Source organism: Pinus tabuliformis, chromosome 3_2, assembly GCF_031772625.1.
Source record: "Pinus tabuliformis cultivar Carrire ecotype Pingquan chromosome 3_2, CPIR1, whole genome shotgun sequence".
NCBI classification, from domain to species: domain Eukaryota; kingdom Viridiplantae; phylum Streptophyta; class Pinopsida; order Pinales; family Pinaceae; genus Pinus; species Pinus tabuliformis.
The window spans coordinates 1236631664-1236703752 of record NC_142302.1 but is presented as its reverse complement, the minus strand read 5'-3'; positions in this window follow the sequence as shown (position 1 = coordinate 1236703752).

The following is a 72089-nucleotide window of genomic DNA, read 5'->3' as shown; positions in this document are numbered from 1 at the left end:
AGATACCTGTTGCTATTTTTATTTGGCGTCCTGGAGCCTTCCCTTCGCTTGGAACACGAAGAATAAAAGCCCTTCTTGGGCTTTCTGTTTTCGGCCACCAGCAGACCATTCAAGCTCCTGAAGGCAGGCGGATTCGACCTCCCGACCTCGCCGCTCTGAGCATTGGACGACGGCCTGAATAAAGAGCAAAATGAAACCGATGGCATTGCTGGGTTTCGATCCGGGGATTTGCTGCTGCTGCATTTGCTCTTCCCTCGCCACATGTCGACGCAGAATTTGAAGTACAAAATGCTTTTCCATTGATATTTCCTTTGTGAAATTTGCTGGTAATTTCTTATCTATGCGCATTGTGTACTTTCCAAACTGATCAAATTTGCGCCTCTGAAAGAGCAAGGCACTGTTTTGGGTTATTCTGCGAAGAAATATTTGCTGTTGGAAACACTGTACTTGGTATTTAGTTCCATCCAGAATTTTCAGAGGATGTCTTGTTGGACATACTAAAGTTTCGCCGAGCACGAGGAATCATTAGTGAAGAGGTTGCCAACGAAGTGACACTGAGTTTTAAAGACAGACAGCCGGACCAGGATATTCTTGTTGAAGACTGTGCGCTCCTTGTTGAAGACTGTGCGGTTCCCTTTGTGCGTTGAAGACTCTGGTATTTTATTTGAAAACAGTATTTTTGAGTAGTGTTAAGATCAGTCGCATGGATATAAACAGATGGAATGTGTAGCCTCTGCGTTCAATCGAGTGTTGAAACCATTCAAAGCTGAACGGCGTACACCTGTGGTTAATTGCTCTAATCATAAATCGTGGATGAGCCAATTAAAATGTCAATTGCGTAAGTGGTGGCGAAAAAAATCCTAACTTGCTGGGTATGTATATATATTGTCTGCGTGCTATATACATCGTTTTAATAATCCATTGAAGATTCGTTCTGCCTGTCGTATAGCTGCTGTTTAATCGCCGAGGAAGAAATATTGTATGGAACGGTTCTATGATTTTGTTGGTAATTGTGACTGATATATATATATATATATATATGTGTGTGTGTGTGTGTGTGTGTGTGTGTGTGTGTGTGTGTGCGCCATGCTGTGTAAACATCCACGCTAAATTACATATTGTGCTGTATAATTCCACCCATTTGCACTTCTTCCCAGGAAAGTTTATGGTGTTTGAAGGTTTAAATACCTCTGCGTGGTTCATCGATCCAGTGTAAATATCAGAGCTAGAAGCGGCCTCCCAAGAGCGAACTGTCCTGTTACATCTTTAAATGCTCTGTATTAATGGATGTGGATTAATAAATGGGCAATTGTACCTGGATTAATAAATGGGCACTTGTATCAAATAATTTGTAGGATCTGCATCCAGTTTGAACGAGACCTGGCGAATCAACAGAGATGTCAGGACGGAAACTCTGCCCGGAGTTGAACAGTGGCATAGATGCATCAAAATATGCATAGGCTATTCTCCATCTTCATGAGGGTTGCAACACAAACTTCAGTGATGTATTGATTTGTTTGGACTTATTAGTTCATCAGTCTCTAATAATCTCTTGAGCAAATCTTCACTGAAATATTAGCTATTCATCTGCTTCCATTCTCTGTTATTATTTGAGTTGATATATCAGAGGTATATGTAATCCATTCCTGTAGTTGAAGTTCGAATTTCAAAGAAGGAAGAAGTCATTTAGCTGTGCATCCATACAAAGCGTATCTTGTTATACCTGAGCATTTTAAGGGTGAAACATATCTATTGTATCTGTGCTGGAAGGACTTTGAGCCTCTCATTCTTGCTGTGAAATTTCTACAGAATTTAAAGAACAGAATCTCTGAAAGTCTGGTGATATTTGTATAATTTTGACAGTTTCAAGATATCTCTGGTTGATTTTTCCCTTTAAGCTATAGGGCTCTCTTGTGCAACTTGAAGATATTTAGCAGCTTACATTTTTCTGTGGGATTTGGAGATTTTTAAGGTGTAGAAAAATGGCTAAGCTTGAAAGAATATTAGAATTATTGAGAACTCTAATAATGTCCACTGATAACAGCACAGTCAAAATTAACAAAGCCTCTCTTTCAGAAATTCAGACATGTTTACAAAATGCACAGGAAAAGATCGATTTTTTGCAGCTTGAATCACAACTACAGCAAGAAGAGCTACATCAAAATAGACACCATTCTGAACCTGTTTCTGTTCAGAACATTGATACAACCACCCATCAGCAGCATGTTAATAATGTTACAGTTCATTCAAATAAAGCAGCAGTTGTATATGCAGATGCAAAAACTCAATCTGCACTTCCCAAGCCCATCATCAGACCTTGGGAACAGCTTGTCCACAACAAGCACAGAACAGGTCTTGGATATGACAAGGACTTGTCCTTTCATATTCCAGACTACTCAAAGACCATTCAGTTTCAGAGTGCTGGATTCATTTATGACAGTTCACCTGCTCCTTATGACAGTTCAGTTTCAGTTGTTCCAGATTCTACTCCTCTTCCACCGCAGCAACAACAACAACAGATTGTAAAATGCCAACACTGTGACCGAGTTGGCCATTTGAAAGATCACTGTTTTGATCTTCATCCATGTAAGCACTGTCATAAAACCAGCCATTCTTCACACAGATGCTTCAAAAACAAACGACCTGCAAGAACAAAGATTCATCTTGGATGGATCACTTCTTGGCAATGGGCATCAACAGCCAAGAAGATATTCCAAACACATGTCAGAACTTGTTCCAGAATATTGAACAATCTTGCAGTTGAGTTCTCTCCATCTTCTCACCTTGTATCTGACAGGGGGGAAAATGATGGTCATCTACAAGCTTCAAAGTCACATCAAGTGAGCCTGAGCCACAACCTGCCACACCAGTTTCAGAGTTGTAGCCAGAGACAAAGATGCCCGTGAACAGATTGAGAACACTTCCTCTAGCAGAAGACACCAGGTCCTTGCCAGTTTTGCAAGAGTTCCAGGAATTGCATTAAGCATTCCAGAGTTGTTGGTCATCCTTAAACCATCACAGATTAAGAACACTTCCTCTAGCAGAAGACTCCAGCTTCTTGCCAGTTTTGGAAGAGTTCAGGAATTGCATTAAGCATTCCAGAGTTGTTGGTTATCCTTAAACCATCACAGGTTGAGACTTCCCTTTTCAGGTTGAAGTTTTACCTTTTATGCGGGGTGAGACCTCCCTTTTATGGTTGAAGGTTTCCCTCTTTAAAACAATAGGATCACTTCCTCTAGCAGAAAACTTCAGTTTCTTGCCAGTTTTGGAAGAGTTCCAGGAACTGCACTAAGCGTTCCAGTGTTGGTGGTCATCCTTAAACCACCGCCCTTTATACCAACATTTCATAGAGATCATTCAGCCTAGTGCTGCCATGCATTTTTTTGCACATTTTGTATTACAGCTCTCTTCTTGGACTCATACATAACCCTTCGGATTAAGGGGGGGAATGTTGGACACCTAATCCTAAAGGGTTAGTGTGGAAGCCGAAAAGACTAAGCAGTCCAAGAGACCTTGGGATCTGAAATCCAAGAGTCACAACATTGTATTATAAATGTACATCTATTGTTGATAAAAAATGAACTCACATGATTTATCTTTCACATTGTTTTACTGTCCATGTGTGTTTGACAACCAACTGCTGAAACTTGTCACTCTCAAGAATCAGCTTCAAACTTAATGAACCCAAGAACAATGTTTTTATTTTATTGCTTTGCAGTCTGTGGTCTTTGTTGCAATGGAGTCGCCTTTTATTGCTTTTATTCAAAATAGCCAAGTATTTCATCCTCACTGAACAACCAGAGGAAAACATGAAAAACCCAGGGAAAAGTGTTCTTGTCTTCTGTCCCTGGCAACGACGCCAATTAATGTTGTACCTTACGAAACCAATTTCCTGGCTGTAGGGAAATTGTGCTTAAGACATCAATAAATATTATTTATTGTCACTTATATTTCACTTAGATATATGTTGTGTCTTTAATGAAGGACCTGGAAACTTAGTCTTTAACCCTTAGTACATGTATGACCAGAACATCTCAGAATGCTATTTGTTGCTAGATATAAATGATGAATGAAGAAGGCTTGAAGGAAAAGTTAAATATAGTATGTTGATCTTTCACAGAAACTACTATCCATCACTTAGAAGAATTATGGAAATGAGAATTGAATCATAGACAATATGCTGCTTAACACAGAAACTACTACCTGTGACTCTAGGAGAAGTTAAAGATAATATGTCGGTCTTTCATAGAAACTATTATTTATAGCTTAGAAAAGAAGGTGGGAACTTCAAGTATAGGAGCGCTCTTTAAGGAATTTTAACTTTATCTACACAAGCAAATAAAGACCTGCAACTTCATTACTATACTTGAAAGAAGAAAACGTAACATGACACATAATAGAGAAGGTTACAAAATTATACCCAACAACTCATAGAAACTTCAGATTCTTTCATTAATCAACGATGATATCAGGAATACAATGGCCTAGTCTCCGGGTTCTCCAAAATTCCAACAACCAACCTTTTATTTGTAAATTTTCCTCTTCTTATACATTATGAAACAGTTGCTGATCTCTGAAACTGTCAAACTACTAAAACTGTTTCTCTAACTATTTGAATAAAAAACTATTATAGGATTTTATAGAGGGTAAAAGACACTTCAAAGAAAATGAAATAACAGGAACATAACTGAATTTGGAAGAGGATGATAACCGTTGGCTTGCTCTGTTAATCTGCTGCCGAGTTCCTCTGCAAATGCTTTAATAATAATTAATTTGCTTTTACTATAATTCACTGCATTAAACTTTGACTTGTGCGAACACTAGGGCTTGCATATATATTGGGTGCACTTATATTGGCCAAAACATAAAGAAAACATGCCCATCTGCCTTTTCTTCGGACTCGGTTTTAACATTGATTTTTCCCTTTACCGAGCGAAATTAACGCAAACCTTTAGTAACTGTGGAACTGAAAAAGTATTAACTCTGCTTCATAAATCCATTGGATCCGCCCTTTCAGCGCTTCGTTGACTTCCCATCGCAAATCGCAATCGGCCCCTTTCCAGTGGTGCATTAACGTAATGTTGGACTTACGCATAATTCCTTCATATTTGCACTTTTCTATTATATACCTTTAATAATGAAAATATACCATAAAGCATGCTTTTTCCGCTTCTAACGCGGGCTTTGCACAACTATCGAGGCATAGCTTTATCGCAATCGCAATCGGCCCTTTTCAACGTTGTATTGACCCACTTCTTAACAATCTGTGATATGACAGACGCGCTGAGTTATAAGATATAGCATATAAACTATCGGGTCCGGAATCCCCATCGCTCATTGCAATCAACGCTTATATATATATGTACATATATATATATATATATATATATATATATATATATATATATATATATATATATATATATATATATATATATATATATATATATATATATATATATATATATATATATATATATATATATATATATAATATGTTATGCGATATGACGGACCCGCCGCAATTATAAAACATAATATATATACTTTCGGGTCCAGCCCGCGATCGCAAATCGCAATCGGCATAAGTCATAAACGTTATGTGATAATCGCGGACCTGACGGAGTTATAAATCATGGCATAATCAATATCGGGTCCAGCCTATTGTTATTGCAGACCCGCCGGTATTATAAATATAATATATATCCTTTCGGGTCCGTCATCGCAAATTGCGATCGGCGGTGGCGGAACCCATATGCATGTATATAAAGGGCTTTTCGATACAACAGACCCATCGAACTTTTAAACACAATGTATATATTTCAGGTCCGGCTATATATGTTTTAACACTTGTTTCCTTTGTAATCATATATATTTCTTTATTTGCTTCTCGTTTCAATATGCACTTATATATATATATATATATATATATATATATATATATATATATATATATATCGAGTTAGTTCTATATAACTATTTATATAATGACTTGATTTGTTTGTATAGCAACTTTGCCTACTCCGGGATTGATTCTTTTACAATTATTCTAGCAATTCCGCTCTGCCATTATCACTTCTTCATCTAGCTTTATCTATTCTTTTTGAAGTATTTTCAAGTTCTTGTATGAAAAATGAATATTAAAGTTAACAAAAAAAAAATGCATGTTACAACAGATGATATCATGCTTTTTTTCCAGGTTTCGCTGAGAAAATCCCGACAAATAAAAGGGGTTATGTACACCTTCATGGAGGGCATCGAGGACAACGATCAACAATGACAAATCTTGTATATTCTTCTTTAATACCCTAGGGAATGTTCAGTCATACCTTGCCTGGATCCTAGGGTTTAGTATTGGATCCCTTCCTTCTAAATATTTGGGAAGGCCTTTATTGGTGAACTCTTTGAGGACTTGTTGTTGGCAATCTATGCTCCAAAAACTCAGTGGAAAACTTAGCAGGTGGTCCTATAGATTCCTCAACCTAGTAGGGAGGACAGTCCTTCTCAAATCAATACTTAAATCCATTCTGATTTATCAACTTTCAAACATGGCAACCCCAAAAATGGTCTGCTCTAAAATGGTAGATATCTTTAAAAAGTTTATATGGGGAGGTGCGCAGTGAGTCAAGAAGCGGGCTCTGGTGTCATGGCATGTTCTCATAAAAGAAAAGATGGAAGGGGGCCTAGGCCTCAAAGACCCCTTTATTCTGAACCAAGTAATGCGAGAAGAATTATGGTGGAGGTGGATAGGAGGAGGGATGGACCTCTGGAAACAAATATGGACACGAAAATATAACATGCCAGTGAGAACAGAAGATATTCTCAGATATCGGGACCCCCCCAAAGGATCGGTGATCTGGAACTTGGTAGCCCAAAATAGGAACCTCATTCAGCAGCATGTTTTCTAGTAAATACAGAATGGAAAAAAAATGGCATTGTTGTAGCAATACAGAGAGTGAATGCTTGGAAGGCAAGACTTGAGGGACATATTTACATACACCAATGACAGGAACCTCCACACGGTTGATCAATTTTGGAAAGAAGGACAAGCAGAGGAAGGATGGAGGAGATGGAAGAAGCAATCAAACTGGCCACAGGCACCTGTGTCAGAATAGTGGAACCAGCTAGACAAAGAACTTGAATCCAAAAAGTTAACCACCCTCAATGGCCGAAATATACTTAAATGGGGTCATACCAGTAAAGGAACCTTTACTATAAAAGAGGCATATGATCTACAAATGGGGAGTGATCTGGAAGGGCAAAACTTGATATGGAAAAAGATATGGAAGGGAGGGTGGTGGCTGAAGGTGACACACTTCTTATGGCTAGTAAGTAGAGGCTGCATTTTAACATGGGACCAACTCCAAAGAAGGGGGTTCCATGGTCCTTCGTTATGCTTATTGTGCAAACAACACATTAGATTCCTTGAACATATGCTCAATTCTTGTCCTTTTGCAAACAAAAAATAGAGACAGTTGCAAGAAGTATTTGGAAGAATGGACTGGGATAACCACAAAATTCGCGAAACAATACTACTATGGAGAGCCAACATATTCTCTAGTCCTGTGGTAAACAGAGCTTGGGGGTTGCCTTTGGGACTAACTCTTTGGGCCATATGGAAGGAACGAAATCGTCGAATTTTTAAGAACCAACCTTTGCCCCAAGAGAAATTCTGGGAAGGAGTCATCCAGAACATCGAGGAAAAAATCCTCGTGGAACAATGGCATCAAAAGGACTAGCAGGTACCTCCTTAGGAACATCGAATCTTGTAGAGGCTGAATCTATCACTGACGATGATAGCCCCCTCGTCTTGGAAAAAAATTAGGTTGGGAATGACATCACTGGACCACTTCACAGCTCCGGTGGAGGGGTTCATAAAGTTGAGTTTCGATGGCACCTCAAAGGGCAACCTAGGGTTGGCTAGACTAGGTGGTCTCTTCAGGGATCCTCAGACCAATACTCGACTAATTTATGCTAAGTATTGTGGGTTCACAAGTAATAATGAAGTTGAATTTATTGTTGTCAAACAAGGCCTGTAAATAGCTATTTGAATGGGATATAAAAATCTCGTGGTGGAGGGGGATTCCAGCCTGGTCATTAACACGATGACAAAATTGAACCATGGTACCAAATGGGATAAGCTCAGCCACAGTTGGCGAACTACCAAACTAATCCAAGAAATAGGAGAGTTGATTCACAAGTTTGACTACATAATGGTCAATCATGTCATACGAGAGGGCAACAAAGCGGTAGATTTCCTGGCGTGCAGTCACCAAAACGACCATGTCAAGAAAATATGGCCAATTCAACCCTGGGATGAACGTTAACTGGCCCTGGAAGAAATCTTGGAGCATGATCAAAGACAAAGCTTGCAACATGGCCAACCAGTAGGCCAAACCCCCAAGCAGGGTGCAAGCTAGAAAATCACCTCATTAAGGCGATGTTGATGGAAGGTACAACAAGGTATAGAACCACCGCCCCCCACACGCTCGAGGCGATGTGTGCGGTGACCCTTTGCATGATGATATACAGTGTATTAAGGAATGGTGGCAGCAGGAGAAGGGGAAGTGTTTTAGGCTGTCATCTCCATGGAGAGAAGTGTAGTGAGCACTAGAGTGACCAAGTGCAAGGAGATTGGAGCAGTGGGCTGGTTCAATGGCTCCATGAGCAGCAGAGAACCCACCGTCTACAAGCGAAGGAAACCGGGTATGTTTTTGGTAACCTCTCTCATCTCATTATGCTGCCCTGTTTCTGGTTTCATCTGAGGGAAATGGAAAGAATATGGGGGAAGGAGAGTAAGGATGTTAGGGGTTGGGAGCGTAGGCTAGTAGCAATAGTTTTCTTCTACCTTCATAATCTGTTGGGTACCCTTACCATCTCACTCTTTTTTTAGATTCTCCTTTCCCATATGGGAATTACGCTAGTCCTCGGTAGGGAGCATAGTGTAGGAGATTGCAGCTGCATTGCGGGAAATGCCGGGGGGTTGGGATATGGGAATATTGTCTTCCTATACATCAGCATTCTTGGAGGAAACCCCTGTCCTTTGACCATGCATTGTCGGAGGGGGGATTGCAGGGACCTGGGAATTGGGGAGGAGGAGAAACATCGAGGGCATGAAACCTGGCAGGGAATTGAGACTGGCTATGGCAGAATGGGAAGGAGGGTAGGCGATGGCTAGGTGCCTGTGTTGGGCTTCCATTTTGCTTGTTGGGCTGGCAGCAAAGGACAATACATTCATATTAGGCCGATGTCCAGAAGGCAATTGGGTCTCTGTAACTGGGACTAAGGGGATATTTTTGCATGAGCGATGCTAGGGGGGGGTTGCAATTAGGACTTGGAACCACTGGTGTAGGGTGTGGGCATGGCCTCTATATGGTTCCCTAATCCAGGTAGATATTGGTGGCCACCCACCTATTCCACCTAGACCCCCCATTCAGTTTCATATGTTTCCTTAATTGTAGCACACTTTACTATTTTTGGCAGTCTTTTTGGGTCCTGAACTTCTGGAGCCGTTTTGAGGCACTAAACGACGTATCTTTTTTGCAAAATTGCTTATCAATTACAATGTTAATCATGGTAATGGCCATATTCCTTGGAGAGATCTTTCCAACGAGATATCATATGCGTCAAACAAAGATAATATGACCAAGTTATGACCCCATGAAGATGGTTGCCCAACGGGGCCCATGAACTCTTGGTGTTACATCTCCTCGGGTTAGGATTTTGGTTGTTTAAGGTTTTATCTTATTGTTCAATAATAAAAAGGCCCTTGAGCCTCATTGTAACTCAGTTCAGAGGCATGTAGCCGCCATATTTTCTCAGAGATAAGCTACCATCAGCCGCGCTATCTTATTTCCATTTTGTTTTTAAGCATAGTTCAATATTTTTCTATTAATGAAATTAAGTGTTTTTCTGTTGCATCTATGTGTTTATGATTATATATGTAAGTTGTTGCATTCCTGTTTAAGTTTAGATCATTCCCGCCTACGGCTATGAGGGGCATGCAACAGCAAGCGGCAGGGGGGGGTGTGTGAAGTTGGGGGGATGGAGTGACACAGTCTTACCACCCTTATACATGAATTCTATAGTAACACAATAATGATTAATTGGTAAATTGAATGTTTTGTATGTAAAGGAAGTCTACTGCGTGGTAAACCAACCCTGGCACAAGGAAATTCCAGGATCAATCAGGTTACAGTTCTGAAACTGGCTTATTTTCTTTGGACTACAAAGGACTGGTTCGTGAGATTATGGTTTGGCCAGCAAAGGCTCGAGGTCTCGAGATGCCAAGCACGACACAAAACCTACCTCTACGGGTGGACGACAAGGCCGGAAGTCTGTTGATCGTTTAATCAGTGAAGTCGCAACCGCCTACCGGGAGGGAACTAATGAAGAAATTAGAAAACTGTTGGAAGAATGGGAGGCAAAAGTGAAGCAGGAGAGTGAGACAGATACAAAGCTAGAGGACTGGAGAGACCTCGTCCCGGATCCTGGAAACATAAGAGGAAGAATCACCCAGTTTAAACAGACCCTTTACTTGTATTGGTTCATGAAAATCCTGTTGGGAAAGGAAATGGAGTAGATATCAGTAGGCATGGTAGTCATGGTTCAGAGAATACCAAACTACAAGTAGGAATTTCAAAAGGTGCAGTTTCGACTGCACAAATAGAACATTCACCTTGGTCGAATTGAGCAGCACCTGCCATGCATTTTGGTTCAGACAGAGCTGCCCGAAACGAATGCCAAAGATCCAGCACTGATGGATTCAACGTCAACTAAACAACATAATTAGCATGCCCACTTTCTAATAATTTTGTTTATATATGCTGCTAGCTTTTAAATTTGTCTATGCTTTTACATATGTATGTAGAACTCTAGAGCATGGAAGTGGACATGAAACTAAAATTTATATTGTTTGATAAAGAGACTTAAGACTTTTTGCTACTAGATGACATATAATGCGGATAGGTGGCCAACATACTTGGTTTACCAATAGGCAAGTTGAGGTCACCTAGCCAATTCTATGTGGTGTTACTTTGCTTTATATTAATGAAAAAGGAGGATCTACCAAGCTCAACAAAAAAACAAAAACAATGTAAATGAGTATAATATTTTTGTTTTGAAGTTGAACCACACTCGGTAAAGAAAAAAGTATCTTTGATAAATAGGAATAGATAATAATAAGTGAGAGATTATTTTTACTTTTTTGTTTGTTGATATTTGACAAAAAATGACAAGACATAAACATTTAGGTTGATTTTTGAAACTTTATATGCAAAAATTGGAGAATCTAGCCAAATATATGGATTCCTCTAGAAAACATACTCAATTAAAAAAAAAAAAAAAAAAAAAATAGTCTAAGAACTGGAGATATCATTAATTTAAAATCAATTCTTTTTGGGGGGTTGTTCAAAAACATCGTGAATTTTGTAAATTGGATATTTTTTGATAGAGTGCATGGATTTATGTCAAACAAGTGCCAATAGATCCAAGGAAGCTATGACATTTCATAATTGATACCATAACAGTCAATCCAAGAAGTATAGTAGAAGTTGTGATAATTTTAAATTTTCAACCTCAAACCCTATCTTACACAAGTTATTTTATGGTGATTTTAAGAGTTCTTCTTGGTTTAGCATGTTCATTTTATTTTATTTTTGTTAGAGATGTGTTATGGGGTCTTTAAATATCATCGTGATTTAATATTCAATGAGTAAAGCTATAGTTCAGGAAGAATAGAATCTTTTAAATAATTGACCGGAGAATCCACAGTTTTATCATTTTTGGATCGACGTTTCGAATCCCAAGTGGGATCCATCTTCAGGATGAGAGAATGATGATGATAGAAGAATAGAATCATGAAATAAAAAGTGGAATAACATTGTAACCCCCATTGGTACCCTTTCAAATAGTATTGTGTTAAGTAGTGCATGTATACAAAATTCACTTCAACATATATTTCGGTATATAAGAAGTCCCTTAGATATGCATGAAACCAACTTTAGATAAGCTAATTAATCATCTTGTTGTTATATTACACCAATAACATCACTCAAGGGGACCACTCTCTAATACCTAGGTAGTTGAGTAGAATGGCTAAGGGCATTGTTGAACCTCCTTAGTTAGTGCCTTGAGATATTAAGCCAAGTACTACTATTGGACCTTACACATATATTAGAGAGCTACAACACTTAACACTCCCTTGTCCTTAGGACCTAATAAATTTTTATAATGAGCTCACCCACGAAGGATAATTCCTATAAACCACCTCAAACCTCCCCAGACAATATGAATACCATTCTACAATAGGAAAGTTGGAATTCATGGAAGGTTAGTTTAAGATACTTCGTGAGTACATAAGTGGGTTAGAAGTTCAAGCAACATAATCAACATAACCTAGCTAATTTTGAAAATATGTTAACTACAAAGTTTACAGGAATGTTAGCTTGGGGCATACAAGAAGAAAACAAATGGATTGTACAAAACATTGACCCACACAAGGAAGAAACTTCTAACTTAGGGTTATGTAGCGAGTATCAACCCTTTTTAGGTTTGCACAAAAATATACTAATGGATAATAACACATGGCACCATTCTCTTAAGGTGAACTTGAATAAGTTTGATGGTTTTTACCCACAAGTATGGATCACCCACATGAAACATTCTTTACCCTCAAGGACATTACTAGTGACGTGATGAAATTTAGGGAGAGAGTTTTGTATTTAAATATGAAATGATTGCCATGATGGGAATTGCATAAAAAACTATCTATGATTCATCACCTTCAGTCAATTTATTAAAGTCATTCATGCACCTATCCAAAGAGATACTCATTATTTGGGGTGGTTGACCAAGGTACACCAAATAGGGTCAATCAAGAAATTTTGGTTAGCCTTTGCACAATTAGTCATTCATACAAAGAACTTAATAAATTCTTTCTACAAAGGATGTTTAATTAGTGTCCTCAAGGAGGAGATTCAAGCACAAGTTAGAATGCAAGGTCTTGCTACATGTTTAGATGCAATCAAGAAGGCCCTAGAAGCCAAGATGGTAATTAATACACAAATGGAAATAGAAACATCCATCCTCCTAGCACAATTCCTACTCATCCCTTGAAATATAAAGGTTGTCTCTCTCATAAGTTGTAGACCACTAAAAATGTAGACTTTGTTATAATTGCAATGAAAAATATTCTCTAAATCATACGTGTAAATAATATAAATTATTCCAACTTGATATGACCGCATGCAGCCTAACCAAACACATAACTACCAAAGATACATTGGAATTACAGGGCTGAAGAGAGTAATGGGGCTAATCAACAAGGCAAGCACATGTGAGAAAAATGATCAAACCAACGAGCACAATCATCTAACCACAGAGAAGAAAGACTCCATGAATCAAAGACCTTCATCAAAATATATAATGCCACGAAGAGGAGGGGCTCCATAAAGATGTACCCCCATAAGTGAATCCAATGCTCCGAGATACCATGTACAAATTTGCACCAATATGACAAAAATTACAATGTGGAACCTCATGCAATATGGGGTGTAACAATAAGCTCCATGTTGGAAACTGTTGGCATTATGTTTCTGGTATAGCTATATGTTACAGATGTTGTACTTGATGGCAACTCCCGTGGCAAGGCTCTCAATTTGTTGAAAATTAAGAAGGACGCAGGAAAGCAGTTCAGAAGGTGCGTACCCGCAGGTACACCATGCAGGGACTGCGTCCAGGTACGCAGGGCAGCTGTTCAGGAGGTGCGTCCCCCCAGTGCACACATTTCAAGGCAGAGAAAAGCACACATGGGGTTTCTTATTTTTTACTCTTGGTATTTAGTCGACGGTATTGGGTTATTATGGTGTCGGTTCGTGGTATTGTTCCATGATTTTAGGAGGAGCGTGCCTATATGAAGCAAAGGAGATCATTTGGCTTAAGTATGGTTTTTGGTTGAATATCTTATGAGGGCTAGATCTGGTCTAGATCTAAACAAGGCGAATCTACTGATGGACCGAGATCTCTTCGGCGCATGTTCAGATCTGTAGATCTGACTATCTGGGTTACTTTTGAAGTCTTGAAAGCCTGGAGACGCAGGTGCAGTAAGGGTTCAGGTGCGCCAGGACGCAGGCGCAGAAGGGTTCAGGTGCGTCGGGACGCAGGCGCAGAAGGGTTCAGGTGCGCCGGGACGTAGGCACAGAAGGGTTCAGGTGCGCCGGGACGCAGGCGCAGAAGGGTTCAGGTGCGCCGGGACGCAGGCGCAGAAGGGTTCAGGTGCGCCGGGACGCAGGCAGTTCAATAGACTCAGAGCGAGGGACGCAGGCTAGCAGTTGAGCAGGGTGCGTCCGAGACGCAGGCTAGCAGTTGAGCAGGGTGAGTCCGGGACGCAGGCTAGCAGTTGAGCAGGGTGAGTCCGGGAAGCAGGCAAGCAGTGGAGTAGGGTGCTTCCTTCTCTTAAAATCTTTGTTTATCATTGTTGTGTTCTGGGTTTGGTCCTATTACTGTTGATCTGGTTACTACAGTTGATTGGGTGATTCTCTCATACTTGATGATCAATTGATGCTTATGGATCCAGTTTGAAAATTTATGAAAAGTGGTCCTTGTAAGAAAAGAAGTAGGGGGTTGTAGCTCCCTTCCAGGAGAGACTGGGAAACGAGAGAGAGTTTTAGCTCTCTGCAGGTTGCAGCCTGCGTACTGGTAAAGGACTGCACCAGTACAAAACCATTGTAAAAGGAGTTTCTAATTTGAAAGAAGATAGAGACATATTGCAGCAGGTGGTTTTTCACCCACATTGGGTTTCCACCTTACATCTTGTGTTCTTTGGTGTGACTATCTGTTTTCTTTTGTTCATGCTCATTATTTTATGGTACTGACATGCAAAGATAATTCAAAGAACAAATAAAGAAGATTTATTAAAAGTATTATATAATACTGATTCACCCCCCTCTCAGTATTATTTCCAACAGAAACATGCATCCTTCTTGGGAGTGCATGAGAACCCCAAAAATCTCTTGCGAAACCTATAAAAAGAAAGAGAAGGCAAGATCACGTGGAAAAATGGATGCAACTTAACACCAACAAACACCACATACATATTTTATTTTATTTATTTATCTTTATATGCATATATTGGAGTTCAAAATTCAGCTACAATGATGCCAAAAAGATAGCAAGAAAATAAATTAATGCTCCTACCCCGCTATAACCTTAGATGAGACAATAAGCAAAATAAAATTAAATATCCAATACAACCATCCAAATTTCTCCTTGATACCATGAATCATACCCTTTTGTATGGAAATGATACAAAATGAGGCTCCATGGATAATAATGCCAATACATATTTGTATCTTCTTTACAACATAACTATAAAACGAAATTACATCACTGTCATGAAAGACAATACAAAATTTGAAGTGGTATAACATGTTTTAGCACATGACAATTAAATCCAATACAAAAGAGGGTTGAATTAAGGTTTTAAAAATGCACATGGTAGCCCATTTTCAACGTTAAATCATCAACCACGTACCTCTCCAAAGGGTGATCTTCCATTTAAAAAACAAAATCATAAACTCTCTCAAGCAAAGAGTGTGTAAGTTGTGCCAACAATGAAATATATTCTACCCACATACGGATGAAGTAGGAGATACAATTTTAGATTTGGAAACAAAATTTTACTCATTATTTGATGGTTGAAAATGGTTGTCGTAAAAATTGCACTTAATATGTTTTTTTTCCCAAAACAATTTCCAATGCCAAAAACACACTTTTTAATTAAAAATTGACTAAATCGCACAAATCTGAAGAATTAAATGGCCGGAAATTTCCAATACTTCCATCATCCAAATTTTGAAAAAAATATGAACTATGTATAGCAAAAAATGTTTTGTTTTGTTTTTGTTTTTGTTTTTTGTTTTTTGTTTTTGTTTTTTGTTTTGTTTTGTTTGTTTGTTTATTTGTTTTTTTAATCAAAAGCATAGTTTAAGGGATAAAATAAATAGGAAGTATGCATGGATGAAGATGGTCCGAAGAGCTAAAAAAATATTCAATATTAACTTCATAATTTCTACTAATACTATAACCGCTGAAGTCCCCGCAAAAACTCCAACAATGCACATATCCACTATAATTACCAATAAGAGAAAAATGATCGAGTTGGCTTCTTTCTCCAAGGGTTTGTCTTTTAAATTTCTTCCCTTGAAATCATAAGAAATACTCCATCGAAATCAAAATTTTGAGAAGGATGAAAACTTAGCATACCCTTAATTTCTCGAGTGGATGTAGTAAATGCCCCTTCACCAATAATGTCCTCCTCATGTAAATATTCAATGGAAACACGAGGTTTTCTTTCATGTGCTTGATATTCCATAGGTGACAAAGGGGATACTTCAAAAATAATGTCTTTTTAACTTGCAATTTCCCTAAGATATCCAAAAACTTTCTTATTATTTTCTTCTTCATAACGACAATCCCAGTGCTTACAAAATACTTCTATAAAATTGAGAGGTGGAGAAACTTCTTCCCTTCCAAAATTTTCATACCATTATAATGCCACTATAATGCCTCATTTTCAAGGGTACATGTGAAAGTCATCATCTGACATCCTCATGAAAAATACAAAAATCTATCATAAATTCAATGAGTGACGCAATATGTCATGATACCCACAAAATAACCCAATGGAATCAATCTAAAATTAATCATAATCTTCATCTGGAAAATCTCAGAATGCCCAAGAAATCGAATGGATCATAAAAATCAACCAACCATGTAGTTAATGTCGTGACTCCTCACTTATAAACCTTCAAATTTAAATGTGAAATTGACAACAAATATTTTGATACCTTATACAAAAATAATTGGAGTTACTAAGACAAATATTCATTGCCTTCATAATGTTGCTTACTTCACCCCGTAAATAACAAAGCCTCAAAAAATATGCAAGGAAAAAGGGTTTTATTCCTCTAGTGGAGTTGTCAATATGATAATATGATCTTCAAATAGGCATCTTCAACAACAAATGTAGTTGATCTATAAATATTAGAATGCCCCAAAAATCAAATGGATCATAAAAATCAACAAACCGTGTAGTTAGTGGCATGACTCCTCACTTCAAAATATTTAAATCTAAACATGAAATCCACAACAAATATTTTCATACCTTATATAAAAGAAATTGGAGTTCCTAAGATGAATTGTCAGTGCCTTCATAATGTTGCTTACTTAACCCTATACACAGGAAAGTCTTCAAAAACACACAAGGAAAAATGGCTTTATTCCTTCAATGGAGTTTTTAATACGAGAATATGATCTTTAAAGAGGCACCCTTACAAATCAATGTAACTGATGAGTCACTAAATTGGAGCTCTTTTTGTTCACTAAACTATCCATTTTTCCCAATGTATCTTTGCTTTTTCCAACCTTTGATCATTGTGTGCACTCTTTACAACTCATACACTCACAGGTACATATACATGCTTGTTAAGTTCTTTATTTCCTTGTTTTAGTTAGAATTAAGGGATGTTGAAGAAGAATGAAACTATAGGTGTCATGTAACTCAGTGCATATATATGTTATGCTTAAAGTTTGGTGTACATATAATAAAACGGTGGATCAAATACAATGTTGAAATGCTTTTTAAGCTACTAGGTTGGCTAAACAAACATATAATTTCGATTAAGTATCGAGGGAACAGTTATAATCGAAGACACGAAGACCCTATTATTTTGATTGAGAATTGAGGACCCTTGTTAGAGGTTAAGGACTTTGAAAGGCCTTATTGCTTTGATTGACATCAAGGACTTTGTTAGGGGCCAAAGACTCTTGTTAGTACAAGATATACCATTATTTTGTAGTCATATTTGAAAAGGAACCTCAATTATATTGCACCTACGAGGATCCACCAAGGATCAGTGTTATAGAGACATGTTAGATGATCCAAAAAAAATATATTATCATAGGTTATAAAGTTAGAATAAAATAAGTATTAATTTAATATTTTAAATTATTAATTATTAATCTAGAATATTTAATTATTAAATGTAGACATTTAGAATTAGAATATTGTTGTAACAATATATGACTCTACAAATTTGTCGTATCTTAGGCTCTAATTTAGGAAAATTGTTAGTAAGTTGTTTAAATAGCTTTTATTGTAAATGGACACTTGTTATTTTATAAGTGATCCATAATTAGAGGTAGTTAAGACATTGAGATTATAAACAACGCATTGCAAGAGTGTTTCGTTGTTTGAGTGTAAACTCTTGCAAAATTCCAGATGTAATTTATTTTCTTATTAATAAAATTGTGTCTGAGGACACTTCTCCCATTATTGTGGTACTAGAGCTCCAGTAATGCTGCAACTGATGTGAGGAGGAGATTCTAGCTCTATAGGCACATGGAAAACTCCATTAATTTGGTTAGTTAATATTTTTTTTTTTTGGAAAAGAAATTTAATTATATCATTGATTTTAGATTGAGTTGAAATCAATGGATTGCCTATCACAGTAGGCATTCATAAGTTTGAGCAATTGAGTGCTCCGCTTAATCCGAAAAAATAAGTTTGCGCAATTATATCATTGATTTTAGATTGAGTTGAAACCAATGGATTGCGTTTCATAGTAGGCATTCATAATTTTGAGCAATTGAGTGCTCCGCTTAATTCGAAAAAATAAGTTTGCGCAATTTGGGTACTGTAAAGTACTGCTTTTATTTTCGATTGGAGCCCCCATTTTTCTTGCAGTTGTGCTTGAAAAATTCCCAACATTCACGAGGTGCTCTTGCCCAAGAAGGCTGGAGAAAAGCCTGGGTTTCGTGATTTTGGTTTTTTTTTGTGTGACTTTGATGCTAATGTTGTAGCCTTCGAAGGTTTTATGGGTTACGGTACCTGTATGGCCATGTTGCTCCCTGTTTTGTTGGTGTGGAATCGATCTGGAGACTGGTGGTGATGCCTCCCGTTGCTGTAGGAAGGGTCAATACTATGAAATATTGCAAGCATTGCATGATTTAATGCGTAAATTAGCCGAAACGAAGATAAAATGTGACAGATTCAGCGTAAGGAGATTGATTTTTCATTAATGTAGCATCTTTTTGTAGAAGTGATTGTTAAGATCTGTGATCAATGAGGATGCCATGGAGATAGCCAACGAGTACAGTGATGATTTCCATCTGCTTCGGTGCCCCCAAATCAAACAGGCCCAGGTTCGAACCTCAAAAATTGGATTAGCAATTTCGACTGATCAGGAAAGGAAGACAAAGTTTCTTCAAAGCTCTTTGTGATTATATTGACTCTGGCTACTGGAATAAGAAGATTTATGTTTGGATTTGATACTGGTGAGATTTTATTCTTCTTCTCCAACATCCCCATGGTGGTCCTCCACTCCTGGTTTCTTAATGCATTCCAGGCTTTATCATTAACAGAATTCGGTGCAAGTTGTACTTCAGATGTTGCATTAGTTGTGGGCCAGCCTGTTTCCTGTCCATTCAACTCCTCATTGTTTCACTTTGTTGTTTCGACAGCTTGCGCCGAGGAAAAGGACAACAATCTTTTGCCATTATTGTGCTAGTTTCTAACTTTTGAAGAAGACTTTCTATTTCTTCATCACTCTTACTCCGTGTTTCATAAAAAATTACATCCCTGCTCACAATAAATTTTCCATTGGTCAAAAGATGGTACCCTTTCTTCTCATTAGAATATCTAATCATTGTGCATTTCAAACTTCTTGCGTCAAGCTTAGTTCTTTTTTCTTTCGAAACTAAGGCATAACATACTGATCCAAAAACTCTAAGATGTTTAACTCGAGGTTTGAAACCAAACCAAGCTTCATAAGGTGTGATTCTATCTAAAGAAGCAGTTGGAGATTTCTTAAGTAGACAGCTGTATGAATTGCTTCTGCCCAATATGTTGGACTTAACTTTTTGAAAATTAACATGGATCTCGCCATTCCTAACAAGGTGCGATTCATTCTTTCTACTACTCCATTTTTCTGTGGAGTGTAAACATTTGTAAGATGTCTTCTTGGGCCATTATCGCTGTAATAAGTTTTGAATTCGTTTGAAGTGAATTCTCCCCCATTATCTGTCTTGAGAGTGCCTATCTTTTCTTTGACTTCATTTTCAACAAGTTGGCGAAAAAGTTTAAACTTTTCAAATGCTTATGACTTTTGCTTCAAGAAATAAACCCAAGTCATTCTACTAAAATCATCAATGAATAGTATGAAATATTTGCAATCACCTAATGAAGTTTGTAGTGGTCCACAAACATCACTGTGAACTAGTAGCAACAGCTTGTTTGCACACCAAGAACTTGTTGGAAAACTTTCTCGACTTTGTTTTCCATAAATGCAAGCTTCACATTTTGCATTTTCCTTTTTGAAAGTTGGAAGTCCCTTAACCATCCTTTGTTTTTGCAACTGAGAAATACTTTCAAAATTTAAATGTCCATATCTTACATGCCACAATCTTATAGGTGAAATTCCTATAGTCACTGCCCCTGCAAAGTTAGAATGCCTTGGAATAACTGTCCCTTTCATCCTTAACAATTTTCCATATTCATAACCTGTCATCACAGTTTGCAAGCTCTGTTTGACTGAATTAATCTTAACTAAGCCATCTTCCATAATTACCTGATGTCTTGCTTGTCGAATCGTGACTAATAATAACACATTCTTCTTAAAGGTTGGTACATACCATACATTTGAAATCAATTTTTCTCCAATGCCAGGGACAGAAACTTTAACTGCACATTTTCCATAAGGAGTATGTTTTGTATCATCTGCAAGAAATATGGAATTAAGTTGGCAATCTTGAAAATTCCAAAAGAAGTCTCGTCGACAAGTCATGTGTTGAGTTGCTCCTGAATCCAAGATCCAAGCATCTTCATAATCACTTTTAAGATAGGAGGAAAGTTGTAATGCCGACGAAGAAGTAAAGACATATTTTGAACCATCATCATCTTGATCATTTGCAAATTGTGCTAAGTGCTGATGAAACTTGGGTATTTTATCAATAGAAGTTTGACAATCTTCAACATAATGTCCAACTTTGTGACATCTTCGACACACAATTTGACTTAAGTCTCTTCCTCTTCCTGGAGACTGTCCTCTGCCTCTGCTTTAACTTCTATTTTGAGGTTGTCCTCTACCTTGATTATTTCCTCTTCCTTGAAAATAGCCTCTTCCTTGACTGTTTCCTTTGCCTTTAAAATTACTCCTGCTCGAACTGTTGCCATTGTTAAAGTTGTTTCCTCTGCTTTGGCTTCGACCACGACTTGGTACGTTATGTGCTGCTTGATTTTGATTGAAATTCCCTCTGCCTCTGCTTCTAGAATGTAGAAATTTTGAATAATTTAACACATATTCAATGGAGATTATCCTGATCATGTACTAATGCGGAAAACATACACAATACATAAGCTCCTCTACGTTGATCAAGAATATAGCAGCATCAATAACAATAAAACATCAAGAGCATTCACACATTAACACAGTATGTATCACGGGGAAAGCATCTCGCTAAAAACCCCACACTATCTGTATATTAATGATTGAGTCATGTAACATTACACAGCATAATACTTCTCACAAGTATCTCCACCTCTGTTACACACAATACAGCTCAAATCTGATCTCCAAATCTCTTCCACTGCTTGCCTGCCTCCACTGCTCAATACCTGCTCAAGAACTGATGAGAAATGCTTCCCAAACTCGATTTTCACCTGCAAAATAGTCACTCACTCTTTGTTGGACGTGAGCAAAGGCTAAAATGCGGGCCAAATACGTGAGCAAACTCATTGGCATACTCAATCCTTTGATTGTGCAAGATCTGGTGCACAACTATAGTCACAACTGATAGCAATCTGATTCTCTACCACTTGTCCCTGTTGAACTGAACATGCACTGACATGCAACTGAGTTAACTGATGTATTCTTTAGTTGTATTATGAGTTAATAATTAGTTTAACAACTCATCATTAGTCTATCTGCAGTTAGACTAACTACAACCAGTTTAACTAAGTTAAACTGAACACAACTCCATCAACTGTACCTCCAGTCCACTAAACTCAACTCACTTGAGTTCTAACTGAAGTCATGCATGCAACAACTCAACTGACTCATAAGAAAAACGAATTTCCTTCTGACAGCTGCATGTGCCACTTCCGTAGCTCAAACTGAAGTGCTCCAAGAGAATAAGATTAAGTTTATAGTCCAAATATTATTGTGAGATAATAATATTTGACTTTTCTATTTTTTACAGCCAGTCTAAAAATAGACTTGATCACTCACACTGTGATCACTCACACTTTCATCAAAAATAGAAGTCCATCTATTTTTCCCAACTTGATCAATCATCCATAAACATAGACATGATCCATATGTCTAAAAATAGACATAGTCTAAAAATAGACTTGCGCCAAAAATAGCCTGCGGGCCCACTTAGTGAAGGCGACTCTTTTCACTAAGCTCCATCATCTTGTTGCAATCTCAACACTCCCTCTCGACAAGATATGGATTATCAACAACCCCTATCCTGCCTCGGTGGTACTCGAATTTTCTCCTGGTGAGAGCCTTCGTCAGAATATCAGCATCCTGATCCTCCGTTGGAATGTACGAAAGTAACATGATCCTCCGCTGCACACAATCTCTGATATGATGGTACCTGATGTGCTTGGACCCGAAAAACCCGACCAAGATCATCCTCATCCACACAGATCTCTGCTTCCTGCTGTACCAAGAAACTACTGTCGATCCGATACTGAAGACCCCTCCTGATGTGCTCTTTCTGTCCGTTGGGCTCCCTGCCCAATCTGCATCCGTGAAGCCACATAGCTTCACCTCATCCTCCTGTCTGTACCACAAACCATATCCCGATGTGTCTCTCAAGTGGCTCAATACATGCATGCTCGCCTTCCAGAAGAGCTTGGTAGGCTTAACCATAGCTTGTGAAAGTTGGTTAACTGCATAGCATATATCAGGTCGTGTATTGACCAAATACATCAGCGACCCCACCAACTGTCGATAAACAGTGGCATCCACTTCTTCTCCCGAAGTGGCATCCTCCTTCCTCCAACCTCCAGGAAGAGGAGTATCAACAGGCTTGCAGCCATGCATGTTGAACTTCTCCAGTATCTCCTGAGCATACTTGCCCTGAGAAACAAACAGTCCACCACTGCGCTGCCATATTTCCAATCCTAGGAAATAGTGAAGGAGGCCCAAATCCTTCATCTCAAACTCTGTAGCAAGATCCTTCTTGCATGACAGTATCAACAACTCATCACCCGTTAGAATCAAATCATCAACATACAGTACAATGATAAGCAACTTACCCTCCACCACAATCTGGTATAGGTTCGGATCCGCCTCGCTCTTGGAGAATCCAAGTCCTGTGAAATAGCTGTCTATCCGTGTGTACCAAGCACGTGGTGCTTGCTTCAACCCATACAGCGCTCTCTTGAGCCTGCACACATGCGACTCGCTGCTGAAGACTTCAAAGCCTTCGGGTTGCTCAATGTACACCTCCTCCTCAATGACTCCGTTGAGGAACGCAGTCTTCACATCCATCTGATGAATGTGCCATCCCATCTGCACTGAGAGAGCAAGAATCGTCCGTATGGAAGAATACCTTGCGACAGGTGCAAAGGTCTCCTCATAATCGATCCCCTCAATCTGTGAAAAGCCTCAGGCAACAAATCTTGCCTTGTACTTCTCCACACTCCCGTCAGCTGCCTGCTTAACTTTGTAGATCCATCTCGAACCCACCACTGATTTCCCTTCCAGTCTAGGAACAATCTCCCATGCACTGTTTCTGACAATAGAATCATACTCTTCCACCATGGCGTCTACCCATGCGGGATCCTCCACAGCTTCCTCGAAAGAGGATGGCTCAGTCACAACACACTTGCTCATAAGAGCCATGTATCCAGTGTACCGATCAGGTGACTGTCTCTGCCTGCGTTGGGCTGTAGGTGGTCCTACAACTTTCTCTGCATCTTGAGCCAGTCGCTCAGCTTCTGTCAAGCGCTTTCGCCCTCTGATGGTTGGCGCTGCATGAGTGGTCTCTTCCACTCCATGAACCTCGTCCTGTGGCTGATCCACGTCCTGAAGCTCATCCTTAGGAACTAATAGCTCCTCATCTGCATGCAAGTGTAGCTCCCTCTCAAGCGAACACTTCATGGCTTTCTCCTCCTGAAATTTTATATCCCGTCGCACAACAGTTTTACCACTGTCTGGCAAATACACACGATAGTTGTGGGGCGTATCAGTGTACGCCACAAATATCCCAACCTCTGCAGTCGGCTCCAACTTCTTTCTGGCATCCTTCGTCACATGCATGTAAACGTTAGCACCAAAAATCCTCAAATGAGAAAGATCAGGCTTCTTACCAGAATAAGCCTCCTCGGGTGTACTCATGCCAAGTATCCTATGAGGACAACGGTTATGCACATAAACTGCTGTATTGCATGCTTCCGCCCACAAGTGAAGGGGTAGGCCCTGATCATGCAACATTGCCCGTGCAGCACCCACAATCGTTCTGTTCTTCCGCTCAGCTACCCCGTTCTGCTGTGGGTTATGGGGAGCTATGAGCTCTCTACGAATCCCTTCTGCCTTGCAGAAATCCTTGAACTCGTCCGAGATGTATTCACCACCATTATCGCTCCTAAGAGCCTTCACCTTCTTCCCCGACTCCTTCTCGACCAGTGCTTTGAATTCACAGAACTTTGAATATGTCTCGCTCTTCTTCTGCATGAAGAAGATCCAGCACTTACGAGAGAAATCATCAACAAAAATCACATAATACCTGTGTTTTGCTGTCGAAGCAACTGAGAAAGGTCCACACACGTCTGTGTGAATTCTCTCAAGGATCGTCGTGGCGCGACTATCCTTCTCGTGAAAGGTGGCTTTCACAAACTTCCCCAAAGTACACCCCTTGCACTGATCTGACTGCGCAAGTGTGCCTTTAGGAAGCCCTGTAGTGATCTGCTGCAGTATCTTCAAGGCTCCATGGTGAAGGTGACCCAATCTCCTCTGCCACAACTCGCCATCATCCCGGCTCACCAATCCTTCTGCCTTGCCTGCCATTGCTGCGCATCCATCTACATGCAACTGATAAAGGTTCCTCACTCGAACCCCTATCTTCTGGGTCTCACCAGTTGTCTTGCTGCGCAGGAAGGCCTTTCCCTCGCTGAAAACAACATCATACCCCTTGTCTTCTAACATCGCCACTGAGATGAGATTCTTCTTCAATCCTGGAACATGCATGACTTCCTTCAATACAAAGGGTTTACCAGACTCCCTCTCAAAGGAAATGGTACCGATACCGGTCGCACTGTATCTACCATCATCGCCCATCTCGATGTGCACTCCAAGATCTTTGTCCTCCATATCAGAGAACAAATCTCTATCTCCCGTCATGTGAAAAGACGCACCACTGTCCAAGAACCACACTGATCCCATCACACTTGAAACCAAGCATGCGATCAATGAAAAATCAAGCTCAAACTGAGAAGCTAAAGCCTCTCCCCCTGCAGATCCAGCAGCTTGCTTGTTCTTCTTCTTCTGCGGACAATTTGTGGCATAGTGTCCATGCTGGTGACAGTGAAAACACTTCACCTTGGACATATCCTGCTTCTTGCCTTTCGCACCGGAATGAGAAGCTTTCTCGTTCTTCCCCTTCTTTGCTTTGGCAACCAAAGCACAATTCTCTTCATCAGATACCTTTGATGAAGATCCATTCTCACCTTTATTGTTACTAAGTTTATCCTTGAGCGCCAGGTCGCTCTTGCTTTGGAATAACATTTGCAATCCGTTGAAAGACATTTTCAACCACACTGTTGCAAAATTCGAATTCCACCAGCACCAACTGAACTGCTTCCGATCAACCCTCGCTTGATATCCTGTAAAAATCTCTTCTACAAATCAAGCTGCTCCGATACCATGTAGAAATTTTTCTACAATTATCTAGCTCTGATACCATGTAGAAATTTTGAATAATTTAACACATATTCAATGGAGATTATCCTGATCATGTATTAATGCGGAAAACATACACAATACATAAGCTCCTCTACGTTGATCAAGAATATAGCAGCATCAATAACAATAAAACATCAAGAGCATTCACACATTAACACAGTATGTATCACGGGGAAAGCATCTCGCTAAAAACCCCACACTATCTGTATATTAATGATTGAGTCATGTAACATTACACAGCATAATACTTCTCACAAGTATCTCCACCTCTGTTACACACAATACAGCTCAGATCTGATCTCCAAATCTCTTCCACTGCTTGTCTGCCTCCACTGCTCAATACCTGCTCAAGAACTGATGAGAAATGCTTCCCAAACTCGATTTTCACCTGCAAAATAGTCACTCACTCTTTGTTGGACGTGAGCAAAGGCTAAAATGCGGGCCAAATACGTGAGCAAACTCATTGGCATACTCAATCCTTTGATTGTGCAAGATCTGGTGCACAACTATAGTCACAACTGATAGCAATCTGATTCTCTACCACTTGTCCCTGTTGAACTGAACATGCACTAACATGCAACTGAGTTAACTGATGTATTCTTTAGTTGTATTATGAGTTAATAATTAGTTTAACAACTCATCATTAGTCTATCTGCAGTTAGACTAACTACAACCAGTTTAACTAAGTTAAACTGAACACAACTCCATCAACTGTACCTCCAGTCCACTAAACTCAACTCACTTGAGTTCTAACTGAAGTCATGCATGCAACAACTCAACTGACTCATAAGAAAAACGAATTTCCTTCTGACAGCTGCATGTGCCACTTCCGTAGCTCAAACTGAAGTGCTCCAAGAGAATAAGATTAAGTTTATAGTCCAAATATTATTGTGAGATAATAATATTTGACTTTTCTATTTTTGACAGCCAGTCTAAAAATAGACTTGATCACTCACACTGTGATCACTCACACTTTCATCAAAAATAGAAGTCCATCTATTTTTCCCAACTTGATCAATCATCCATAAACATAGACATGATCCATATGTCTAAAAATAGACATAGTCTAAAAATAGACTTGCGCCAAAAATAGCCTGCGGGCCCACTTAGTGAAGGCGACTCTTTTCACTAAGCTCCATCATCTTGTTGCAATCTCAACATAGAACTATCTGTTGATGATTTACTAGTGCTGGCCTCTGTGAAAAAGACATCTTCACCAACTTTCTTTTTCTTCCCAAAGGTTTTATCATGTTGGGTCAACATTTCGCAGAGCTCATCAAACTTTAGCTTCTCTAACTTTCGAGTTAATTGTAGAGTTTCCAAAAAATGTGTGTAGGAAGAAGGAAGTCCAACAATTAAAATCGTGACCATAAAACTATCATCTATTGCTTGAAAACCAACATTAATGATTTCCTGCTTAATATTCTTAAGTCTGGAGATGTATTCAAGGACATCACCTCCTTCCAGTCAATTTTTGTTGCAACAAATTTTAATTATAGCTCAACTTTCTTTGATTGATGCTGAGTATCAAAGAAGTCCTTAAAAACTCGCAAAACAGACCATGCATCTGTAGCATTTGCTATGTGGACATACATTTCATCATTAACAGAAGATTTAATGAGAGCTAATGCTTTGGCATTCTTAACTTCCCATTTTGCTAGTGCAGCTGCATTTGTGGGTTTATTTCGCTTAATATCACCATCACATATATCATGCCAAAGTTCATTATAAATGAGAGTGCTTTTGATGAGGCGTTGCCATGTTTTGTAAGATTTTGTGCCTTCAAGTTTGTCAGAATCTAAAAACAAATTAATTAACTTTGACATTGTAGTGTTGAAGCTTCACACCAAGAATCAGGCTAAAAAAAAAATATATCAAGATGCGCAACACAACATGCAACACACTACGGGAAGAAAGAAAAAAAAAAGATCTATCGGGGCTTGGCCTTGACCCTCGTATAGTCGTTGAAACAGGAGAAAAATCACTAAGCTTTGAGCTTTGCACTTGGCTCTAGTCAATTTCTCAAATATTTAAAAGGTAACTTTCAAAATTTGACTTTTACAATGCTCTTGCAAATCCTGGTAAAAAGAAAAAAGAAGTTGTCACCCTCCTCAAATTAAAACTACTTTGAGCTACAATGTGATGAACCCAAATTTACAAATTTTTAAATAAAAATCACTTCTTTGAGAAATTACCCAACTCACCTTATTTCTCCATTACAAAAAAAACTTTATCTCTCCACTACAAAAATAAAACTTATCTCCATTAAGTTTCCTTATTACTCAAAAAAAAAAAACCAAAAATTACTCTTCTTTTTATACCATGACAAAAAAAATAATACTATGCATGCATGGAGTTATTAAAGCGTTAAAACAATGTTTTTGGCTTGGATGTACTACAATTTCTGTCAACACAATTTTTGATTAGTGAGAGCGTTATGCTTGAGAGATGCTGCTTAGCGCTGTTTCGTGAGAGATGATGTGAGAGATGTTATTCCGCATGACAGAAATCCTTCGACTTTACTTCAATATTGTCTGTGTTGTTTGCAGAATTGCAAATGCACGATTCACCAAATTTTCTGGCCCGGCCAAGCTCAAATACACTACTAAAGGCAGTCAAAGAAAAGGAAATATGCAAATTCAACCAAATTCACCAAATTGGTATGAACTTGATTTTCCTTCATCTGATGATGATTCATCCAGTTCATCTACTTCAACAACACTATCTGGATCTTTTAGCAGTTCATCCGCATCTCCAAGCAGCAACAGTTCTTCTGATAGTGATTCTCCCCCTCTAGAATGTTCAACTGATTGACGAACATCATTTTACATTAACCCTCTTTACAATGATGGCAACTTTTCAAAATCTCAAACAAGTGAGTATCAACTAAGAAAATGGGCAGTTCAACTTTTGAAAGATGTAAGGCCTAATGAGCAGAATAAAATAGGAATAAGGAAGTCATACAGAAGTGAAGGACATTTTGCCTTGATAGCAAATGATTTTACTGAACCTTCCACATACAACGAACCAGTAAAACATAAAGAATGGCAACAGGATATGATTGAAGAATATCGAGTAGTAACTGATAACAACACTTGGAGACTCAAAATGTTAAACCCATCGGATGTAAATGGGTTTACAGAGTTAAGTACAATCAAATTGGAGAACTTTAAAAGTATAAAGCAGGACTTGTGGCTAAAGGTTTTGCGCAGCAGGAAGGCATTGATTATGAGGAAAATTTTGCTCCTACAACTAAATGGAGCACCATCCGATTAACACTTGCATTGGACGCTCAGAAAGGATGGAAAGTTCATCAAATGGATGTAAAAAGTGCTTTTCTCAACAGGGATTTACAGGAAGAAGTATATATGACACAACCACCAGGTTTTGAAATTGAAGGGTAGGAACATAAAGTCTGTAAATTGATCAAGGCTTTATATGGGTTAAAACAAGCTCCCCGAGCTTGGTATGCAAAAATGGATGAATACCTTAGGAAAGTTGGTTTTCAACGAAGTGAATCTGATGATACTTTATATGTGTGACAACAGGGTAAATATCTGGTGATTCTTGTTATGTATGTAGATGATTTGATCATTACTGGAAACGATGATGATCATATTGCACAGGTGAAAACAGAGTTACATGTAGGTTTTAAGATGACAGATTTGGGATTACTTCACTACTATCTTGGAGTTGAAGTCTTCCAACGTCCACATCATATTTTCATTTCTCAGAGGAAGTATGCAACAAAGGTTCTTCAACGATTTGGAATGCAGGATTGCAAGCCCGTTCTTACCCCCATGGAGCAAAACTTGAAACTTTCAAAATTTGAAGGGGGGGAAATGGTGGACAACACTACTTATAGACAGTTGATTGGCAGCTTGATTTATTTGACAAACACTCGCCCTGATCTATCTTATGCAGTCAGTATTCTTTCACGTTTTATGCAGGAACCACGAGATAGCCACTGGAATGCAGCCAAAAGAGTTCTTCGATATATCCAAGGAACAAAAGATTTTGGTCTTCTTTACAAAAAGACTAAAAACTTTGTACTTGGTGGTTTTTCAGATGCCGACTTTGCTGGAAGTATTGATAATTGAGCATCAACATCATGTTATTTAATGAGCATGGGGTCAACAGAAATGTCCTGGAGTTGTAATAAACAAGCTACAGTGGCCACATCTTCAGCAGAAGTAGAGTACATTTCAGCATGGGAAGCAGCATGTGAAATTGTTTGGTTGCACAGAATTTTGCAGGACTTGGGCATTTCTCAGGCAGAAGCTACGTCATTATTCATTGACATACAGTAAGCCATTAAGCTTGCCAAGAACCCAGTTTTTCATTCAAAGGCAAAGCATGTGGACACCAAGTATCATCATATTAAATCTCTCATTGCCAAGGATGTCCTCAAGCCAATTTATTGTCCTTCAGAAGATCATATCTCTGACATTTTCACGAAAACTCTTGGCAGAATAAAATTTACTAAGTTCAGGGATGAACTTGGTATTTGTTGTAATGTATCTTTGGATCATAGGGGGGAATGCTAGATGATTCAAAAAAATTCTTCTCATAGGTTATAAAGTTAGAATAAAATAACTATTAATTTAATATTTTAAATTAATAATTATTAATCTAGAATATTTAATTATTAAATGTAGACATTTAGAATTAGAATATTGTTGTAAAAAGATATGACTCTACAAATGTGTCATATCTTAGGCTCTAATTTAGGAGAATTATTAGTAAGTTGTTTAAATAGATTTTATTGTAAATGGACACTTATTATTTTATAAATGATCCATAATTAGAGGTAGTTAGGACATTGAGCTTCTAAATAGCTCATTGCAAGAGTGTTTTGTTGTTCGGGTGTAAACTCTTGCAAAATTCCAGATGTAATTTGTTTTTTTATTAATAAAATTACGTGTCTTAGGACACTTCTGCCATTGAGACAATTGGACGGGTCAAAGATGTTTTCTCACACCAAGTATCATGGGTCAATGGGCCAAGTTGCATGGAAACATATTCACTCTGACGACATGGACCATCATAAGTAGTTGGGAAGTTGATACCCTGCACATGTGCTACTTCCCCAATGCAAACTAGCCTTTGGCATCTCGGGAGTGACCATATCCAATAGTTGGGCAAAGCATGAATCAAGACATTTACATTGGCTCAATGCGTAGGATGTGTAGCCATAGATAACTTTCACATTAACCATGAAAATGGAATATGTTGTTGTCCATTATTTGCACTATTATTTTTGTTTATGTTCGATCCACCAAGTGGAGTCATACTAGTATCTCAATATGAAATTAGACTCCTGAACTTTCATATATATATGTATGAGCACCCTGTAGTACGTAAGCATGACTGGTTTTATGAACTATTTAATTGCTATTGTGTTCTTAATATATAATCGATAGTTCAAACTATTAATGTAAGTTTCTATTGAATTTTGTGATTATGTTTTCTTGCACTGCTATGAATGAATTCAAGATTTAATTTGAATCTTATGCTAATTGCTTAACAATGTTAAGGCATAGGCTGACCTTGAGTAGGGGCCCACTCAAGGTGTGGTTATGTGCCAACTTATTTTTGTTTATTTATTTATTATTTATTTTTATTTTTATTTATTTATTATTATTATTATTTATTATTATTTTTTTATTCTCGCAAATAGGATTAGATTGTTTGTTTATGTTTTCAAGCATTTAAATATGTATTTTATGGTCGATTGATTTCTATTTAGTTTTATATATTATCCTGGAAGTAATTGTGTGGTTTCAAGCTCTGTTCAAGTTCATAGATTAGTTGTTATTTTGAGTTGATTAGGGGATATGCTAAGCTACTTTAAAAGTAGATGCTACAAAAACAGGTGTTGTAGAATTGCTCATATTCAAGTCCACCCGGTAACACTAAGCTAATCACCCTTAAATTAAATATGGGTGCATAAGGCACCACTTCGCTGAGTAGTGAACCGTCCTTAAGCGAATCCTTCCATCTAAGGTTGTATCCCATGAGTTTCTTTGCTTAGCTCATTGAAAACAACGCGAGGAGATTGCCTCTCGTGTATATTGCACATACTGTCTCACAAGTTTACCAACCCCGGTATGACAAATTAAATGCATCGTGTAACCTAAATCCCCATTAAAATAAGAAACATAAAAATACACCATCATTTTCAGCATCATTTCCGAGGAGGCACTCAAACAAATCAAGAATCCTTGTGTAATTAGGATAAAATATATCAGGGCTAGAAGGCACTGAAGGGGTCGTTAATCACCCCTTTCAATAACCTATGTTTTCATTATGCACTAGAACATGACAGATGCATTAAAATACCATATGTTAAAAAAAAAGAAAAAAGAAAAGAAAAGAAAAGAAAAGAAAAGAAAAAGAAAAGAAAAAGAAAAAAAGAAAAAAAAAGAAACAAAAGAAACAAAAGAAAAAACAAAAAACAAAAAAAAAAAAAAACAAAAAACAAAAAACAAAAAACAAAAAACAAAAAACAAAAAACAAAAAACAAAAAACAAAAACAAAAACAAAAACCAAACAAAAAACAAAAAAACAAAAACCAAACAAAAAACAAACAGAAAACAAAAAACAAAAACAAAACAAAACAAACAAAAAACAAAACAAAACATCACGTGGTGCAGTAGGAGCCACTCATAACAAAATTCTCGTGGGTGAGAAAGGAAATGAAGATCCTTTGGAGGCCACTAGATTTCAACATAATGTAGTGGGGAAACCTCCTAAAGAAGAACCACCATATAGGAAAGAAGAAACTCCACTAGGCAAGGAATTTGAGAGTTTTGAGGGTTTTAATAGAATTTAGAATCCTGAACATTCACACAAAGAAAATATGGGAGATGAAGAAGTAAATGGACCTTAGCAAAAGGAACATGATACCTTCAAATTTCCTATCCAATATCATGATGAGTTGGCCCAAATGAAAAATATTCCCTCTTTTTCTTTCCAAACTTTCACGACCTTGCAAAGGAAGATCCATATACTTTTTTATTCAAGTTTATTGTTCTTTATTATAGCTATTACTATTCCATGGCTGCACAAAAATTGAAATTATTTCCAACCACCTTAAAGGATGCAACTCTGTGATGGTTTATGGGACTCAAAGGAAAATCGATTCAAACTTGGGATGAGATGAAGAAATTTTTTTTGAAGAAATATTAAGACTACTAAAAAGTTTGATATATCAAAGAGGAAATATTCAAAATGTCCCAAGCAAATAATGAAAGTCTAGATGGTTACATAGAAAGGTTTCAATATAATTTACAAAGAATGAAAAAAAAACACCTTAGATAAGGAAACCTTATGTATCCTCTTCCTTAAAGGAATATGAGAGGATTATATCAATACATTAAATTTCATGGGAGCGGGAGACATTTCCTTATTATCATATGAGGGTATTTGTGACTTGTGTTAATGACATTCTAGAGGGAGTTCTAAATATGAGAATAATTCTCGAGATATAATCTCTAGAATCAGTGGATCAAGTGGAAAAGGGGTGGCTAAATCTGAGCTGGGAAACTTATTAGACAACTTAAAAAGTTACATCCCGAGTAAAATTAGCTCCCAATTAGACACCTTGCAATCGAAAAAGAAAAAGGAAGAAGCAAAGTTGACTTGAGCTATATTTTTCTCCAAATGTCGGAAGAAACACCCTCTATGAGATTGTCCTTTAAATGATGTTGAGACATCTAGCATTTGTGAACAAAAACATGCCACTTAGGATTGTCCTTCTTTATCAGGGCTTAAGGAAATATTTCAGAAAGCTAATGAGGAAATCGAGAAGATTTGTTTTGTGACTCAAAATAAACCATGGCCCCCTCAATCATTTGGTTCAATACCTGATTCTTATTAATATTTTTCTATGGTACCAAGATGGTACCCTTTTATGCCATGGCAACAATGACCACTCAAATATAAAATCAAAATTGGGCTCCATGGTGGAGAGGACCTTCCCCTTTCAGGAACATGCCACCACAAGATCCACAACATTCTCCTCCTCAAATGCATCCACAACAACTTCAACTACCATCCAATCAACCTTCTCAAACTCCTTAGATACCTCAATTACCTGCCCAATTGGTAGCTAACCCAAATAATAAAGTCATTTATCCTACCTACAATGTTGAACTACCCCATTTTAATACATATATTATCACTTTCATCAATTGTCAAGATATTCACTTACGATTAGGGAAAATAATCAATGATTTGGCTACTCCTGTGATACAGGAACAAGAGGATGAGGAAGATCTTGAGAGATTAGACGATCTTGATGATAAGTCCTCACCTCCTGAAATTTTATCAAGAAAGGAGTTAGTTCCCCCATATCCAAAGAGGTTATGCCTAGAAAAAACTTCTTCTCAACCATAGTTTGACATTTTAGGGGAGCTTAAAAATGCTTGTGTCAATATTCTATTGTTCTAAGCCATAAAAGATATTCTGATTTATGAAAAGGTCATTAGAGAACTTTCTCTCAAGAAGCCAAGGAGGAACAAGAAGGATCCCAAGGGGGAAAATTTTAGTAGCCAAATATATGGACCTTGGAAGTCCAATCATAGGTGTTAACATTAATAATGTTTTGATACCTAATAATTTGATAGATTTGGGGGTAGCTATTAATGTCATGATGAATGAAACTATGGAAAATATCCAATAATCAACACTTTGACCAACTCCAATAGTACTTCAACTAGTTAATCGGTCTACTGTAAAGCCAAAAGGTGTCCTTGAAGATATGGTTGTTCCTATAGATTCATGGGAATACCCTATTGACTTTATGATTTTGAAGCCTAAAACTAATCTTGGAGGATATCCTTTGATTTAGGGAAGGCCATGGTTGGCTACAACAGATGCATATATCAGTTGTAAATCCAGGGATATGACTCTTTCTCATTGTAAATCTATCAAGAAGTTAACTATTTACCCCCCTACTAAAATCATTCCTGATTATGAAACTACCCTCTGGCCTGAAGGAAATGATGAAGGGGGACTTAAACCTCTCTTTACTCTTGATCAAGGCTTGATTCTCAAAGAAAATACATAAGATGATGTGATTTGCACCATTATGACTCACCCTCACAAGCCTGACCTCTTACCTCTTATACATCTCCTAGAAAGACACTCTTAAGGGAACTATTCACCTGTTGAGTTAATTCAACATAGGGACAATATTGCACAGTTGGCTATTGTCTTTGAGGAATATTCCCTTCTTGTTGAAATGTATCCTAGGAAAACCTTGAATATTAATAATTGATTAGAAGTTGCATAGAAAAAGAAATTTGATAAAATGTTACAAAAACGTAGCAATGCTTTTGCTTGGAATTATACTGATATGAAAGGGGTGCGTCTAAATTTATGTGCCCACCATATCTACATTAAGGATGATTACCGACCTATCTAGCAACCCCAACAAAGGATGAATTTCGATAATCAGTGGGTTTCAATCTTTAGTTATTGTGCCTAAAAATAACAGTAAATGGTGGGTATGTGTAGATTATCAATAGTTAAACAAAGTTACCTTGAAGAATTATTTCCCTTTACCATTCATTGACTAGGTCCTTAATTTTCTTGTTGGGAAGATAATTTTCTCCTTTCTTGGCGGATTTAATGGTTGTAGCCAGATCTAGGTTGCCCTTGAAGACAAGGAAAAGACAACATTTACATGCCCCTAGGGAACATATGCTTACAGATTTCTTCCATTTGGCTTATGTAATGCTCTCGCTACATTTTAGAGGATCGTTCTCGACATATTTGCTGACCCTCCCAACGAGTGTGTTGAAATATATATGGATGATTTCACCATATATGGAAATACCTTTAAGGAGGTTGTAAGCAATCTTGAAAAGGTTTTAGTTTGGTATAGGGAAACTAACCTCACCCTCTACACTGAAAATTTTCAAATTATTCTTACTTGGTGAATAGTGTTAGGTCATCATGCATCTTGTGAAGGTATAAAGGTAGACCTTGCTAAAATAAAGGTTATCTGTAATCTTCTAGCTCCAACTTCTCTAAAAGATGTCCACAAGGAAGCTCAAGGAAGCATGCCCCTTCACTCTGAATTAATCACTCCCGAACAACCATCTGCTACGAATTGTAGTCATAGAGCTTGAGGTCGAGTTTTAGAGGTAGTCAGACATCATGGGAGGAGCAATCATTAGGGTAGAGTTGTTGAATGTTGGAGTTGTACATATGAAACCAGAGGTTTGCGAGTTCTTTGTAAAGACTAAATGGGTCGTGTTTCTTACCCACTTTCAAGAGCATGATATAGCTATTCCAATAGAGTTCATGCGTACATTTAATGGGGCTTAGACCCACATGTGACAGCTCATGATATTGGTGAATGAAGAAATGATTGTTGTTGTTTCTAAACTCTCACGAGAAGGAAAGCCGCGGTCTATTTTTTTTTTTTAAATTGCCAACGAATATTGGTGCTCTTTATTGTAGAAGCATTTTCCATTACCAGATCTAACTAAGGGTATTCGTTGTGAGGCCCTTCTTCCTCCATAGTAGGAAATGGTGCTCGTATTTAAAAAATCAGTGACCTGTGGAGGTCATTAAAATATGGTGTACCACTACCACGTCAGGATTCTTATGCATTTAGCAAGACATAAACCTATGAATATGCCATATTATTTTTTGAAGTGTTTTACCAAAATGGCGTCACTAGTAAGAGAGAAAAAGAGGAACCCTAAAGTTGGACTTTGTCACTGAGGGATAATTAAGATTTTAATTGATTCTAAATTGGACTGCTAGGACATATCTTGGGGCACTTTTACTGGAGGAATTTGAAACAAATCATGGGTAAGGGTTTTTCCATACAGTAGGTAGGTGAATCTAGAGGCACCTTGTATATCAGGGCATTGGTACCCAACTAGGAGTTGAACAACGTTGAAAAACCAGAAAGTTAAAGAACCTGCACATAGATCTAAAACCTCAGGTTTTTTTGAAGAATTAAGCACCATACCTCAATATGGGGTGGAGTCTAATGTACCAAAAGTCACAACAGAAGGGCTTGATAATTTCATGAGCGATGAAGCTACTAAACCAATGGTTCCACTTCAGACAAAGGATACTGAAGAAATTATTGTCGAAGAGGTACCACCAATTTTCATAATTGGAACCGATGAAGAAGCCAAGTGAAGTAAAAGTAAGGTTTTGGCTCCAAAATTCTTCTGATTTTGCAAGCCTAGTTATCAAACCCTCCTTAAGAAAACTAAAAAAATTAATTTCACTGAATGAGAAACTTAGGGCTAAATTGCATCAACATAAGCCAAAAATTGATAATTAGGTACTCTGCTTGACATTATTGATCATGAAGAAAACCCTAAATCTAGGGCTAAAACATCCTTAGAGGGATATGTTAGTGTCAGTATTTTCATACTGTCGCCAGTGATAAAAAAAATACTCTTTTCATATTCATATTAGGATCTCGCTTAGAATTTTTTAATCATTCCACTAGGTCATGCAAAAAATTAGTCACTGATGGTAGTCCTACTCCAAAAACATCACTCTTTCCTAAATGCGATTACTTGTTGGCATAGCTTCATATCTTTTTGACTGTACATCATCCATAAAGTTATTTTATCATGCCATTTGTATCAGTCATGAGGTCATTATGTCATCTTGCAGTCCTTCAAGTTCTCATTAGGTCTTTTAGGGTTTTTCAAGGTTTCATTAGGTCATTAGGGTTTCCAAGGTTCCATTCCATTGCATAAGACCATCAAGTAAATGGTGATCAAATAACATCCCTTCACCATGTAAGATGATTTGTAAAGAGAAATTCTTATTTCATTATGTAATTTTATGTCTTTCAAATGTAATAATTTCACCATCCCAATATGTTAACTTAGTGTTCCAAAGATGCCAGACCATCAAAAGATCAAATTTGTCAAAGGAAATAGTCAAGTGAAAGGGTAAAGTTTCAAAGGGTTAAGTGAATGTCAAAGGGAGTTGTATTTTCCCAAGGGTGTCAAAATCATCATTTTCCACAAGCACTAAACCCTAATTTCATCTCCCATTGAGCTAGGTTTGGCTAAGGAATTAGAGACATTTGAGTAGAGGAGGCATAACCGAGGTCATTTCAGCAAGTATGAGGCCATTCCAACTCATAAAAATCATGTCTCCATCATTTTTAAAGAAGTGATTCCAAGGGACAAATCATTTGCCACACATAGGGACAATTTTTCTTCAAACTATGTTTCAGACCAAACATGGATGAATTTGGAAAAAACGAGAGAGGTTTTTGTCCGTCATAAGCCAAGGATGAAAAACCTCCTTCACTTTTTACACAGGTGTCATGGTTTTGGAGAAATGTCAAAAATACAGTTGCTACGAGAGAGTTGCTTCACTTCTAGAGTGACCTTGGGAAAATCAAATTTTCTTCTATCTGGAGTGTCCAAATGACTTTCTTGATTAGTCAAATGATAATTAGATAGAAATATATTTCCAGTGAGCTATCATGAGATCAATTTGGAGTTGAGTAAGACCTCTAAAAATTTCCCGCAAGAGAACACTTCATTTTTGCACCCTCATTCTGCACTTTTTGACTAGTATTGGGAGAACTGATTTTTCAGGGGCTGTAATTGATCATTTTTAGTGCGTGATAGGTCCATTGTGTAGCCAAGAGAGAGACCTATCCAACGAGCTATAATGGGCTCAATTTGGACACTAGGAAGTCACTCAAAATCAGGTTGCAAGATGGAGGGTGCGTTTGACTGGGTCGCTGCGCGTTTCACTGGGTCACTACGCGTTTTACTGGGTCACTGCGCGTTTGCCAAGGATTCCAGTGCATTTTATAACGACGCTGCACTCCTGTAGTGGAAGGGCATGTTTGACTGGGTTGCCGTGCGTTTGCCTCGAAGGACCAGAAACATGCCAGAACGTTCTCCATCGCCACCAAGCTTTGAAATTTGTCATCGCACACTTCAGTAAATGAGGTAGGTGGGAAATACATTCACTCCTTCCCTCCATTTTTGATATACATAGGGTTTCATAGTTGTTTGTTGTCATTCCTAAACTCAAAACCCTAGTAACATATTTTCACTCTTAAATCATATTTCCTAGCTTTTCATTACCACTCTCACCACTTAAAAACTATCCCCTATCACGTCCCTCATACCACACATCCCCATCCCCTCCTCATCAAATCTCCTCACATCATTCCATATTTCCCACACCCACAGTCCATTTTACCATCTCCCTAGGGTTTTGACTCCAAAGGATGAAGAAGAAAACAAAGGTCATAGTGGAGAAGAAAGACAGGAGAGGAGACAATCTAAGAAATGAGGGAGAATCATTAGACATGAGTCAGCCACACCATCATCTCCATCATCACCATTTCATGAGCCTATTCATTCACTTGGAAGAGATAAAGGCAGTGGGCAAGAGCATATTGAGCATGGTGAGAGCAACAAGCCCAAAAGGGTTGGTTTAGGTACCTTGGCACATACCTATCAGAGAGGGCATAGGCAAGTGTTTGCCCCACTGATTGTGGGAGGGGCCTTGCCTTCTTCATCAACAAAGCAAGTACAGAAGGGTAAGGAAAAGGTTATAGAGGTAGAGATCCAGCAACAAGAGGAAGACCTCCATGAAATAGAGCATGAATTTCTATTAGTTGACTCAAACGTGCATGATGACAATGAAAGCACAACTATTACATCAAGGAGAAGAATGCACTCATAGCAGAGCTCCAGATAAACTTTCAAAGGGCCAAATACATCATTTCCTACTATCAACAAGAGAACAAGCAATTTGAGGTCAAACATGAGCTCATGGAGATTTGGCTCAGAAAAGCAAAGAGAGAGGCTGAAAAGGCAAATGCCTTACTTGATGAGGCATATGGGCAGTATGGTGAGCCACTTGATGAACATGTGCCAAGAAGAAGGCCAAGGACTAGAGGCCTAAAGAGAGCTTTAGAGCAAGAAAGAAAAAGGGAGGTAGAACTGGCCAATAAACTCACCTTGAATGAGCAATTTTCCAAGATGGTAAATGAAAACCAAGAACATTGGCTTGAGAAGGTAAATGATCATATAGAGAACCTCCTAGATAAGGCCAAGAAGGAGAATGATATTGAAAGAAGGATGGCGAAGCACTATGCCACGAGAGACAAAATTGTAAGGGCCAAGCTCAAAAGAGCTCATGCAAAGATTGAGGCCTTGACCAAGAAAGCCAAGAAAAAGAGATTGGATATCCTTGTCAAGGCATCATTCCATGCCTCAAACATATATTGAGCTACCAACCCACCAATTTTGACCATTGTTGAATAATTTTGGCAAGATATGTTTTGTTGTGTTCTTTGAGAAATTTTGGCACAGTCAGCATGGTCAAACGCGCAACACCTTCGACGTTGCGCTCTTTTTTGGAGCATCCAATGAGAAAATGGTCAAGATTTTTGGATTCAGAATTATGAGAAAATGCACCCTATAATTTTTCTAAGAATATGGAGCAAAATTGGTTAGCCAAAAGGGTAAAAAACTACCAAAAAATCACTTTTCTGCCTCTTTTTTGGCCTAGTCGCTACGCGTTTGAGTAGTCTTGGGAGATTGCAATTTTGGAGGGGAAAATCAAGCCCATTTTGAAAATCAAGGTAATTTTTAGAAACTAGATAGGATAATCTTTCCAATGAGCTATCCTGGGCCAAATTTGGACATCGGGAAGGCAGTCAAAAGTCAACTTGAAGAGGACGCTGCGAGTTTGACTAGGGTCGCTGCGCGTTTGACAGTCTCCCACAATTTTCATTGTTTCACTCCAAGTTGACCTTTACCTATGGGAAATTCAAGTTTTACTTATGTAATTGATTTAGATGATGTAATTATTATGTTTTTACTTTTATTTAGGGTAGATACATCAATTAAATAACCTATGTGGCATGTAATGAATCAGTTTGCTAGAGTGAGGGATGAGTCACTTTGACCACCCTACACTCCAACTATCAGTTCAGCCTTTCTTGCAACTTCTCCTCCTCTCATGGATTCGACCCCTGAGCTTAGGTGAGTTGTTTTTAGACCTATATTATGTATTTTCTTAGTCATTTTACAGGTTGGATTCAATAGGGATTCTATACTAGTGATCAAAGACTATTGTATCAGATTTTGGCCAGTTTCAATAGATGAGTTGCAACTATTTTTCTGGGATTAATGTACCTCAAAGATTTTACGCTCAATCTACAAGCAAACAGGACTCAGCAAACATACACATCGATCTGCTTCAGATTAAAAGGCCGATCTATCAACATAGGAAACTCTGTTTCATTTTCACATCAAACTGTATTTTTATAGGTATCATGTGGGCGCGGTCATTACACTCCTTCCTCAACACATAAACAAACAAAGTAATACCTATTCATTCAAACAGAAGAACATAAATCGTTTTGTTTCCCACTGTGTGAATGTTATTACCATTACCAAATAAATACAACGCATTTGTCCATTGCATCCACCGATACAATGCATTACATTACACAGTACCTCACAGCGTTAACCACGCATCAAAGGTCACAAAAAAACAACGAAAAACACTCATAATACCTCTATTCATATCTTATGTGACCACGCAGGTCCTTCGTTTTCGTACTATCTGAATAAACAACAGCAAAACAAAAACGCAGGTCTAACCCCGCCTCCGGCATCCCATGTAATCATAACACCTATCACACACAGTTACGTCATCCTTCAATCTATCGAATCCCCTGTTTTTTATCACCGAATTTGATTATGAATGATTGGATATTGCGCGTTTGGGAAGAGCATCCACGCGTTCCCCTTCGACCGCAATTTCTTCCAATGAATGCGCCCTTCCGCCATGTCTCCGTTGGACGTTTAGTGCAGGTTCGATGATCGCCGAGAATTCGATCCACACAGCTGTAATTTGCCACAATCGTTGGTTAGCACAGGTATATGACACATGGTTAACAGTTTACCAGATTTCAAGCGCTCGAAACGAAGACTGCCCACGAGAAATCGGCGTTGATCCGCTCCATGAGATCTCCAGTTTGACATTTATCCCCACCAGAATCGACCTTCTTTAACTGCTGTTATAACACTAATTACTCTAACAAAAGATAAGGTGATCTTCATAAATTTATTCCAACAGACATATCAAGATGCGCCTAACAAATCAATTGCTAAATACAGAGATTAAATCTATTACAACAACAAACTAACTATGAACTCGACTCTCATAGTAATACTACCATCAACAGCAAATGAAATACGTTTTTTTTTTTTTTTTTCAAGCCACAACATGTGGGCAATTTCCCACATTGCTGGCCCGTCCCGATGCTCCTGCATCAGACTCCCGAAGAAGAAAAGATTGGTTCTTTAAACTTTCAAGAGTTATGCCATATTTCTGCAATTCAGTTGCTGTCAACCAACTGGAATCTTCCACTGGCTGCTCCTTCCACTTGACAAGATACTGAAAATATGTCTGGCCTCGAGTTTTCTTGAATATCCGCTGATCTAAAATAGCTTCAACTTCTTTCTGGAAGGTTTTTGGTACCTGTTCTGCCCAATCCACAGTTTGAACTTCATCACCTGTAGCTTCAGTCTGCAATTCTGTTTCTGCCTCTCTGAATGGATACAAGTCTGCAATATTAAAAATGGGAGATATTCCGATCCCTTCTGGTAACTCAATCTCATATGCATTGGCTAAAAATTTCCTTTTGATTTTACATGGCCCTATCTTCTTCAGTTTAAGCTTGTTGTAAGTTTTTGTAGGAAATCTCTCTTTCCTCAAATATGCCATGACTAAATCTCCCACTTGAAATTCTTTTTCTCTTCTTTTCAGATCTGCCTTTTGCTTGTATTTCTTGCTGCTTTCCTGTAGTTTACCTTTAACTTCTTCCTGTAGCTTCTGCATTTGTTCAACAAAATCTTCAGCACTTGCACTTCTGGTTTCTTGTTTCCCCAAGTCTCTTAGCTCATATACTCCTCTCGGATGCATTCCAAACACAATATGAAATGGACTCATTCCAGTGCTTCGGTTTGGTGTGTCATTGTAAGCAAATTCAGCTTGAGCTAATGCAGATCCCACTGTTTGGGATTTTGATGTACCAAACTTCTTAATATATTCCCCAAGCTTCTGTTTACAACTTCAGTTTGTCCATCTGTCTAAGGATGGTAAGCTGAACTAAAACTGAGCTTAGTTCCCAGTTTCTTCCAAAGTGTCCTCCAGAAATGCCCTACAAATTTAGTGTCTCGATCTGATACAATACTTACAGGCAAACCATGCAATCTTACAATCTCTGAAAAGAACAAATTTGCTATGTGTGTGGCATCATTAGTCTTCTTACAAGCAATAAAATGAGCCATTTTAGAAAATCTGTCTACAACAACGTAAATAGAATCATTTGCTCTCTGAGTTTTTGGTAAACCCAAAACGAAGTCCATACTCACTGCATCCCATGGTCGATTTGGTATGGGCAATGGCTGATATAGTCCGGTATTTTGACTCCTTCCTTTGGCATACTAGCATACCCTGCATTTCTCAACAAACTTTTTGACGTCAGATTGCATTTTAGGCCAATAATAAAAAGCATTCACCTGAGCAAAAGTTTTGTCTTGTCCAAAATGGCCAGGCAATCCTCCACTATGCTTCTCTTTAATGATGTTCTCTCTCATGGAACATTTTGGGATGCACAATTTGTTGCTTTTAAATAACAACCCTCCTTGAACAAGGTAATCCATCCATTGACTTCGGTTATGGCTCACTGGATTCTGCACTGCTGTGTAGATGTCTTTAAAATCCTCATCATCCTTGTACATTTCTATCATTTCGTCAAAACCTACAACACCCACTTTAAATTCTTGCAAAAGAAAACTTACTCTGCTCAATGCATCCGCTACTTTGTTAGACTTACCACTTTTATGCTTTATTACAAAAGTGAAACTTTGCAGAAATTCCACCCACTTGGCGTGCTTCTGATTTAGCTTTGGCTGGTTATTAATAAACTGCAAAGCATGGTTGTCTGAATATAAGATGAACTCTTTCGGTAGCAAGTAATGTCTCCACTTTTTTAATGCCTGCACAATAGCGTAAAATTCTTTATCATAAGATGAATATTTTTTCTTTGCATCATTTAACTTCTCGCTGAAATATGCTATTGGCCTTTGCTCTTGGCTTAGCACCGCACCAACTGCTTCTCCACTTGCATCAGTTTCCACTTGAAAGACTTTCTCGAAATTTGGTAAGGCTAGAATAGGCTTTTCTGTTATCTTTCCTTTCAACAGATTGAAACTCCTATCAGCTGCTTCTGTCCATCGAAATGGCTGATTGACCTCCTTGATTGTCTCAAGGATTGGTGCACAAACTTGACTAAATCCCTTTATAAATTTTCGGTAAAAACTAGCAAGTCCATGGAAACTTCTTACCTCAAAGACACTCCTGGGAGTAGGCCAGTCTTTGATTGCTTGTACCTTTTCCGGATCCATTTTCAAACCGTCTCTGGAAATCACAAACCCCAAGTATACCAGCTCCTCTTTCATAAAACTACATTTCTTCAGATTGATTAGTAGTTTCTCTTTCTGCAGAGTTTTCAAAACTAACTTCAAGTGTTCCAAATGTTCCTCTTTACTTTTGCTGAAAACTAGAATATCATCAAGGTAAACAACAACAAATTTACCTGTATACTCTTTCAGAACCTCATTCATTAGTCTCATGAATGTGCTGGGCGCATTAGTGAGCCCAAAAGGCATCACTAACCATTCATACAATCGACTGTTGGTTTTGAAAGCGGTTTTCCACTCATCGCCTTCCCGAATTCTGATCTAATGATACTTGCTTTTCAGATCTATCTTAGTGAAGTACCTGGACCCACTTAAACAATCCATTAAATCATCCATCCTGGGCAAAGGAAATCTATACCTGACTGTTATCTTGTTGATAGCTCTGGAATCGGTGCACATGCGCCATTCTCCTCCCTTTTTCGGACTAAGCACCGTTGGCACAGCACACGGACTCAGACTTTCTCGAATCAGCCCCTTGTCCATCAGTTCTTGAACCTGCCTTGCAACTTCTGCATTTTCCTGAGGAGTTAATCTATATGCAGCTTTATTAGGTAGACTTGCTCCTGGTATTAAGTCGATATGGTGACTTATACTTCTAACCGGTGGTAATTCATTTGGCAATTCATCCACAATGATATCCATGTAACTATTTAACACAGATTGAATTTCTTCAGGAAAATCATTTAAATTTGTGGAGGTTAAAATTACCTTTGGCCTTCCCACGATAGCGAAATGCACCTCTTCGCTTTTATCAACCTCCTGTAGCAGTTCCTTACCACTCACCAACATGATACTATTTTCAGGCAGCTCTTTATCAGCATCATTCTTCACGGGCAGCAACGTATGCTTAACTCCATCCTTTTCTATGGTGTAGGTATTTCTTCTTCCATCATGAATCGCCTTTCGGTCAAATTGCCATGGTCTCCCCAATAACAGGTGACATACGTCCATGGGCATTATGTCACATAAAATCACATCTCTGTATGTGCCAATCTGCATTTCCACATTACATTGTTTTGTCACGGTGACTTGATGACCCTTCTGAAGCCAAGATACTTTGTAAGGTGCAGGATGCACTTTCTTTGTCAACCCAAGCTTTTCCACCATCTCTGTAGACACAAGATTGTCAGTACTCCCGCTATCAATTATAACCGTACAACACTTACCCTTTGATTTGCATGTAGTTCTGAACAAGTTCTTCCTTTGCGCAGGTTCTCCAATCTCTTTTTCTGATCTCAGCAAAGTTCTTCTGAGCAGCAATGATTCACCTTCCTCCGGTGGTTCTTCCTTCTCTACAAGTGGAGGTGGTTCCGGCTTTGCCTCAGTCACATTTGCACCCCTCTGGCTTGCTGATTTGTTATGAGGACAGTCCCACGACATATGTCCCCGCTCTCCACATGTATAACACCTAACATCTCTTCCTCGCCCTCTTCCTCTGGGCGCAAATCTCCCCCTACTAGATTCACCCACCTGTGGTGATCTGCTGCTTGAACTTCCTGCTTCAAACTGATGCTGTGTTCCTCTGGATCTGGCTGATCCTCTACCTCTTGCTGAGCTCTTTCCTCTGTTTCTTTGACTCTGTTTCCGCAATAATTTCTCCTCTGCTTTCAAACTTTCTTGATAGGCATCTTCAACAGTTTTCAAACTTAACAGGCTAATCTCATCTTGGATCTCGTACCTTAGCCCATTTACATATCTAGCTACTTTCTCCAGATCATCTTCTACATGCCCTGTTCTGATGCTTAACCTGTAAAATTCTTCAGTATATTCTTTAACAGACATTCCCTTCTGCTTCAAATTTTTCATCTGCTTAAAAAGATTCAAATGATAGTCTTTAGGCAAAAACTTGGCTTTGAGTTTGCTTACCATTTTATCCCACTGCTTGATCTTAGATTTCCCCTTTCGCGTTCTTGATGTCTGTAACTCGTCCCACCAGATGGCTACATGGCCCTTCAGTCTAGTGACTGCAAACTTCACCCTCTTATTCTCCTCAACCTCTTCATAATCGAAATACTGATCTATGGATCTGATCCAATCCATGAGCTCCTCGGCATTTAAACTCCCATCATACATAGGAATTTCTATCTTGGGTTTGCTTCCAACCTTCGCCAGCATTTTCACGAGTTTAACGTTTTCATTCTCTTCTTCTGCTTCCACATCTTCCTCAGATTCTTCTGAAGAACTTTCAGCCCCCTCATCAGGCGCTCTTCTCTGGGTTGTTTCCATTGTTTCCATTCGTTCACGTAGTCTTCGCACTTCTTCTATCAGGACTGCATTAGGTTCTGGTCTTCCTCGACCAATTCCTCTCCTTGGCGGCATCTTTGCTGCAACACTTGTCACTGGCTCTGATACCAAAAATAATGTACCTCAAAGATTTTACACTCAATCTACAAGCAAACAGGACTCAACAAACATACACATCGATCTGCTTCAGATTAAAAGGCCGATCTATCAACATAGGAAACTCTGTTTCATTTTCACATCAAACTGGATTTTTATAGGTATCATGTGGGCGCGGTCATTACACTCCTTCCTCAACACATAAACAAACAAAGTAATACCTATTCATTCAAACAGAAGAACATAAATCGTTTTGTTTCCCACTGTGTGAATGTTATTACCATTACCAAATAAATACAGCGCATTTGTCCATTGCATCCACCGATACAATGCATTACATTACACAGTACCTCACAGCGTTAACCACGCATCAAAGGTCACAAAAAAACAACGAAAAACACTCACAATACCTCTGTTCATATCTTATGTGACCACGCAGGTCCTTCGTTTTCATACTATCTGAATAAACAACAGCAAAACAAAAACGCAGGTCTAACCCCGCCTCCGGCATCCCATGGAATCATAACACCTGTCACACACAGTTACGTCATCCTTCAATCTATCGAATCCCCTGTTTTTTATCACCGAATTCGATTATGAATGATTGGATATTGCGCGTTTGGGAAGAGCATCCACGCGTTCCCCTTCGACTGTAATTTCTTCCAATGAATGCGCCCTTCCGCCATGTCTCCGTTGGACGTTTAGTGCAGGTTCGATGATCGCCGAGAATGCGATCCACACAGCTATAATTTGCTACAATCGGTGGTTAGCACAGGTATATGACACATGGTTAACAGTTTACCAGATTTCAAGCGCTCGAAACGAAGACTGCCCACGAGAAATCGGCGTTGATCCGCTCCAAGAGATCTCCAGTTTGACATTTATCCCCACCAGAATCGGCCTTCTTTAACTGCTGTTATAACACTAATTACTCTAACAAAAGATAAGGTGATCTTCATAAATTTATTCCAACAGACATATCAAGATGCGCCTAATAAATCAATTGCTAAATACAGAGATTAAATCTATTACAACAACAAACTAACTATGAACTCGACTCTCATAGTAATACTACCATCAACAACAAATGAAATACGATTTTTTTTTTTTTTTCAAGCCACAACATGTGGGCAATTTCCCACATTGCTGGCTCGTCCCGATGCTCCTGCATCAGGGATACATGTGGTATGAATGTTTAGCATTGTTTCTTCTTTGTGATCATTTGTATGAATGTTTTATCAATTCATAAACCCTTTCATGTATGTTATATGGTAATTTTCATGTTGATATGCAGAATACATGCTTGCTCATGCTCTATTTTGGGTAATTTATCATACTTTGTCCATTTTTCTTCAGTTTAGGAAGAATACATATCTTATGCTCTTCCTAACTCCTCAGTAGTCTTAAACCATCTCATCAAATCACCTTTTAAGTGTTAAGCTTCATACCTACCTTGCCCCTTTGAATGTCTGCAAGCATATCTCATTTGCCCTGACCTAGCCCCTCTGACCTAAATCACTCATCCTTTTGACTACGCTACTAAAATCAAATCAAACAACCCTCTGCACTTTACATCTAGCCTAAAACCGTAATCTATCTAGTGCTCTTGGTTGTGATCCTTTGGAGAGAGCCCTCTCTGGCTTGGTAGGGCTAGCTACCAGGCTAAAAGACTGGTCTGTGGTTACCTCAGCCGGACTCTTCCTCAACCTTGGAGATCCGGAGGAGTGATAACAGGATACACAAAGGAGGCTTAACATGTTATTCATATTATCTTTTGTGAAAGTTTCTAACCTGAAATTTTACGACAACAACTGATTTATTGCACCTACTTATTCTTCACAATAAGTTATCTACGAAATCCCTTCAACAAATATTAAAATAAATTCTACTGCAGTTATCAAAAAATTACACTGAGAAAATACATACACAAGAACCAATCACATCAACATAGTTGTTTTTGGACAATTGTCCCCGGAAAAACCTAATGTGGGAAAATCGGTGAAACAGATGAAGGTTTTATTAATCTTCAACAACAATTGTTTTTTAAAGGAATGATTTAACAAAGAACCTGAGACTTTCTCTTGGAAAATTTTTGACACTTTGGAGACCCTTCTCCCACTTCTGTGTCACCTTTGCGTCACTTTGCGTGGCTCAACGTGGCTCTGCGTCGGCCTGCGTGAGGGCTACGTCTCCCTCTGCGCTATCTCTCAATGTCCCTGCGTCACCTACTCCTCAGTCACTAACTGCTGCTGATACCCTCCTCTTCCTCCACCCTACAACTCTCCCTCTAAAATCGATCTCCTTCTCTTGAGAATAATTTTCCTTGAGATACTGAGTATCTTCCAGTTTTATCTCCAAATGATCCTCATGTCTTCTCTTATACTTTTCCTATTGATGAATAAATGACTAAGATTAAGTCTCTAATCAACAACTAAGATTAAAACAGAGTTGATCCTCGTCTCTTAGAAGCTTCTCACCTAAATACCAGCTAAATGGGAAGATTGGATCAAATAAGAAAAGTTCATCCAACTCATAAATAGAGCTCACTTCAAGCGAATTTGATGACATTGTCCTCAAAAGTAAAGATCAATGGCTTGTTGAATGTTATGCTTGTATATTATGGAACAATATTTGCAATGTGAAAGGTAAACAATGCCATGGTTAATGAAGCACATACTTTGAAAGTTGCAATTATAAGACAACGCATGGGGACAACTAACCAACATTCACGTGAAGTGAATTGTTCTTTTAATATATATTTGGGTGGATACCAAGGAAATGTTAGGGAGATTCATAATGGGCTGACTGATCTAAAATTGTTGTTGCATATATCTCATGTTAAAAAAGGTCGATGTCAAGAGAATGCATGGATAGTGCCAACAAAACATTACATGGAACGAGTGGGCTAATGTTTCAATGATACAACGTTGAATGTGTCACTCAGATGGTGACTGGAGCTCAACAACAAGAGGCCTGTCAAAATGTTGTATACTGAGACTATCACACTCCTTAGTGATTCATCCTCAACACACTTTTAATCAAAGAACTTAAAGGGAGTGGCATGGAATACATACCAAATGACACTTTTATTAAATTAGAATCGTGCCACGTGCCCGAGTGCTAGAACACACACATATATTTATGGTTATCGATAAACCATGCATAAAGGATCACCACCAAGCCTAGCGAGTCATGAATGACACGTTGTGGGAGTATGCACATAATATGCCATATGGTGGGCACAATGCGAGCCTTTATGAAAGGCGCGATGATACTACATACATTTAGGTGTCAACAGAGCGCATTGGGTGCATACCACATCATAATGCCCATCTCAGAGAATAATGGAATATGGAGTGCATTGACAGTCATTCCACGAAGAAAACTAAGCAATGGAGGAACCCACGATGTGTTGGAAAATTAGGGCAAGTCGCACTTTGCTAACCAAATAAGGTAATGCGACCTGTTGGGTGAGCAAGAACTGCAATCTCTCAACAGATTTGTGACTAGGCTGGTCACAAAATCGCAGTTTGAGCTACAACACTCTAGTCCAAAAATGTGACCTGGCCTAATTGCGACTATTCGACCATCTATATGAGTCACATTCCTATCTACGGGTCACAATTCTACTTACTGGTCGCAGTATCCAGCTGTGATCTCTCCCACAGTCTCTATTAACGTCTCTCCCTTATAGATGCGACCTATACAAAGGAATCCATGGGACTTCAGAAAGCGACATGACAATTTGTAATGACAATAGTGTTATAGAAGAGATCATGCAATGACACCACATGTTTACAAGCATTCTTCAAGCTCGCTTGACTAAGTTGCAGGTGATAAGGAGATTTTGGCAAAGGAATGACTTGAAAGTGCTATTGATGTTATGAGAAAGATGGGAGATCATTCTATATCTGTTGATATTATTAGTATTCTGGTTGAAAGAAGTGGAATCTTCACGCAGAATATTTGCATAGTCGTACTTCCATTGCTCCCTCGGTTACTTCAAAGTGAGATTAATTGGCACCTTACTGTTGCTATGGAAACCATGCTTGTGCTAGGGAAGAATTTTGGTGATGTTACCCGGGCAACCATATCAACATCCCCATCAATTAAAGTTGATCTTTCAGCAGAGCAAAGGCTTGAACGTTGTAGTTTGTGCTATGTTGAACTCAGAAACATGAAGCATATCCTTGTTCCTTTAATCAGAAGAGATGGAGCTGTTACTACATTTGTACTATGGAAACCCTACTTGTACTAGGGAAGAATTTTGGTGATGTTACCTGGGCAACCATATCAACATCCCCAAAAATTAAAGTTGATCTTCGAGCAGAGCAAAGGCTCGCTCAAACGTTGTAGTCTGTGCTACATTGTAGTTTAGCCCTCAGTAATATATGCATAGTCTAAATTATCCATATTTTTTTCAAACTAATACAACTGGAGCAGCATATGGACTTCTACTTTTTGTGATAATACCACATTTTAAAATATCATGGACTAATCTCTCAATTTCAGTTTTTTGATGATGTGGATATCGATACAGTTTGATGTTGACAGGATTTGATCCTGATTTGACTTCGATTATGTGCTCGATTTCTCTTTTAGGAGGCATCTTCATTGGAAGGTCTTGGAACACTTTTTCGTGCTTTTGAATTAGTTCTTGAACTTCAGGTGACTCTTCGTTAACTAGATTTGAAGTTAGCATCTAGAATTGATGACATTGCACTAAATAAGTTGGTGCTACCTTCCAAATAATTTTCATCATCTGTGATGATGATACAATTTCATTCTCAGGGAGATGGAACCCATATAAATTGTATTTATACCCTTCCCATTTAAATTTTATAAATTTCTTTTGATGGTTGGCAGAGTAAGTGCCTAGGGTTTGTAGCCATTGGATACTTAGGACCACATCCACTCCTCCTAATGGTATAATGTAGAACAAAGATTCTAGATTATAGTCTTGAATCTATAATTTGAATTTATGGAATTTCCCTACATTTTCAATTTTCTTACCGTCAGCTACCATAAATTTCATGTTGGGCATAGGAAACGCAAAAATGTCGAGCTTTTTTTCCATAGTTGAGTCCAAAAAGTTGTGGGTACTATCAGTATCGATTAGAACCATTACATTGTTATTTTTTATACGACCTTTTAACTTTAATGTATAGGGCTCAGATATACCTGTCATGGCCGATAATGACACTTGCATAATATTCTCATTATCTAGTTCTGGAGAAATTGTGGAGAATCTTTGATTTCTTCTACATCTGTTTCTTCATTGTCTGAATCATTGGTTGATTCACATGTATAAAGGTTCTTGGTTTCTTTTCCCTTAGCACATATATGTTTAGGGTCCCATTGTTCACCACAATGTTTGCACTTGCCTTATTTCATTCTTTTCATTTCCAAATTAGCTTTGTATCCATCACAAATATGTGGTGGAACATATTTTGTATTATCCATGTTCGCAGTTTAGGAAAATCTTCGTCTCGAATATACTCTTTCAACTTTTGGACACTGCATCTTTTCATGCTTCTTTTCAACAATTTTTTCTTTCTATCTTGCTTCTTCTATAGAAGTGATGTCATGAAGCTCTAGCTCAGTCTGGAGATGGGGCTCAAGTCCCATGGTGTATGATTGAATGAGACGAGTTTGTGATAATCTAGGTACTCATGTAGCTAAAGTTTCCCATTCTCGAGTGTATTCATCCACATCTCCTTTTTGTTGCAGTCTGATGAGTCCTGAGAATAACTATTCTTCCTTCAGACCTTGGAACCTCTTAAAGAATGCATTTTTGAATTTATTCCAACCGATAGAAAGTGTCATCTTATTCTACCACCTATACCAATTATATGCTTCGCCTTCCAATTACATGGACGCATGCTTGGTATTTTCATCATCATTGTCAGTACCATAAATGTCGAAATATTCTTCCTCTTTATTGAACCATGTGACACTACATTTCTCGTTACCATCAAATTTGGAGAGCTCAAGTTTTTCTCCTCGTTGATATGTAGTTACTGGTGGGTTGAAGAAGGGTTATTGATTCGAGAGCTGCATATTTGAGTATTGATTCCAGAGTAGCATATTTGAAAATTCGTGTTATTATTTTGTTTATTGGGCATGGAAGATGCTTTTGGAGATTCAGGGTTCTGAGGTGAGTTTGATGAATTTGATGTATCCAAAAATTTGAATGTTGAGTAGCTTCGTTATTCTAGGGTATTTGATCAGGTGTAATCTTTAACTTGTCACAAATACAAGTCAACATCATCATTTCTTGATCATGAGCTATTGAGGCTGCATTATGATTTTGATCCACCTTATTCAAAAGGATTGCATGATCCTTTTTAAATCCGTTATGGTTTTGCTCAAGTTGATTCTCTATTATCTTCATTGTATTTTGGAGTTCCTCAATCTTTTCGGCATGTTCGTTGACCTTACTCTAAATATTTATTAATTTTTTGTTAAAATCAACCATCGACATTGATCGGGTATGTGGTGGTGTATATTTATCCATATTAACCTTTTTTCTTAAATTGGCCCTGATTATTTATTTATTTATTTCTCTCTCTCTCTCTCTATATATATATGTGTGTGTGTGTGTATAGATATTTATTTATTATTATTATTATTATTATTATTTTTAAATATATTAATTATATATCAACTATATAACTATTATATAATTAGTTATATAACTATAACTATAAATATGTAACTGGACGAAAAATAACGTGACGGTTCTGGTGAAAAAAAGGCAGCGAAGCGAATAGGCATCGAGTTTATCAGGAATGGTAGACAGACAACATCATAATAGTCAAGGTGTTGGGTTGTTGGTTGTAGTGGGAGATAGGCGTGGTTAGGTGTGTTCGAGAAATAACACAGGCGGGGGTAGGGCACAACGAAGGGACGAGCAACACAGTGTGGAATGAAAAATGGAGCAGAATTGGATGTGGTGTCAGTGGTGGTTGCTGTAAACGGTGGTAGGGAGAAACATAAACAAGAATGGAATGGAGTGTGACATGGATGAGGGTAGGTGTCGGGTCTCTGGAACATGGACGAATGAACTATGGAAAAAGGCAGCGCCTTACACCGCGGTTGTAGTGATTCTAGCTAGGGTACTAGACTAGACTCTATATTTAATATCGACCGAGGTGCGTAAGCTTAGAGGCGTGGTCTAAAATATATAGACATAAAGAATCTCTGGCCAAGTGAGTAGGATGTAGGATACAAGGCTTCTTTACGGAAGACCGTAACATGTAGCCTATCATTCACACACCTAGATTACCCTACTGATATGCTTGATTACAGTGCTTGTTATGAGATGCATCTATCAAATCAAACCATGAGCCTAAGTACTGTGTATGACTGTAACAATGATTTTAACCTCCTTACAGAGATATCACTCAGAAAACCCTTGTTTGGTAAACACACACAGCATGCAGAGATATTTACACTATCAAACTATATAAAGAAAGCATAAATGAACTGTGAAGCAAAACAGAGTTTATGATATAATGTCTTTATGAGTCACACAGGGATCGAATCCCTTACAAGACTCCCTTCCAGATCCTAGTGCCGACCATTCAACATAACCATAAACCATTCATAAGCGCACACAATATACATGCAATGAAAATCAAAGGCTATTGAAACCAAAAACTATGTAACTGCTATGCAAACCATGAACTGTATAAATCGAAAGCTATGTAATCGTACTGTGATGCAAACCATATGCGATATAAATCAAAAGCTATGTAAATAATGTGCGAACATGTGATAACTGAAATGTAACTGTAACAAAACAAGTGAACAGTATACCAATCGAAGAACGCAGGGCCCGTCCGCGCCTAAGGGTATACTGGTTATAACTGGTCAGTTATCAAATCAATGCAAGAAGTATGCACACGTCGTGACTGTGAATAGGTCTGTGTATTAACTTAAAAACTCTGTTCTGAGAAATACGATTCAACAATTCAACAAATAAACTCTAAACATAACCCTGACTGTATTTACATATGCGTACGCACAGCCATGTCATCAATACAATGAATGTACATTCGGCTGTTGCCGCTTTTATCACATAAGCCTTTTTAAAATGTTTCCATGCCAAGTGTTTCAAAAAGAACAAAAAGACTAAAATGAAAATGGAACGATGTTGTTTCTGCTTTTGTTTGTCAGAGTGCCCTGCTTTGACTTAAGTTGACCGCATACATAAGAGGCTCAATTTGGCTGGGAGAGAGGTGTTTGTCCATGCTTAGACATTCTGCTTTTCGCCCATGCCTTTCGTTCTAGCTCATTTGCTGCGCCACATGTCAAACGATAAGCTCATTACAGGATGTAGATACTTCCTGTAACCAAGTCATCAAAAACTTCCAATTCTTGAACATAAAACCCCTAAATTAATTTCTATGCAATTTAATAACTATAAAACGATTAATAATCAATATTCAAGGATTTTGAGGGATATATGATGAAAATGTATGGATAAATGACATGTTTTTGGGAAGGAAAAAGGGTCTTGGGATGATACCAACATCTCTCCCCGACTTAAGGACTTAGCATGTCCTCATGCTATCCCGGAAGTACTCCCTTTGAATTCTGTCCCTGCATGGATCTCTGTTGCCTTGAGCAAGGTATCTACATTCTTCTGCACCTGGTGATCTTTTTGTCCCTTGAGCTCCTGCTTTAACTTTTTATATTTTTCTTTAAGAGCCTTCTTTTGATTGTACCACTTAGTGGCCCAGTTGGAAATCTCAGTTTGCTCAGTCTCCAACTCACTGATTCTTTCCTTTAGCTTTTCATTTGTTTTCTGTGTTTCTTTGCTTTGCGCCCTGAGCATTTCATTTTCCCTTTTAATAACTTTTTCCAACATGTTAGCTTCCATGAGCTCTTCCTTCAATTCTTCAATTTGTTTTTCTAATTTCTTCTGTCTTTTGGTGGGAGGTGGTGAACATTTCTCCTGTTTGTTATGGCTCTCTACCTCCATGTCAATTTCTGGTGCTGGCAGTGAATGGTCACCACTCTCAACATCCATTTGTGCAGGTGCATGAGATTCAAACTGGTCTTCTTGCAGCTGAGTTTTTGGTGTCCTCCTTGTTCTTCGTGAGTAGGTGGTAAAATTTTTGTCTTTCTCAACCCTCTTGGCATCCTCTTTTTTCATGTTCCTGGTCTTTATGCTGCCCACAGGTAGAGGTGCTCTACTAGCTTTGGACACTGGAAGTTCCTCATCAATGTCCTTCATAAACCCTGAATCTTCTTGCACTTCCTCTTTTTCCTCCTCATCTATGATTTGATTGACAGCTAAGAATTCTTTCCATGGCTTCCCTCGCTTCTGCAACTCATGTTCAATGAGGATTTTAATTAGGCCAAAATGGTACAGGCTTTTGTCTTCATTCCCTTTTTGCTTCTGGATAGTTTTGGCCATCTTTGTCAAACTTTGCAGCAGAAAATATGGCACACTGATCACACATTGTTTCTTTAAATGGAGGAGTAGCTTGATGTGGTATAGATAAACAATACTATACCTACCTTCACAGGTTATGAACTTTTGGATAATGTAAACCATTTCATCCCAAGGATGAACTAACCAGCTTCTTGGAACACCCTTCTTCCAGTTTACTGAGGAAACTCTACATCTGGACATGAACTGTGTCCATGATTTCTCCTTGAATTGTTTGGTTTTAAAGTACTTCTCTCCCTCAGGACTGAGTCCAATTGCCTGAGCTATAGTATCCTCTGAGATTCTGAAGGAGAAGGTGCCTATTAGGGCCTTTTCTCCATTAAAGGTGAAGGCAAATTGTTTGGTGATTTCCTCATTACTCCCATGGAATTTTTCCAGAAAAGGTAACCACTGTGCTTCTCTAAGAATCTCAATGCAATCTTTATGGTATTGTGAGCTGTCAAATGTACTGGGTTCGACCCTATTAGTCATGGTGATGGCAGAGGGTTGTGCCTCTAACCCTTCTCCGTCTATACTCTTTAAAATTTAAACACAGAAGTGTCAAGTCGGTTACCTGGTATATATCGCTTCTTTCAGCCTTCAATATGGGGCTTGGCCGGTCGATATGACTGTGATGGGAGTTAGAAATAGAATGGTGATGCTGTCCCTTTTTGGCGCTCACTGGTTTCACTGTGTAAACCGACCCCAAACGGTGATATTCTCCTCGACGCTCCTTGCTTCAGAGTTTTACTTTGTAACTCCACCCAAATGATAATAATCTCCTCGCGTTCCTTGCTTTTGATTCTCACCAACTCCACCCAAATGATAATAATCTCCTCGCGCTCCTTACTTTTGATTCTCACCTTGGAAGTTATGGGAATCGAGGGTGAAAAGGGTGATGAAATAACCCTGTACTCACTTCACCATATAATCATTCATTTAAAAACAGAGTGCTGTACGCTTGCATGCATGTTATCACAAGAATGTTGAGAGCGTACCCATAGTGCTGGGCTATAATGCTGGGTGGCGAAGTTATGATTCGGCTGTGTGTGGAGTCAAATATATATAGGCCGCTTTTTTTTATGATTTGACTGTATGGAGTGAAATATATATATATATATATATATATATATATATATATATATATATATATATATATATATATATAGGCCGCTTCCACATCTATCTCATCATTTGTATTTAAAAATACACAGCTCACCACGTGCCCTCTTCAATTAGTATTCGGTCACATAGAGAATGTTGGTATGCCTGTAGGGTATATGACAAGGTAGATGTGTTGGTAATGGATATGGATAGGTTAATGTAGGGGAATGATGAGAATTGGTGGAATAAGGGTGATGGATTGATGTATATGGGTGTCCTTGAAATCAATTACAACAGCTTATAGTCACCAAAGTTACATTAAAAACCAATCTAGGAAATTAAATGCTTAAGAACAGAAATACATTACTCCTTTGTTGATCATTTGACATGCTGAGTTGCTAATTCTTTTTGACTGTTCTTTTTGGCAGGTCCTCTGAGGGAGGTTGAATGCACAGGTCACAGGTCTTTTGAGAAATTTTTTTGAAGATATAACAGGTCCCTTTGAAAGATTTGAATGTACAGGTCCCTTAGAGAACTGAAGGTGTTCATGCAGCTCTTTGTATTGTTACAGGTTCACTGAGCTTGCCATTTGCTGAAGTGTTGGTGCCCAAATCCTTGTAGAAGCTTGGTGGAAGTCTGTTGAAGTAGCCTTAGGTGTCAAAAACTTTGTTTTAACAGGTCCCAACTGAATGTTTTAAACAGGTCCCATTACTGCTGGTTGGAATGTCTTAACAGGTGTCAATTGCTGAAACAGGTCCCTTCTGAAAATCTTAAACAGGTCCCATGACTGCTGGTGTTGGACTACTGGTGTTGGTAGCATAGATGTCTGAACAGAACAGGTCCCCCTGCAAAATATTTATAACCAGGTCCCTCTGAAATAAAATCATGACAGAACAACTTATTTGTTAAAGTCTGGAATTACTGCTGGTAACAAGCTGCTGTTGGAAAATTTACAGTGAAATATAGAATAAGAAATCTGAAGTATTTACAAGGGAGAGATAAAAGTAACAGAACAGGCATGCTGATGCCTCTCTCCCCGACTTAAGGTTTGACTTGTCCTCAAGTCATGATTCAACTGAGAAATGAAACAATGAACAAAAGAAAGAGAATTCATACCCGCCAATAAATTGGTTTTCAGGTAGGAATTCGGGGTTAGATTGTGCCATATACTGGTTTTCACATCTAACCCATTATTATTTTTTAGTTTTTGTTTTATTTATTTATTTATTTTATTTTTATTATTTTTTCTCTTTTTTTTTTTTTTTTTTTTTTTTCTTTTTGATTTTGAAATTGAAAGGAAATGAAATTAAGGCAGTGATACTGCAGCTGAGGGCTGCAGTATCTCAACCTCTTCTTGCTGAGATAGTGTATGGAGAAAATCTTGCTTGCTGATGGGCTTGTTGTACAGCTTCAGGCGATGACCGTTGACTGTGAAGGAATGACCTTCGCCATCAATAGTTTGGAGTTTTACTGAACCATTGTCATAAGCCTGAACAATTTCATAGGGGCCCATCCAGTGGGTGGTGAACTTAGCTTTATGATCCTTGAATTTTGAATCAAAAAGCAGAGCCCAGTCACCTTCCTTGAAGTGCTTCTTCTTAATGTGTGAATCATGCCATTGCTTCCTGTGTTGTTGCATGAGGATGGTGGTTTGTTCTGCTTGCTGCCTCATCTCATCCAGCTGGTTCAACTGCTGGATTCTCTCTTTTTGTGCTTGATCCAAATCAATTAGTAAATCTGCAGCTAATTTAAAAGTGTGAATTTGAAATTCAATAGGAAGCATGACATCCTTACCATACACCAATTGGTATGGTGTAAATCCGGTGGTATCTTTCCAAGTAATCCGGTAAGCCCAGAGTGCCTCTTTGAGCTTTTCCTCCCAGTTTTTCCGGTTCATTGCAACAGTTTTGGTAATGATCCCCTCCAAAATCTTGTTGGTTGATTCCACCTGCCCATTGGCCTGTGGATGGTAGGGGGTACTTTTCCTATGCTTTATTTGGTACTTGTCTGTGATGTCTTTCATGAGCTTGGAGGTGAATTGAGTACCTTGATCAGTGACAATTTCTCTAGGCACTCCATACCTCACAAAGATCTCCTCAAAAAGGAAATTGACTATTGTGTGTTTGGTTTCTCTTACCAGTGCTTTTGCTTCTGCCCACTTGGTGACGTAATCAATACATATTAGGATGTACTGCTTACCATTAGAGGCTGGGTTGATAGGTCCTATGAAGTCCAGAGCCCACTTATCAAATGGTTCCAAGTGAACTTGCGGCTGAAGGGGCATCTGATCGGTAGCTGTTGGTCTACCCATTCTTTGGTAGCTGTCACAACTCTTTACATACTTCTTGACATCCTTGAAAATGGATGGCCAATAATATCCAAGAGTAAGAACTTTGAAGGCTGTCCGCTTCGCTGCAAAATGCCCACCACAAGGTTCATCATGGCAAGATTTTAAAATGTCAATTACCTCATCATTGCGTACACATCTCCTAATGATCATGTCAAAACCAGTGTAAAAGAGATCGCCATTAAGCCATGAATATCTAGCACTTTGTTTAATTAGTCTTTTCCTCTCCTTTGCAGTGAAATGTGGAGGTGTTCTACCTGTAGACAAGTAATTAGCTAAATCAGCAAACCAAGGAGTTACTATGGAAATTGCAAATAAGTGCTCATCCGGAAAAGAATCCTCAACAGGAACAATCTCACCTGGATTTTGCAGTCTAGACAGGAAATCTGCCACCTGGTTTTCTTTGCCTGGTCTATCTAACACTGTGATGTTAAATTCCTGTAACAATAGTAACCATCTGGTAACTCTGCCACTAGTTATTGGTTTATTCATAAGATGTCGAATGGCAGAATGATCAGTATGTACAAAGACTTCATAACCAGTTATGTAATGGCGGAATTTATTCACAACATAAATGATGGCAAGTGTTTCCTTTTCTGTAACTGTATAGTTTAGCTCGGCAGGTGTGAGATTTTTACTAATGAAATAAATTGCATATGTACAAGATTCTTCTTTTTGGCCTAAGGATGCACCTATGGCAGTGTCAGATGCATCGGTAAAAATATGAAATGGTAAACTCCAATTAGGCCCTCTCAGGACTGGTGCGGTAGATAGTTTCTTTTTGAGTTGTTCAAATGCATGTTGGCAGTTATCAGTCCAATTGAAAAGTACATCTTTGGCTAAAAGTTTAAACAAAGGTAAGGCTATCTTGCTAAAATGCTCAATGAATCTGCGGTAATAACTAGCATAACCAAGAAAACTTCTTACTTCTCTCTGATTTTGTGGAATAGGAAAATCGGCAATAATCTGGATCTTGGCTGGGTCAACCTGGATGCCTTGAAAAGAGATATAATGGCCCAACACTATCCCTTCATTTAACATCATGAAGCACTTTTCGTTGCTGAGGGACAGGTTAGCTTCAATACATCTTTTTAAAACTCTTTCTAGATTTTCTAATGCATGTTCAAAAGAATTGCCATATACTGAAAAATCATCCATATACACTTCAACACAATCATGAATCAAATCAGCAAAAATAGCTAACACAGCTCGCTGAAATGTAGCTGGAGCGTTACAAAGTCCAAATGGCAAAACATTATAGGCATAGGTACCCCAAGGACAGGTGAAGGTGGTTTTGTCCTGGTCTTCAGAGGAAATCCGGATCTAGTTGTAGCCACTGAAACCGTCAAGAAAGGAAAATGATGATTTGCCGGCTAGGGTGTCTAACACTTGATCAATGAATGGCAGTGGGAAGTAGTCTTTGAGTGTTGCTTTATTCAGCTGTCTGTAATCAATACAGATGCGCCACTTGCCATTTTTCTTGGGCACAATAACCAATGGGGATACCCACTGACTGTCAGAAATAGGATATATAAAGTTGACTCTCAAAAGTTTTTGCAACTCTTCTCTGACAATGTCTTGGAGCATGGGGTTCATTCTTCTTTGCGGTTGCCTCATCGGTTTAATGGTGCTATCTGTGTAGATGTGGTGAGTGCATGTGTCGGGGTGTATCCCATGCATGTCAGTGTAATCCCAAGCGAAGGCTTTTTGGTACTTCGTCAAGAGTCTAATCAATTTGTCTTGTTGAGATGAGTCTAGGTGGTTGCCTATGTTCAAAGTTTTCCCTGGACTGATCTCTATGACTTGACTCTGTGTATTGGTGATGGATTGAACTGGAAAGATGTCATGAAATGTAGATTGCAAGGAGTGGATAGTACATGTTTCTTGAAAGTTTTGAGCCAAAAGTACATCTGCAGCATTATATTGTTCATTTCTCAAATTTTCAGATACATCAGGTGGTGAGTATTCCCGCCTGTCACGCGGGTGACCCGGGTTCGATCCCCGGCAACGACGCCAAAATGTAGTGATTCTAGCTAGGGTACTAGACTAGACTCTATATTTAATATCGACCGAGGTGCGTAAGCTTAGAGGCGTGGTCTAAAATATATAGACATAAAGAATCTCTGGCCAAGTGAGTAGGATGTAGGATACAAGGCTTCTTTACGGAAGACCGGAATATGTAGCCTATCATTCACACACCTAGATTACCCTACTGATATGCTTGATTACAGTGCTTGTTATGAGATGCATCTATCAAATCAAACCATGAACCTAAGTACTGTGTATGACTGTAACAATGATTTTAACCTCCTTACAGAGATATCACTCAGAAAACCCTTGTTTGGTAAACACACACAGCATGCAGAGATATTTACACTATCAAACTATATAAAGAAAGCATAAATGAACTGTGAAGCAAAACAGAGTTTATGATATAATGTCTTTATGAGTCACACAGGGATCGAATCCCTTACAAGACTCCCTTCCAGATCCTAGTGCCGACCATTCAACATAATCATAAACCATTCATAAGCGCACACAATATACATGCAATGAAAATCAAAGGCTATTGAAACCAAAAACTATGTAACTGTTATGCAAACCATGAACTGTATAAATCGAAAGCTATGTAATCGTACTGTGATGCAAACCATATGCGATATAAATCAAAAGCTATGTAAATACTGTGCGAACATGTGATAACTGAAATGTAACAAAACAAGTGAACAGTATACCAATCGAAGAACGCAGGGCCCGTCCGCGCCTAAGGGTATACTGGTTATAACTGATCAGCTATCAAATCAACGCAAGAAGTATGCACACGTCGTGACTGTGAATAGGTCTGTGTATTAACTTAAAACTCTGTTCTGAGAAATACGATTCAACAATTCAACAACTAAACTCTAAACATAACCCTGACTGTATTTACATATGCGTACGCACAGCCATGTCATCAATACAATGAATGTACATTCGGTTGTTGCCGCTTTTATCACATAAGCCTTTTTAAAATGTTTCCATGCCAAGTGTTTCAAAAAGAACAAAAATACTAAAATGAAAATGGAACGATGTTGTTTCTGCTTTTGTCTGTCAGAGTGCCCTGCTTTGACTTAAGTTGACCGCATACATAGGAGGCTCGATTTGGCTGGGAGAGAGGTGTTTGTCCATGCTTGGACATTCTGCTTTTCGCCCATGCCTTTCGTTCTAGCTCATTTGCTGCGCCACATGTCAAACGATAAGCTCATTACAGGATGTAGATACTTCCTGTAACCAAGTCATCAAAAACTTCCAATTCTTGAACATAAAACCCCTAAATTAATTTCTATGCAATTTAATAACTATAAAACGATTAATAATCAATATTCAAGGATTTTTAGGGATATATGATGAAAATGTATGGATAAATGACATATTTTTGGGAAGGAAAAAGGGTCTTGGGATGATACCAACAACGGTGTTGAACAACAAACAAGAGTTGCAGCAGTGACTGCCTCTGATACCAAATGAAGCATATAAATTGAGTAATAGACATAAACACATATATTTTTATTACTGAATGAATGATTTTTACATAGAAGGTCCCTTTGCTTATATATTGCCTTGGGTGCCTCTTAGCAAAAGGGCATGACCTTCTGATCGTGCCCTTTTGCCTAATTAACCTATAATTACAAACTTATTAAATTTTTACACAACAAATTTGTTGGGTTTTCCCCTAGATGCTAGCCTAAATATTGGTGTTGTTTGTCTCGTGTTTTACTCTTTACTATGATCTTTATCGCTTTATTGAAGAGAGTGAATAGTTCAATTTTTTCATGTATAACTACTTAATAATTGGACTGCTACTAGTCTATATTGTACTAGAAAATCAATAGATGATTATAAGTAGAATTTTCCTTAGCTCCTCAAGACAGGAGGAACATTTGGTCTATGCTCATGCACATGTGGATTATATATTTTACTCTCCTTGAATAAGAATACATTTTTTTCCTTTGGAAAAAAGCAATAACATATCTAAATTGATATGATGTGATAAAAAATAAATAATGAAACCTCTTTATATGAGGCTGAAAATTGAGTAGTGTTGAATGGGTCGAGATTTCAGAAATATAAGTGATAATAATGTTGGAAATACTAAGAGGGGGTGGCGGGGGGGGAGGGGGTGAATCAATATTTCTTAGCAATTAGCACTTTTTAATAGTTTTCAGAGCATTAGTTAATATTTAGTTATTATTTTTGTTCTTCTTCAGATAATCATAAACAATAATCCACAGTAGACAACATGATACAACAATGCAGAAAGATAAAACAATGGACACAAATATTTTTAGGTTGAAACTGTTGAAATTTCTAAGTATTACCCATTAGAAATTTTATCTGTATTCTCTGGTTTATTTCTCCTACTTGTTAATTATGAACAATTTATTTAAACATAAAAATATCGAAATAAACACAATACAGTCTCAACCATCTATACATCAACAACTGAAAGAAATAGAAAACACACAAGTGACACCATTATTTTTGGATAACTAGTCCCCGAAAAAACTTAACTTGGGAAAAGCGATGTAGCAATTCTGAGGGTTATCTTATTATGCAGTCTATCTGAGTACAACTGGGTGCCAAATCGGATCACCTAACAGAGAAAATAATCTGGCAGTAATACCTCTTTATTCAGAAGCAGATATTCAGAAAATCAGCCCCACAAAACCCTCTCCAGCAACCTCTAAAGCTCAGTGTCATTCCGCCTGGCCTCAACGTCCACCTGGAATCCTTTGCGTCAGCCCTCTGAGGCATTTCACAACCTCTACGGCCCTCTGCATCACTCCTAATGCCCTCTGCATGGATGATGCAGGCCCTTCTAGCCTCTGCGTTGTCTCTGCTGGGCTCTGCGTGTTCCCTCTGGCTCAATGTTTGCCTCTCTCTACTTCTGCGCTGGTCTCTCAGCACCATCTCTGCCTCTTTGTCTTGTACTCACTACCCCTCACTGCAAACCGATCACTGATTCGACTTTTCTTAGCAAATTCCGCTCTAGAAAATCAAATGACTAATCACTCTTGTGTGTTCTCCAACTGACCCTCAAGCCTTTTCTTATACTTTTCTTATTGGTCCTTCAATGACTGAGATTACATCTCTAATCAACAGCTAAGATTAGATTTGGTTTGATCCATGTCATTTGGAACCTTCTAATCCAGTTTTATATTAATAACCAATAGTATTTTATTTTTCCTAAGTTTAGACTTAGGAACTCCATTAAAAATATTAATTATTTTAATATCTCCTTAATCGAGTAGAATCTACCCAAACCATTTCTGGGTCTTGGAGATCTCATGTGCTTTAGCCTCTACACCAATTTTCATGGCTAGATCACATCCAATTCTACCCAAAATCAACATAAAAACCCCTTCGGGTCAAAAATCATCGAATGCTTCTTAGTAATTGTCTTCTCCTCCTCTTTAAAGGAAAAGTAATTACATCAATATTTCAACTACAACCGAGGAAGGTATCAACCCCATAATTTACAAGATACAACCTGTATTACACTAGTGAACCCTAATACCCTGCTGCAACCAGAAGGATTCCCTAATGCCCTGTGAGTCAGGTCACAACCTGACGAGTGCCCCAACACTCTATTTACTAGTTGTTGTCGAAAAGGATGCTTCGTCGCCCTGTAGTTTATTAGCCTCAACTAAAAGGACACCACAACGACATGTGCAAGCTACAACCTTCCCTAACACCACCCTGCCACCCTGAAGTGTTTTGAGGCCACAACCTAAAGGTGACTCCAATCACCTGCCTTGCACCACCCTACCATCCTAGAGAGCCAATGGACCATGTTTCACAATTTTTAGACTGGATCCCCCAGTGCTCTGAATCAATATAGCAAAGTTGTAAAGAATATGTTGTATATATGTTAAATCCTGGAAGCCACTGACCACTGCACAATGAAATTGATCACTGCTCAATGTTGCACATCAACTTCAATGATCAACTGCACATCATTGTCACTGCACACATAGATAACTTCATATATGTTGGGTACCATGTTATGAATATAATTCATAACAGTTAAATAAATAAAATAAATATAAATATTAAATAATTAAATAGTAATTAGGTTAAATAGTCATTAAGTTAGGTGAAAAGGCATGTCTAAAAGACATGCCCATTCACAAAAGGTCACCTGCTGAGGTATACAAGCAGGGCCTCATTGTAACATTCAAATAATCTTGTATCATCTTATACAAATTTATATATATTAAATCATTATTTACAAATACTCTCGTGTATTTTAACATATTAAATTTACAAGCTATCAATCTTCGTGCTTTAGCCTAAGTTTTTATGCTTTAGTGGTATCAAAGCCATGGCACACGATATAATCATGCGAGTCTTTGAACATTGTTTGTCGCACAATGTGCCATTACGTTCACATCCTAAATGCGTTGAACATTTTAGTGAAATTCAAGAATTATTTCAGCGATTAGAAAAATCAATTGCAAAAGTTAATGAATGTCGAAAGGAAATCAATAATAAGGAAGAAAACCATGATCAAAATTATGAGAATAAGGCACAAAACACTACTTTTAATAAAGGTGAAAATAAACTTGGTCGTAGTGACAGAGATCCACATGAAGAAAATCTCAACAACGGTTGTGATGAGGAAGATAGTAAAAGTAGTTATATGAAAACTGGAGATGAGAAGTCTGAAAGTTATGTCTTCGGTGGAGATTGTCATGAGTATAGTGATGACGGTGACAATGATGAGGATAGTGATGTGGGTAGCATTAATCTTGATCATGTAACGAGTGATGTGGACAATGACATGGAAGATGAAAGCAACAAGGGGATGTGCAAGCATGGCAAGGGAAGAAGCATTATTGAGAATTTATTCCAAACACACGGGAAAGCTACGCAAGCGAATTTACATACCGTTTATCCACGACAGCTAATTGGCTGCATGGAACTCTGCGGCACTGATAGAATTATTTGGCAACAATTGAATTCCGGAATGCAGATCCTGGATATATCTGGTGAAGTAGCCAAAATAATAAAAACAACCAATATTGAAATATTGGGTTGCCCTTATTATTTATACAAGAGAAAGTTGTTCATTTGCCACACCCAGATGAGAGGCATGATAAGCCTTAATGTTTTTAATTTAGAAGGTGAGATTCTGCTCACATTTCAAGACCACCGAATATGTATGCCCAACCTCTACTTCGGTTCGTACATTACAAATGCGCAGGATATTGTTATATCTGTTTGCCATGACCAAGTAAATATGTATGAGCCGTCACGATAAGAAATGTTGACGATCAATATCAGTAGCATTTTTACGGGCAAATGCATCGCAAAGATTACAGCTGGTGCTTCTAATTGTTCTGATATAAGAAAGTTGGCACTGAGATTTCTGGTACCGTGGGCATTTGCATACAATGAAAAAACTGTGAAAATTGATAATGGAAAAAAAAATCGAGGAGGAGATCGAGAGCACAAAAGGAAAAGAAAAGTTATTTGTACGTGAGGCCCCACCTGATTGTCAACATCCAGATTCCTTGGAGAAGAGGAAGGGACCACAATATACTCGTATCAAGCGCAATGTTTATTCGACCAAGGAAAAGCGTGTAGAAGATGATGCTGCAAAGTGCTCTTGTAGGCCATCTTCCTCTGGTTTGGAAGGAGTCTGTTATGAAAATTGTCATTGCAGAATGACAAATGTCATCTGTTCCTCAAGCTGTCATTGTGGGAATTCCTGTGTAAATAAGCCATTTCGGCTCCGAAAACCTAAAAGCTTGAAACTGTCAAAGACTGAAAAATGTGGCTGGGGAGTGAATGCAGGCGAAGATATTATGGCTGGAGAATTCTTGATAGAATATGTTGGAGAAGTAATTGATATCAAAACATGTGGAGAAAGGCTATGTAAGATGAAGGAACAAGGTGGAGCACGACTGTCACATGCTCAAGACGAGGATTGTGGATGGGACGAGTTGGACGAGGATGTTGTTGCAGTAAATTTATTGAATCTATAAGAGCCCGAGACAACCAAAAGCCCTGTATACAGCAGTGATGATGAATATCACGTGGGTCCCATTGAGGAAGGACACTCTGATGATGACAACATTGTCATTGGCGAACACTTTACTTTCCGCTTGTGGCCATATGGAGAAACTGCTGTCCCCTGGTGGCATTGGCCACATCAATTTTTCCTTCAACCATTAGGCCATTGGTCACCTGTGCATCACCTGCTCGATGATGATGATGGCGACGGGACGGTGGAAGAGACAGGCATCTGGATCAATTCCATCCTCGCCAGTGCTGTCATTTTCAAACTCAGGAACTTCCTTGTTGACATCCCACGTCAATGCCCTATCAACACCCTCGTGCCAGCCCCCGACCTCGTCCGCGTCACCACGCAAGTGCCAGCGGCTTTTGTGTTGTCGATGGTCAACAGGCAGGCCTCGACCCACTCTCCATTTCCGCCTGACGCTACCTCAACTTTCCCCGTTCATCCCCATTCTATCTGTCGGCCAACAAAAAATTCACTTATCTGTGCTTCGCTGGCAAGAGGTATAACCCCTCGATCAACAGACATCTCGCTCAGTAGGCGTGTCAACCATCAATCAAACCGTTGCATTGGAGTTTTTGGTTCATATATATATATATATATAACATAATTATAATTATATATATAGTTATTTATATATCACATAATTATATAACATATATATTGTAATTATAATTAAATTAATTAATATATTTTAATTAATTAAATTATTATTTAAAAAAAAATACAAGGAAAGAGTACTGATAAGCTACATGACGAATTGATGACAAGATGACAGACACTAAGAGAATAAAACCCCCAGCATTAAAGCTTTGAGGACAAAGCTTCCGAAGGAAGAGGCTATGTTATGAATATAATTCATAACAATTAAATAAAATAAATAAATATAAATATTAAATAATTAAATAGTAATTAGGTTAAATAGTTATTAAGTTAGGCGAAAATGCATGTCTAAAAGACATGCCCATTCACGAAAGGTCACCTGCTAAGCTATAAAAGCAGGGCCTCATTGTAACATTCAAATCATCTTATATCATCTTATACAAATTTATATATATTAAATCATTATTTACAAATACCCTCGTGTATTTTAACATATTAAATTTACAAGCTATCAGTCTTCACGATTCAACCTAAGTTTTTATGCTTCATACCACTACATGTAACCGTACTGAGTTGCTCACAAATGAATAAGAATCGAGGATCAATATATCATATTGCATCACTGAACTAGACTTCTCACTATACTTGCAACCAATTCACTCAAACTTTGTCCTCAGAGAGATACCAACATATATGTAAACATTTTTGTTTATCTTATCAAACCCTACTATCCATCTTTACGTCAATATGCTTCTTAACTGGATGATAACGCCTTCAAGACTTGTTGCCCTGCAAAGTTACAGTTGCGTCACTTATACACTCTCTCTAGGTCATTACTACAAGACAAATCCCTAGGTCATCATTGTCATAGGTGTAAGTACCTCAATTTATAGGTCAAGTCAAAGTCAAGGTATCAAGTCACTGTTAATATCGTATTTAGGTGTCAGAGCAACATTGTCATATACTGTCTTAGTTAAATATAGTCAAAGTCAAAACATTTGTCAACTTAATGTAAACTCATTGTTATAATTAATGTATTATAATCGAGTCCAATCAAGGCTAAGGTATCAACTCAAAATCTACGTAGTGTTGTCATGTCATAGATAAGTAAGGTCAAGGTCAAGACAATTTTCATCTAAGTGTAAAGTCATTGTTCCAATATAAGAATCAATAAGATTGTCACACAAACTTGTTTACAATTTCCTTGTTGTTGTCATCATCAAAGTTAAGTCATGATTATAGCAATGTATCATTGTCATGATAGTGTTAAGATCGAGTGAGTTGAGTTTAAGTCAAGCATCTCGTCATAGTACTTGTTATGTTAAGATATCAAGCAACTATCAAGATCATGTAATTGAGTTAAGTCAAAGTCAAGATGTGTCACTTGTTGTCAACACTGTAACTGTAAAATATGTCAAGTCAAAGAATTGTCAACAATAGTCACAGTTCAAGGTCATCATACAACATGTCAAGCTATCAAGTCTATATATTGTTGTCTAATGTACATAATCAAAATTAAAATGGCTCAAACAAGTGCTTCTTGAATTGTTGCTTCATGACTTCAAAGGTATGCAACATAAACCACCTGGCTCGGTGCACAAAAGTTAGCCTAAATAGTTGCAAGTCAATATAGTCAAATTGTTATGTAGTTGTTTCACTAATGAGGTCTATTTATTTTGTTGTCCCATTACATTACTTCTGAAACATGTGATATGGATAATGCGATTTCTAATAGGTTGTCAAGTCAAGATAGTGTAGAAAAGTTACTAACAACATAAGTTGTTATGTCATTAGGCTAGTTGCAAAAATAGTCAAGTTAATAGACATGTCAAGGTCATGTAATAATTCCATTAATGAATCCATGATCACTTCTTGTAGATGCCTTCTCACTGTAGATTTCCTTCTTATTGTAGATTGTCTTCTCTCTATTCTCAAAAGGAATAAAGAATACAATCTTTAGGACAATCACAAGATTTTGTTCACGTCGCTTGTCAGTGTTAAGTCAAACATTGTATCATTGTCATATTAGTGTCAATGTCCAATGAATTTGTCATGGTTAGGTCTATAGCTCAAAAACATAGTCCAAAGGTGTTGTTGGATACCAAGACACTAGAGGTTCAAGGTTCAACAAAATTACCCACAAGGTAAAATTCCAAAAGATGAGATTTGTACCCAAAATCAAACATGAAAATAATTCCACAGATCTGAGTGCCCTAATCCGCAAAAAGTTGTTTGCTTAGCTTGCATCCAAGCCCTAATAGGGGGCCAAGGTTATGACTCCCTCTTTTCTACCTTAAACAAAACGAAACAAAAGGAGAAGTTTAATTGAATGTGTCAGACCCACATGGGATGTGAATAATCATGAATGATAGAAGAATTAATTGCCTTTACTATTAACATAGATGTACATTTATAATACATTCTTGTGAATGTTGGATTCAACTTCCAACGTCTCTTGAACTCTTTTGACTGTTCAATTCCCACACCTTAACCCTTGGTGGATTAGGTGTCCAACATTCCCCCACTTAATCCGAAGGGGTATGTATGAGTCCAAGAAGAGAGTTGTAATACAACATGTGAAAAAATGCATGGCAGCACTAGGCTGAATGAGCTCTCTAAAATGTTGGCATAAGGTGGTGGTTGAAGGATGACCACCAACACTAGAACTCTTAGTGCAGTTCAAGAAATTCTTCCAAATCTGGCAAGAAGCTGAAGTCTTCTGCTGGAAGAAGTGTCCCTAATGATTTGAAGAAGGATACCTTCAACCTAAAAAGGGAGGTCTCAGCCCCGAATATATGGTTAAAGGCTGACCACCAACCGAAGGCATGCTCAGGGGTGTCTTTGTCTCTGGCTACAACTCTAAATATGGTATGGAAGGTTGTGGCTTAGGCTCACTTGAAGAGGCTTTGAAACTTGTATATGACTGTCATTTTCCCCCTATCAGATACAACATGATAAGATGGATAAAACTCAACTGCGAGACTGTTCAACACTCTGGGAGAAATTTTGACATATGACTGAAATATATTCTTGGTTGTTGAAGTCCATTGCAAAGAAGCGATCCATCCAAGATGAATCTTTGTTCTTGCAGGAGGCTTGTTTTTTAAGCATTTGTTTGAAGAATGAGTGGTTTTATGACAGTTCTCACATGGATGAAGATAAAAACAATGATCTTTCATATGGCCAACCAGGTCACAATATTTGCATTTGACAACTTTTGGTTGCGAATGTGGAAGAGCAGAATTTGGAATAGGTGAAGGTGAGTTGTCATGAATAAATCCAGCACTATGGAACTTGATGGGCTTTGAGTAATCTAGAATATGAAAGGATGCCTCCTTATCATATCCAAGACCTGTTCAGTTCTTGTTGTTGACAAGCTCTTCCCAAGGTATGATGATTGGCTTGGGAAGTGCAAACTGAATTTCCACACTTGTATTCAAATTTGCTTCTAAAAAGAGCACTTTCTCTGAATCAACCTCAACATTATTGATTTGATGACTTGTTGGATGTTGTTGGGTGTCTGTATTAATGTTTTGAGCAAAATTAGGTTCAGAATGTTGTCTTTTATGTAATTCATCTTATTGTAGCTATGATTCAAGCTGCAAAAATTCAATGTTTTCTTGTGCATTTTGTAGACAAATTCTAATGTGAACAAGAGAGCATTTGTTGATTTTTACTGTGTCAT